At 40.1% G+C, this 50,490-nt stretch overlaps 2 long non-coding RNA genes and 2 other non-coding genes across 4 annotated transcripts; 3 read left to right on the top strand and 1 right to left on the bottom strand.

The window, feature by feature from the left end:
* Positions 1 to 10,990: 10,990 nt before the first annotated feature.
* On the top strand, positions 10,991 to 15,282 carry LOC146360783 (uncharacterized). The gene is made up of 3 exons (XR_014799536.1): positions 10,991 to 11,223; positions 12,373 to 12,508; positions 14,115 to 15,282. It is a non-coding gene; the product is annotated as an uncharacterized LOC146360783 (long non-coding RNA).
* Positions 15,283 to 17,479: 2,197 nt separating this feature from the next.
* trnal-uaa (transfer RNA leucine (anticodon UAA)) lies at positions 17,480 to 17,562 on the top strand. Its single transcript has one exon. It is a non-coding gene; the product is annotated as a tRNA-Leu (tRNA).
* Positions 17,563 to 19,688: 2,126 nt separating this feature from the next.
* Positions 19,689 to 19,807, bottom strand: LOC146360781 (5S ribosomal RNA). The gene has a single exon (XR_014799605.1). It is a non-coding gene; the product is annotated as a 5S ribosomal RNA (ribosomal RNA).
* Positions 19,808 to 20,448: 641 nt separating this feature from the next.
* On the top strand, positions 20,449 to 30,729 carry LOC146360780 (uncharacterized). Its single transcript, XR_014799455.1, has 2 exons — positions 20,449 to 20,872; positions 20,952 to 30,729. It is a non-coding gene; the product is annotated as an uncharacterized LOC146360780 (long non-coding RNA).
* Positions 30,730 to 50,490: the final 19,761 nt, after the last annotated feature.

The raw sequence follows: 50,490 nt of genomic DNA, 5'->3' as shown, positions 1-50,490 counted from the left end.
GAGGTCACAGATATACGAGGATCCTTCGCAGCAGAGGCAGACACAGTGACTGCCGAGACACCAACTGGGTCCAAGTGTCATGGCGTTTGGGCTCTGATAAGTCACCTCAAAAGGATGGATCCCATAAACACAGCAATAACCATGAATGGGTTGGCGGAGATCCAGGAACACCAGACCAACGAGGTTCGAGAGGCTCTTGGGCAAAAGGGGGACACGTTCCTGTTCCTTTTTCTGGGGAATACACGGGATACACAGGACCCGAGGATACAGATTGTTGTTTGACATCGGGGCAGAATAATCCCCTGATCTGTGCAACGACTGAAGGGTTGTCTAACCCCTGAGGTTAAAGAAAGAAGAGCAGTGGATCACCCAACTGGAAGACACTGGTGGCTGCAGCAATAAAATAAAGGCTAAAAGCTCCTCGGACAGAGGTTCTAGTCTGAGTACGTCTGAAGGGTATAAGGTAGCACCAAAATAAAGCTGTGGGAGAACTGGGGAGTGTCATCTGTACCTGCTACTGTTGGAATAATAGTTCTTCTTGCACCTGGACTGCGCAAACACAGAGGTCATCTCACATATGGTTCGCCCAACAGGGGGACAAAGGGCCTCAGGGGTAAGAAGAAATGAACCCGGCCGCATTGGACTACAGGGTGTAGGTGAGCTCTTTATTCTAAAGAGCACAAAAGGGGGAGTGTCAGATTATAATATTATTTTATGCCATGTTAGACCCTTAATTAAAGATGGTGAATTATTATGTAGTTTTAGTTTGCATTATTCTCCTGAATTAGAAGAAGGGGATAACTATTGCATTTGTTAAGCTGAGTTGCATTACATTAGACTGCTGGTTTATTGTGAATGAATGATATTGTTTTATGATGCATTATACTGCTGAGTTATGAGAAATACTGTTTGCAGAAAGTCATCGCCTTATTTGTCTGATTAGAAGAGAACAGAACATACTGGAGTTTTCTGCCCCATCTCAGCAGGAGCAGATAAACAGGGAGCCAAGGTCGTAGCTTAGGCACTGTGTGAGAGAAAGAATGTGAATGTTTAGGCTTTTATGATTAGGTGGGGGCCACTAGAGGCTATAAGAGTTTGATCAATGCTCCACCATTTTGAGATCTGATGCTGTCTGCGTACGGTGTCCATCTCCCACGCGTGTGATCATTAAAATCATCGTTTGACTCAACCCGGCCGGACCAGTGTTGTTATTGTGGTTTTTCCTCTTGTATCCATCCCCAATATTTGAATCCGTAACACTCTCCTGTTACACTTTATGGACACCTGAGCTTCACCATGAGGGCCTGTCTTTATTCACTGAAATGCACTTTTATAATGAATTCACAGTAATCACTGACACCTTCAGAGCATTACATTCATTAAAGACGTCTTCTACACCTACTCTTCCAGACGACCGACACATACTTCAACCACTGCAGGTTAACCAGCCACTCATCAGTAAAGCAAAAACTAAATGTAAATGTCCTCATGTGGAAAAGACTGAAACACAACTCCCATATATCACTAATGTAACAGATCCATTTAGGGAGAGTGAGAACACTAGGCTGGATGTGTTTTAATGCAGGAACATTCATCATGTCTTGAGTTCAACAAATCATTTACATTTAATATGTGAGCTGGATGGTTACACGATACAATATGATTGTCAACAATAACTGCAATGAACGCTGGTTTGAGGGCGGAGTCAAGGAGGCCATTTACGTGAAAAGGGAAAGACCCTCTCTGAATCGAGGAGGGGGCCTAAGGGTACATCTGTCACCATCTTACAATGCTGTGATTGCAGCTGTTCTCCAACTCTCTGTGAATGGTACTCAAGACCATTGATCAGTGGTTGTTGATCAATGGTCATGAGAATTTGCATAATCATGATTAAGGAACTGACCTCCCAGCCCATTGTTCCTTCAGTCGGCTGGTTTCTCTGACTGAAAACGCTACGTCCAGAAGAACAGAATCAACTTTTGGAGATTTACTTCCCTGGATGATTGAGCACGCATCAAGACCTTTTAATCAGGCCAACAAATATCTTGTACTCAATTTTAGCAGCAGCCATTGTGACACTGATGATAAAACTTGTGTAAAAGTGCGAACCTTTAAAAAGTAATGATAAAAAAGCATTTTTGTAGCTGAATGTTACTGGATAGCTGTTTCATCTGTAACACATCAAAATAACCTGCTAAGGTTTAATAGGCTATAAGGAACACACTCACTTCCTGAGCCCTGGGCAATAAGAGACGTTTTGTGTTTTATAGCTTATTGATATGTTTGATCCTTTCTGACCTGCGTTAATGGAGCCATTAGAGCACCATGTCCGCTACAATAGTTCTGTAGTTTGATGCTTGAGTCGTTGCAGACTTGTTGAAACTCCCTCACCCGTCAAAGCAGCGTCTTTGTTATTCGAGTCCAGCAGATGGCAGTGTTTCACTGTCTGACGGCTGTCTGAAGCTTCAGCTGGATTATCCGTTTGCTATGTTTGCCATGTTACAGTGGGGAGGAAAAACTCCCTTTTAACAGGAATATCTAGACATGAGTGATTACTGCAGTGGGGCACTATCTGTGCTATCTATAAGAAATGTTAGGAACAATAAAACTCTGAGGATCAGGGCTCCATTTCACTCCAGTGTTCAGTGGCATTTTAAGAGAGTGAATACCGACGCTAAATGTCTTTGTAAAGCAAAAGCACTTTGTTAGCCTTTACAGAGCAAAGCTATGGATCAATGTGCAGTGAAGAAAAATCGAGGTGGCCAGTCTGTCCTTTCCTAACCAATCACAGAGCTCCTTACATTGTTGCGCTGGAGAATAACTAAATATAATATAAATATAATATAAAGATGATATTGAAAATAATCTTTTGTAGAGTCACTACTTAGTGGGCAGAGGACAGTTATCACTTTGCTGGATGCTTTAAAGTCGCATGTTCTGTATTTGCTGTATGCAGATTAACAGGATATTAACAGATTAACAGCTTTCATTAGACTTCATATGATAATCAACAGTGAAGTGTTTCTCTTTCAGTGTTTATTCTTGCTCATTGAATGATCTCTGTTCAGATAATATGCTGCACTCATCTCATGTTTCTTTAAATACGGCATCACTTGTCCAGCTGTCAAACTCTGAAAGAGTTACAGTTTCACCACTGAGCACTTTGATCGGTTATTCTTTTATTTAAAAGCATTTATTTGAGCTGCATTATCATCAATACGACAAAAACAGTGACTTCAACAAAAATGTATCTAAAAATATTTAGGGGGAAATGTTCCTACACCCCTCATGTAAATGTTACACCTCCAAAAGGGAGAAATAATCAGAATAAGGCGTAATCATTGTCTTGATAATAATGACCATGAAAATGAAACTAGGCCTACCTTTAGTTCAGCACACTCAGTGTTACATAAAGACATGCGAACATCCCATCATCCATTCTGGAGCCTACTTTTTAAAAGAGCGAGCTGTTTATTCTGGCTGAGTAGCAAACAGAACCAACCATGAAAACCTAAACTGGGAAAACACTCGGAAACCTTGAACACTGGGAATATGGAGACACAGGGGGTAGGTGAACAGACACTCTGACAAAGGACAGAGGAAAACAGACAATATATACACTGAGGGGTGATCAGGGAAGGGGACAAACATGGGAACACAGACTAGGATTATCAAAATAAGACAAGAAGTAGCACGAACACAGAGACTGAAATAAGGACACATAAGCTTGACACTAGGATGGAAATAAACAAACATGCGACCACACGACGGACTGGGGAGACAAGGACAACAGACAAAGAGAGGGACACTGGAAACAGGTAAAGGAGACAAAACCCAGAGACAGCACTAAGACACAAAGAGAGGGAGAGAGAAGATGGGCTGGGGACACTAAGGGGACGCTGAAGACAGAACACAGAGACGAAGGCTATGACAGACGTTACGTGACAACAAGACTGACATCCACAGGAGACACAGAAAAAACAATAATCAGAAAATTCACGAATGCAGGAAAAGTAAACTAGGAAACTTCAGTTACTATAAGAACACAACAATAATGATTAAGCAACATTCAAAAGTCCATCAACACAAAACTCTGGGACAAAGACCCAGAACCATGACACACAGACACTGACAGTGTTCTTGTTAATGCTCATCCTCCTCTGGATCTTATTTAGTTAGCTAAAGTGGACTGCAGTCCTTCATTTATTGATATTATTAATAGTTTACCCGTATTAGACTCTTTCAGTCCACCTGAATAATGATAATAATAATAATGGATTGGATTTATATAGCGCTTTTCAAGGCACCCAAAGCGCTTTACAATGCCATTATTCATTCACTCTCACATTCACACACTGGTGGAGGCAAGCTACGGTTGTAGCCACAGCTGCCCTGGGGCAGACTGACAGAAGCCAGGCTGCCATATTGCGCCATCGGCCCTTCTGGCCAAACATAACAACATGTTACAAACCGTCCAATTTCACAGTTGCTCATTTCCGGTCTGCCCGGCTTTCGGAGGACCCAGCCCACTTAGACCACGAAGGCCGGGTCCTCAGGTGGACGCAAGCTGTGTCCCAAAACGTCGGCTGCATCCTTCGGAGGACCCGGCCTTCGCGGTCTACGTGGGCCGGGTCCTTCGAAGACCGAGAAGGCCGGAAGTGCGAGGTTGTGAAATGGGACGGTCTAGCCTTCAGATTTGCGTCACCGCTGTCTTGGTGGAGTTTAATAAACGCAGCCGTCTGCTCCTTGCTATCTAAAATATAACAGGACACGGGCGTAAATTCTCAACCGTCTCACACTTCTGTTTGATCAGTTTTCTGTTTAACGTTTAGTCAGCTGTGTGAAAATCCCGGAGGAACCCACTCGATGGATTAATAGAGTTTTATTTAATCTAATAATCTAATAACTTTGATCTCAGCCAAACCGATTTACTCCGGAACAAATAAAACACAGAAAAAAGGCAAACACTTACATTTTAAGTTGACAGGGGATTTCTTTAAATCACCCCGTAGTTCTTCAGCTAAGACACCTGAGTTAGAAAACACAAACACTGCAGTTGTCTTTACTCGCGAGGGCAGTCATGGACGCAAGACCTGCATCTCATCACTGTCTGCGTGCTTTATTTATACTTTTCTGTGTGTGTGTGTGTGTGTGTGTGTGTGTGTGTGTGTACAAAAATAACAACGTCACTCAGAGCAACGGGTTTTTCCCATTTCTACATCTGTATGTTCTCGGAAAAGAGCTGAGGTTTCTCTTCTCTACATCTGACTGTTCTCTGAAGACAGGAAGCGGTTAGTAGCTGAATAAGTTCATCACAAAAGTTATTAGGTGAAAAGTCACGTAGACATGTAGATTGCTTAGTGATCAATAAAAAGCACATTTCATGGAGCTGATCACATTATATAAAAACAATTTTCCTTTGACATTCCCTCCTGTTGATCAAACAATGAAATGTACAAGTCATCAGTAAGTAACTACTTGTCTTTCCCATTTTCAGTTATTACATAATTGGTTGCACTTCATCTTCATTTAACAAATAGGAAAAGAAGTCTTCATGATCTTCATCGGTTTGTGGTACATCTGCGTATGCTGTGAGTGACTTATATATCATGTTTAACCTGAGTAGCGAAAGAGCGGGGGTCTGAAAACGATGAAGCCGGGAGTCCGCTGCTCACGCCGGCTGGAGTGACCATTGAACCCCTCCCCCGGCCTGCTATCGGGCTGGTGGGTAACAGACGTCTCCGAAAACGTCGGCACACTTTTGCAAATATGCGATGTCTTGATACACCAAGCAGATATTTGTAATTTACACAGCTACTTTCTCGCCTGAAAATATGTTAAAAGTTTATTTTGCGACCCAGAAAGATTAATAAGACTAATTTTAAAACTTAGTAGCGGCCGCCATTGTTGGCAGCTGAAATTTGGCTGGGCCACGCTATGAATTCTGGGATACGGTGGGCCACGAAGGACACACCTGACCCATCCTTCAAATTCGGGGAAATGAAGGACGCATTTGTCGGCCGCATTTGAAGGAGTCGACGAATTGGAACAGCCTTCGTCGCCTGGCTGTGACGTAATCGGCCTTCAAATGCGGCCTCCGGAGGATGCAGCCGACGTTTTGGGACACAGCGGCAGACTCTGAATTTGGACACCCCTGGCCTGTTTCCGGCCGGACAATAATAACAGTGACATTTAACTTATTTTATCCGATAAATAAACACTGTAAGATTCAAGTTTTTTGTATATATATGTATATGTATACCACCCCTCCCCAACAGCCCTTTTGAATGTCTCCCTAATTCTGAGGTCTCAAGGCTGGCAAGTGTGCTCACATGGCTATTATTTTAAGAAGTATTAAATAATTCTAAGATTATTAAACAGTGAGGCCAAACAACATCAAGGTAGTGTCACTTTTATTAACTCTCCAACAACCTGCAGTCTTTGCATTGAAAACACACAAACATCACAGTGTCAAAATATATGAGCTGCATTCATCTTAGCATCATTTTTACAACATGTGACACATAATTTCACAGCAGTAAGGACAGCACACACAGTAAGTGTGAAAAGTAGCTGTTATAATGTCAGCACTGAAAGAATCGCCCAAAATTTCATCTGCAAGGCTTTCAAAATAAACATGCTCCCTTTTAGACTCGAGATTTAGAGTTTCAAACCATTTAGAGCTCAGTGTTTATAAGGTTTTATGCACAGAAAGTCAACAGTGACAAATCTGAATCTCTAACAACCTTTTGGTAAAATGGTAAATGGCCTGTATTTGTATACCGCTTTACTAGTCCCTAAGGACCCCAAAGCGCTTTACACATCCAGTCATCCACCCATTCACACACTGGTGATGGCAGCTACATTGTAGCCATAGCCGCCCTGGGGCGCACTGACAGAGTCAAGGCTGCCGAACACTGGCGCCACCGGGCCTTCTGACCACCACCAGTAGGCAACGGGTGAAGTGTCTTGCCCAAGGACACAACGACCGAGACTGTCCGAGCCAGGGCTCGAACCGGCAACCTTCCAATTACAAAGCAAACGCCCAACTCTTGAGCCACGATCGCCCCGTAAAATGGTCTAAGATAAAATAAGAAATTACTTGGTTATTATTATTGTGAAATGACAAGTGAAGCTCAGTTAAAAATAATAAATACATTTGAAACTGTGAAGAAGGAAAAATTAAATTCCAGATTATCTCCCAAACAGCTACACAAAGTGAGTTTGGTGCTGCGGCTGCAGACTCTTTACCAGTCCATGGTGAAGAGAGAGCTGAGCTTAAACGCGAATCTCTCACTTCACCAGTCGATCCACGTCCTTACCCTCACCTTTGGTCACCAGCTTTGGGTTGCGACCGAAAAAAACGAGATGCGGATACAAGCTTTGGAGAAGGAGGTCTGGCCTTCTCTGCTTAGGCTGCTGCCCCCGTGACCCGGCCACGGATAAGCAGAATAAACTGAACGAATGGATTAAATTACAAAACAAATTATTGTGACTTCTTCTTTGCACCACTTTCACTTACACTTTCCCTACTAACCTAAATGCCACTTTAACCTTTTGGACATATTTGATATTCACTCTAATACTATAGCTTTAGCTGCACTAAACTCTTAATCCAAAACATGTTTCTGTTTTTAGTTTTCCACTCGAGTTTCAAAGCAGGAGAATCTTCAAATAAAACCTAAAGACAAACAATGTGGAAAAATAACCTTTTGTGAAATTTTTGAAGATGACATACAAAATCTAAAATAACTACAGTTATAAGGATATCAATATATCCGTATATACCAAAGACATCGTAATCAACCAGTTATGGACAGCATTACATGACTTGATCTTTAATTTGTGATCTTTAATTATATGAATATTTTACATATTTACTTGCATAGTGCATGCTTTAACTGATTTCTGTTTAGATATAAATTCATTCAAACTGGTCAGATATGCAGGTGCTGACCTTTCCTCTGGCAAATATATGAACTCACTGCAAACAATCTGACTTTTCAGAGAGTTTCTTACACTGAAGATCTTCCTCATTCAACCAACTCCTGCCAACAACTGTGGGTGTTCAAGGCATCCAATCACACTTTGGCTAACTGAAAAAAGAAGACAAGGTGAGACATCTTTGCTAGTTATTGTTTGGAGCATTAGTATCATCTAACTTGTAATTTTAAATATCTATTGTATTTTTACTTTAATAGTTAAGCACGATTAACATTTAGGAAACAAAAATAAACAAGTTAATAAATTAAATGAAATAATACTGATTTATATATTCACTCTGTTTACTTTCTTTGCTATAGAAATACAATGAAGACTTCCATTTTCCTGCTGGTGGCGCTCTCTGGCACTGTGCTCTGCATCGCTGACAGACGTGTTCAGAAATTCAAAAACCAGCATATCATCCGCGCAATCCCACAAGCGGGATGTGATGATCTGATAGCAAGCAGGAACATCAGAGATAATAATGGTAACTGTAAGCGCGAGAATACCTTCATCATTAGTAACTTTAAACAAGTTAGAACAATTTGTGATCCAAGGAATCTTATCTATGCGAATAGCAATCTTTATAGTAGGAACATGCGCATTCTGTATTGTGAACCGCTGGGACAAACAACCGATACAAATTGTACATACACACCGACACGGATGAGAAGGCGTATTGTAATTGCATGTGATAATATCAGAAATGTCCTTCAGCCTCTACACTTTCAATCTTTCTTTTGATTTGAGAGATGCTGTAGGCTTGCTGTGATCTTTAAACATCACTTCATGATGCTGGTTTAGATGCTTTATACGACTTTGTTAAGTTTCTTAAACAGTGATGGAAATAATAAAGAGGAAATATGAGAGAAGTGATTTTGAAATGAATGTTGAAAAGATACAACGATCACTAAAATTATGGCAACATCGTTACACTTTGCTTTCTTAGCTTGCATGTTGTACATTTTGACAGTTGTTTCTAATTGGCTACATCTTCTCTTGTTCTCACAATTATTGCTCATCTTTTATTAAATAAAAAAAAACTGTCGCTGCTTGTAAGGTTGGCATTCTTGCAAGACTCAGTAATGCGTCCATAGCTACATAAAAAAACATATAAAAAAACATAAAAATGCATAAATGAATATTATGAACTTTACCCCATGTAATTTCACGCTGAGTTTATGTGTTTATTAAGTGTTTATGCATATTTGTTTATAAATGTATTTATTTGTAACAAAAGAAATAGCAAACAAACAAGGCTATAGTTATAGAATTCAGAAGTTAGTGGATGAATTCATGAAGGTTTGCTTTTTCCTGTCCAATAAACTGTGGCATGGCTGACGAGGCGAATGTCTTTGCTTATTATTTCTCCTGTTTTACAGTTCAATAATCTGTATTCACACCCACTGTCATTAATTGATAATTAATTAACCCTTAAACCCTGCAGCTGAGAGAATAAAAACGAAAAATATCAGGAGCAGGTTATGAGTTGTGCTTTAAAATAAACTAATTTTCACTGATTATTTTATTCACAGCGTGTTTTAAGTGCGATGTAGAGTCTCTTTTGTTAGTCTGTGAGAGAGTAAGCTTTAGTGTTTGAATGTGTCCAATTTGAAGTTTCAGAGCTCTAATGTGTAGCATCTGCCTTAGAAATAATGAGCTCAAATTAACCTGTTTAATCCTCTCTATGTGCTAAAGGCTCATTTTTTAATGCAGCATTAATCTCATTGTTTTAACAGTGCTGATTGGAGCAAGCGGCACTCTGGGATCATGCTGTGTGGAAGAAGAGTCATGTGATTATTTTTTTTAAAGATTTTTTTTATATGAGTGCGCACAGAGTGTGAAACAGAAAGATAGGATTGACAGAGAAAGCTGATAATGTCCGTTGTGACACCTGCAATCCCTGACTAGAGTTTTAGGTTTTGTCAGGCAGCTAACACAAAGAAAGCCTGGTTTAGGTGAACTTCAAATTCAAATTTTATTTGTCACACACACAACCATACACAGTATGACATGAGGTGAAATGCTTGTAGCTGTGCAGCGCCCGACCATTAAATGACAGTAGGTTTACAGTAAGATATACAAATTTACAGGTTACTACAAAATTTACAGCTTTAACTTAGAAATTTACAGTAAAATTGTGCAAATAACAGTAAAAATGTACAAATAACAGTTTATGTAAGAGATTATTAGTCAAAAGAAATTATCAGAGGTGGAAAGAGTACTAAAATATTTTACTCAAGTAAAAGTACTATTACTTTGCTGAAATTTTACTCAAGTACAAGTAAAATTACCTGTCTAAAAATTTACTCAAGTAAAAGTAAAAAGTAGCTCATTTAAAATTTACTCAGAGTAAAAGTTACATAGTTACTTTTTTGTCAGCAGGAGGACAGCCTCTTCTGAGTAGTGCAAAAAAGACAATGGGATAAATCTCAAAGTAGTTGTTTTTTAATTAAAAGAAAAACTTTACAAATTAAAGCGCAGTGGCAGTTAAACTGCAAGTCTATACATCAAAATGGATAATGGTCACCAAACCAACCAACCAAACTGTCAAAACCATATAATTCTTTTACATGTGAATGTGTTTTAAACTGTCAAATAAGAGAACAAGTACTGAATTGAGCTGTACGGCAGCTGCTATAAAAATGTGTTTTAATTTTTTAAACTTGGCCCTGCTCTGTTAATTTTGAGGAGCAATTCAATTCAATTCAATAAAACTTTATTGATCCTGAAGGTTGACCCCGAAGGAAATTGGGTTAAGGTTGCCGACCTTTGCCAGCGTCATCTTACCCTCCGACCATACATACATTACACAAACATCACATGGGGAAGACAGGTCAGAGAGGTATAACGATGGAAAATGCACCACGTGAGGAAAGATAAGGAGAAAAAAATAAGTCCCCCTAGACTGAGCTCCAACAGGGAGGTCAGTTTGAGAACAGAAAAAAAACACCTCTGCACATAGCACATGTTATTCTTTTGCCTGCAGTGTGAACATATTTGCACTGTAAAAAAAAATCCGTAAAAATACAGTACAATCTACTGTATAAACGTGAAGGAATTTTCCGTATTAGTTATTTACAGGTATTTTTCTGTATTTCTCAACTACTGCAATGCATTGTGGGAAAAAGAACCTGAAAAGGAGGGAAAAGTAAGCGCAAGAGCAGCCATTAGGCTTCTTTCAGGCTTCATCTGGATTTTGGACTCTGAACTTGGAGAAACTGCATTCAAATTTCTGTGGTAAGTATTAAAACTCATGTTTTCTTTTATTAAAATAATGTTTTTCAAAAGACTCCACGTTTTTATTTAGAAAGAATTGTTAATTTATTTGTTAACTGGTTTCGGCTGTCTCCAGACAAGTCAGGAATATTTTTGCTGACTCAGTTTTTAAAATAATCGTTATTTAGGTTTAACATGACTTAAGCTTTCCATTTTAGTTAATGTTAAAATAATTTTTACTGTGATACCACCAGTTTTGCCCTTCAGTGGCTGAACCAGTTTTCATAAATATTATAGTTAGCTGTCTGTGTCTCTCTGGGTATTACACAGCTGTGACTGCTAACTAGCTAATTAGCGAAAGTCAGCGATGTGGATAACTGGGAAAAGTGAGAACTTCATGGTTCTAGAAATTATTCTAGGACTCTAATAAGTACTGTATCAATACCTGTGTTTTACAGTTGGCTTTACTGTACATTTTAAAGGGTTTCAGGAAAAGTTACACTAACCCTAGTTTAAGCCTCAGACCTTCCTGGCTGATGCTAGCAAATGCTAATGTTAGCCTCTGATTTGGGCTGCTAAAGTAAAGACTTTTAGCTAGCTGACCAGCATAGATTATTTCGGTGGTTAACAGACTGTAGTGGTAATATTATTGAAAGTATAGTTTCACCTCAGCATATTTACAATTATGTCTATTTTGTAGCACATAGAAATGTTTAGTTAATATTTATAGACAGACACATTTTCCCTGTAACTGTGTTTTTACTCCAACAGTTGTTGAAAATGTAATTTATGAAATGCTGAGCAGCATTTCTAATATGTGGAATATTTTTGTCACCCCACTGTGCTAATGTGATTAAATACTAATAATTATTACTAAAAAAATTCAATAATAAATCAATAATAACTATTTCTTGATTGAACTATAATGTAAGCACAGTGCTGGTGTGCAGGGGATTTATATGCCTTGTGGGGGATGCTGACATATTATAAACTGTTGTGTCTATATCAAGCTTTTAGCCAAATATAAGCAAAGATATTTGTATCTTTCTTAAAAATCCAGAACCTTACAGATTATTTGAGAAATGGATCAACAGCTATCACTACTTGAAGCACTCTAAGTCCTGCAGTGGAAAAATATCCCTTATTGATCACAACACTTTGGTTTTCCAGTGCAGAGCAATGGCCAAGAAAAGGAAAGACTTCCCCGAGTGAAAAAAAAAGATGAAGATACAAACTGGTGATGATCCAGAGCAGCTGGTCTCAGGAAATGAAGAAAAACCCTGATCACCTTCTCTACAGAAACAAGGTGAGTTTAATGTTGTGGTTGATTTAGTTTTTCAAGGTATGTATGTCACTTTGATTATAAACTGCTTTTGTTGCAACAGAATGCTGCTATGTGTATGCAACTCTACGTGAATTATAATCCTTTGTAGGGCTGTGTGATATGACCAAAATCTCACATCCCAATATAAGACATATCTCTCCTGATAACGATATATATCACAAAATAGTGCATTTTCTGTAAATTCTGTGATTCTCGGGCAACCCGACTTATGTGAAGTGTTTTCAGTTGGGCGTCGTGTACCTGGAGTCGAGTGTTTTGACCGATGCGTGAAACTATACATTTCTAGACATGAGTTTAAACGGTGCCATTTTCTTTGTGAGTATTTATTACACGGCGTGCTGCGAGGAAAAGCCTGTTCTAACGTTTGAGTCTAAGGATTATTTTGAGCACCTGACGACTCTTTTTTTGCTTCTCATTCGTAAACTCTCTCGAAACTCTTTCATGTGATTCTTGTGTAGGTGGTTAAAGAGGTTTTTCGTGTTTGAGTGGTGGTGGGGACCGTTTTGTGGCATAATTTGCATAGTACAGTTTTCTGGGGCGTGTCAGACTTTTCATAACCAAACCATGTCCATGCTACAGAGGTAGCCCCTCGTTTAACAATAAGGTCCTCGATTTGTTTTGGCTGGTCCTTCTATTTGGAGCTAGCTGGTTCTGCCTCATCCTGGCTGGCCATGCTGGCGACCGTGGCTCAGGGGGTTGGGAAGCATATCTGTAACCGGAAGGTCGCCAGTTCGATCCCCGGGCTCTCTGTCCTGGTCGTTGTGTCCTTGGGCAAGACACTTTACCCTACCGCCTACTGGTGTTGGCCAGAGGGGCCGATGGCGCCATATGGCAGCCTCGCTTCTGTCAGTCTGCCCCAGGGCAGCTGTGGCTACAACCGTAGCTGCCTCCACCAGTGTGTGAATGCGAGAGTGAATGAATAGTGGCATTGTAAAGCGCTTTGGGTGCCTTGAAAAGCGCTATATAAATCCAATCCATTATTATTATTATTATTATTCTCTGTGCCTTCATCTGCGTGGTGACCGTAAGCGCCATTTACTTGATGTTTTTATTTGAGGTCCTTTGTTTGATGCATATTCTGAAATTTTATGTTTGAGAATAATGTATATCATTTCAGTTTATTTTGAAAAGTCTCAACAGAAACTTGAGCTTTATTGTGAAAGGTTTATGTGGAAAATAAACAAGCGGACGGCGGAGCCACACAATGGTTTAACCATCATTGTTGGTAACGAAAGTACGCGTAAAAACAGTCACTTGTCCGTCCATAGTGTGGTTATTGTAAGTATAAGAGAAAGAGAGAACTTTAAGAAATAATATAGCAACTACAGTGACCATCAAAATCATGAAAAAAATATTGCCGTAAACAGTTTCTTTTGCAACACCACAAAACAAACAATAGTGTATAATATGAAACGATAGACAGTTTTATATCGTCATCTGATATATATCGTCATATCGCACAGCCCTAATCCTTTTTTTGTTTATGTTGTTTATGTTCTAGGTAAAAAAAAAATGTAAAAATACAAACTTTTTAAAAATGTCTTGTTGTTTCTCTTTTTTTCCTCAGAATAAAATGCGACTAGTCTCAATGGCTGACATGGAGGAGCAACACAGCGACACGTTAACCCCGACTGCTGCAGTTCCTGTATGAACTGAGCAACTCTGAAAATCCAAGGAAAAGCTGAGTGTATTTTATTTAAAGCTCAGATGGACCTTGATGTACTAACATGCAGGCTGCATTCAGGACTTTGTCACACTGGTATATGAAGAGTGGGAACAAGACTTTGTAGTAATTTGTCTTACTATTGTCTTATTTGTTGTGATTTAGGGTCTGTGCGCACAAGCAGAGGTTTTTGTTTGTAACCGTAACCTTGTTTTCAGAGCCTTGTCTAACATTTAATGATCATGAAATATGTCAGACTTTTTCCTCTACTTAAACAGCTAAGAGCATTTGAACACCGTGGAGAAAAAGGTGTGCATTAAGGATTTTGAACTATGATGTTTAAGTGTTGTCACTGCTGAGGATTCGTGGACACAGGTCCTTATTCACTACGCTGCTGTTTACAGTTTAACTTTTCATCAGAACAAGCACTTCTAATTGTACTTTGCTCCTCACTGACAAAACAAGTCCAGTAAATACACTGTTATCTTTAAGTTTGGAACAGTAATCTGTCTTAATTTATTTTGTGTTTTAGTTATCATATGGGGAAAAGTCCTGTGGTTATCCATCCGTCCTGTTCGCATAAACCCAAAGTTCAGGAACATCTTCTTTAGATCTGTTCAGTTTTATTCATGTGGCACCACTTAAACAGTCAACAAATTTTGACTCAAGTATTTTATATTGTAAGGTAAAGACCCCAAAGAGTTAATCTCAGACAAATGTTCACACAAATGTGAATTACATTCACTTCATTAATGAAGTGAATGTAATTCAGTAATCAAAGGTGTTTGGCTATAACTGACTACATGTGTATACTGTATCATAAGTGGACAGACATGGATGTAAACCACACCTTAACCATTTGGCTGAGGCAAAACTACCACAAGGCAGTGATTCTAACTAAAAGGTACTCTGGATACTATTAAATGTGAACATATCATTAAATATGACATTTTTTGTTTGTCAGGTGTCCTGTTTGAAGAAAACACTTGGTAGCCACTTGAATGAATGTAAATTAACACATTTACACGAGGGCAACCTGATTTCAAGGAAATAAAAATGCTCAAATTTGAAAGCTTGTGAGTTATTTTGTTCATGTATCAGCTGTTTAGTCGTTTTATGACAAGATGGATGCTGTCGTTATATTTTAGTATAGTGTTTGAGTTAAGGAGAATAAAAGAATATTTAACATTAATTGTACCAATGTTGTGTACGAAGCACAAATTAATTTAAAAACGTTTTAATTTATGAATTTTTGAGTACATGGTGTACTAGGTTGTAATTGCATAGAAATGTACATTTAAGGATATAAAGAACTATATTTAATGAGTTACAGTGAAAAGAAGTGCTTGGAAATAGTAATATAAACAGAAATTTCAATTTTTCTATTAACGGAAAATATCAGTTAATGATACAGAAAATATACTGTGAATAAACGGAATTTTCCGTTTTATAGCTGAAGGAAATGTCCGTAAATAGTACAGAGAGTATACTGTAAATCTACAGAATTTTCCGTTTTATCATTTACAGAAAAGTCCGTCAAACTTCCGTAAAAAAACAGAAAATGTACTGGCAGAAAATTACCAGGACATTTTCCGTTTTTCTACGGAATATTTTTTTTTCAGTGTGGGTTAAGTAAGAAAGTAGCCTCTTCTGTCTAATTTAACTCATTTTTTTTAAAATAAATTATTATTATTAACAAACAGGAAAAGTGAACACATTTTCTTTTGGCAATTTACCAATCAAGTAAAAATATTTTAAGTTGCGTGGACAACAACGTGCCCAATAACAGCTTATGTCTTAACTTAATGTGATTAACTTGAGCACAGCCTTTTTTGCTAAAATAAATGTACAAGTTTCATTTAACTTACCTCTACATGCTTGCGCAGGTTTGATGTGGAATTTTTAAAAGCTGCTAAGTCGGTCTCTCTGGGCAAACACAGCTTACACTGCATAATAAAGCTGTTGCCTTTCTTGCACTTGAAGCCGAAATGGTCCCTTAAATACGGCCGGGGGTTCACATCGGTTTCTTCGAGTTCAGGGTCAGCAGAATTCGATGGGGTTTCTTTTTTCGCTGGATCCGTACCACCGATGTCAGACTCCATTTTTATCGTGACCCAACGCTAATTTGTTCTACTACCCATCATTCCCTGCAGTATTTCCGAAGCGCAATGTTTTTTTGGTTTTTTTTGTTTGTTCTTTTAATTTACTCAGTAACGGGTGTGATTGAAAATGTAGCGAAGTACAATACTTTTTAAAAAATATACTTAAGTAAAAGTAAAATTACCGACTTGGAAAATGACTTTAAAAAGTACAAATACACAAAAAAAACCTACTCAATTACAGTAACGCAAGTAAATGTAATTCGTTACTTTCCACCTTTGGAAATTATAAATTTTGGGAAGTGTGCAAGAAGAAAAACCAGAGTGCATGTGGTGATGTGATGTGTGTGAGAGTCCAGTCCTACACCTGGTTCAGGGCCCGAATAGCCTGAGGGAAGAAGCTCCTCCTCATTCTCTCTGTTTTGGCCTCAAGAGAAGTGCTTCCCAGACCTCAACAGTGACAAGAGTCCATTATTGGGATGGGAGAGGCCCATCATAATCTTCCTGGCTTTGGTCAGCAGGTCAGGAAGCTCTGATCGAATGATGCGTTCGGCTGAGCGCACCACTCTTTGCAGATCTCGTCTGTCCTGCTCGGTGCTGTTCCCAAACCAGGTGCAGATGTTTCCCGTCAGGACGCTTTCGATGGTGCAGGAGTAAAAGTTCTTGAGCACCCTCAGTGGCAGATGGAAGTCTCTGAGTCTTCTGAGGAAGAAGAGACGCTGGTGGGCTTTCTTAACCACGGTGTTGATGTGACAGGACCATGACAGGTCCTGATTGATGTGGACACCCAGGTATCGGAAACTGTCCACTCTCTCCACTGGTGTGCCACTAATGATGAGGGGCTTGTAATTCCTGCTTTGTAGTGAAGTCCACGATCGGCTCCTTAGTCTTGCTGACATTAAGGAGGAGATTATTCTCCTGGCAACTTCCTTCATTGTACAAATAAAACTTACATTCAGATTCCCTCTCACCACATATCCAACCCGATATCATGACCAGCAGCTTTACAGCTGTGGCTCCAGCTGTTGCACACGTTCTTCTCTCTGCCAAAGCAACACTGTCCTGTTAATAGGATTTATTTTATTCATATATAACTTTGTAAAAAGCATTTTAATGCTGTGAGTAATGATTTTACCGCTGGGTGACTGTTACGCGGCTCAGCTCAGTCGGACCAGGATGGCCGAGTGGTGAAGGCGTTGGACTTAAGCTCCAATGGATATGTGTCCACGTGGGTTCAAACCCCACTCCTGGTAGAGAAATAAACCTATAGCCAGCGTACAAATGATCCAGAGGGACTGGAGAAGATTGTGTATGTTTTCTTAGGAGTGACAAAGCCACACGGACTTTTGGATGTGCTGAAAATTCATGTGGATGTGTCCTGTTGAATACAAAAATGGCTGTGGTGTGGAGGATGATCCAATCCAGCATTATTTATAAAGCACTTTAAAGTACCCAGCGCAGGACCAAAGTGCTGTACAGTAAATAAGTAAAAAAAACAAACAGTAGAATAAAACAAAACAGAATAAAATAAAACACATAGTAAAGATTAAAACAGCCCTATATTAAAAAAACAAGACAGAACAGCATATAATCAACTAAAACAACTAACATAAAAATAAACTAAAACTAACATCTTACAAGGTGTCAAAGGTCGGAGTGAAGAGATGAGTTTTCAGGAGTGATTTAAAAACAGGCTGAGAAGAGGTCTGTCTAATCTCTAAAGGCAGATCGTTCCACAGTTTGGGAGATGCTGCAGCAAAAGCACGATGTCCTCTAAGTTTCCACTCAGTCCTGGGTACATTCAGGAACAGCTGACCAGCTGACGTATAAGGCTGTAGCAGCTCAGAGAGATAAGATGGGGCTAGGCCATGGAGGGCTTTAAAAGCAAATAAAAGAATTTTAAAATGAATCCTATGAAATGGGCAGCCACTGAAGTGAAGCTGAAATAAGGGAGATGTGCTCAAACTTTCGAGTGGCAGTTAAAAGACGACCTGCAGCATTTTGCACCCTCTGTAGATGAGTAATGTATGAAGCACGGACCCCCACATAAAGTGCATTAAAGTAATCCAGCCGAGTGCTAACAATGGCGTGGATAACTGTCTCAAAGTGTTGCCGCGAAAGAATTGGCTTTATTTTATCAGCTGCCTGAGGTGAAAGAAGCCTGATTTTACCACTGCCTTAATCTGACTTTCAAGCTTCAGTTCAGAGTTCACTATGACCCCCAGGTTTGTGACAGCTGGCTTATCAGTCACTTTAATTTTAAAACTGTGTAATTTTAAAATTGTGTATATACTGTATACTCTGTGCATTTATTATCTCACTCTTATTGCCTGTTTATGCCCTTTCCTTATCTTCAACGTCATGCTGCTCTGTTGTATCATAATTGCCCCTTGAGGATAAATAAAGTCTTTCTCATTCTGATTGTGATTCTCTGATTATACTGGGCCAAGGTATCTAAATTCACATTGGGGGTCTCAGTGGGGCTACCAAAAACCATCACCTTAGTCTTTTTGTCACGGAATTTTAAGAAGTTAAGAGACATCAAAGCCTTCATGTCATCAAGACACTGAGGTAATGGCTGTACGGAATATGGGCCTTTTTTCTTTATAGGGACATAGATCTGACAGTCATCAGCAAAAAAGGGAAATGCAATGCCGTATTTTCCCAGCATAGAACCAAGAGGGAGCAGATGCAAAGAAATGAGGAGGGGGCCGAGAACTGAGCCCTGTGGGACACCACTCAAGAGAGGAGCAGAAGATGACACATGGTCACAGAGAGTTGTCTTCTACTGAGGCTGAAATAAGTTCATGTAGTTTTAGAAATTTCCACTGAACAGTCTATTACAGTGTCACAACTAAGCATATGCATAGGAACTTAAACACTTTAATTGAGAATAATAGAAATTTTCCATTCCATTATCCATGCTCCATGCAGATGAACTCAACACTTCCTTCACTTTGTGCCCACACAAGTCTGTCAGATCTGTGTATTTATATGAATGTGATGTGGTGTTTTTCCTGCAAGTCTCTGTTAACTATGAACCAAAACTGTTTGATTGTTTTTATAATGAGATTAAATTCCACTTGCCACATATTGTTTGTTTTTTTTTCTCTCTAACTTACTATGTCTCCATCTTATTGGCTCCCTAGTAAATGTGTTTTGTCTGTTTAATCAGTTATTGACAGTGAGGTGCTGTATTAGGTTTTATGGCTGTTACTGTCAAAAGGAAATATTCCCTATGAGAGGTCTGTAATTAGCACCTGGGAAATGGTCAGCGAGGCGCTTTTGTGCTTAAAAGAAAGCAGGAAGAAACTAGAGAGAGAAGGAAGGAGTAGTGACAGTTTTAGCGCCCTCTGCAGTTTGTGTGTTGAAGTGCAAAAGCTTACAGCACCTGGTATTCCCAGGCGGTCTCCCATCCAAGTACTGACCAGGCCCGACCCTGCTTAGCTTCCGAGATCAGACGAGATCGGGCGTGTTCAGGGTGGTATGGCCGTAAGCGAAAGCAAAGCTGTCAAAAAGACCTTTTATCGGTGGCAAATGTCACACAGTTTGATATATATTATTGTGCTAAACGTCATATGTTACAGCGACAACATTGAGCTGCACAAATGATTTTCTCGCAGTAACATCGCGATAAGAAGACATGTTCGTTGATTACAGCACAGTGTAAAAGTGACAGAGAGCACACAGTGTGTTCGGACGATTTGGAAGTCCAACATTTTTGTGGTTTGGAGATTTTAACTTAAATATAGAAAACAAAAAACGTAAGCGTGTATGTGTCGTTACAGCATGTATAAAAAGGCCGTTTCTGAGGTGTGCTTTCGCTTAACAGCGTGTCTGAACTGCACTTGACTTGATCTCTGCTCATCTCCAGGCTTCACTTCTCATTCGGTAAGAACTCGTTGGCTTTTGTATACTTCCAAGAAAGAGGGAGAACTTACTCTCCTGCCACACTTATACTCACATTCACATATACTCATATCCAGACATTGGCTTAAAAAACATGCTGGCATCATCTGGTTTCTGTGAGGATGCATATCATACATATGTAATGCAAGTACTGCATGTCAGGATGGAGGCCTGTCTTTACTGATTTATGTTCAAATAAAGTTTATCTTTAATTCCACCTTCAGAGCATTTCAGTCGCTGAAGTCATCTTCACCACCTGCTCTTCCAGAATACGGACTCGTGCCTGAACACCTGCAGTTAACCAACCAAACACTGATCAGTAAAGCAAAAAAAGGTATATGTTCCCATTTGGAAAAATTCGAATTACAAGTTTTATAAATTTCTAATATAATAATTACATTTAGCAAAAATGTTGTCTCTTTGTGATCACATCTATTATCAATATCAGTGCTTACACAGCCGTGACGTGTATGAAGATAACATTTTTTTGTGACAGCTATTTCCTAACTGCATCCTTCAGGCCTGGTGGGTGTGGCCCTGCCAGGTGGTTGGCCACGCCTGAAGACCATCACACAGCTGATCAAGCCTTGTCGGAGGAGCTACTTAAGAATGCGGTGGCGCTCTCTCTGACGCTGGATCATTGCGTGACTTCACGTTAGTCTCTCGGCCAGTCAGTACGGATAGTCTGCCGCATTGTATGTGTCTTACGGCTGCCTGTTTGTTATCTCCCCAGGAGAAGCGTGGAGACGAGAGGGCAGCGAGCACGGGGTGCTCAGACACTGAGGAGCGGAGACAAGGAACACTAGCACTGGGAAGAGGACATTTCACGGGAGTCGGGGACGCACTGCGGATTTATTGTTATTTTCCATTCACTGTAAATAAACGCACTGCTTGCATTCAGAGCTCCGTGCCTGGCTCCTCCTTCCTCACATCCCCACGGTTGACGCTGGCCAACCGTGACAAATACCTTTTCTTAGATTCATTATTAGTTCAACATTGACAAATAGTAGTTGGCTAATATCAGGAGCCAAAAACAAAACAAAAAACAAACGAAATAAATATTTCAGATGCTGAAAATAAATTATTACGGTTGTTTAAATTTGCTGTCCGCAAGTTAGGTGTAATACATGTAGTCAATCTAATGAATCAATATTACATGTAAAAAGTACAGAACTGAAAATAAAACTAAAATATAACGGTAAATGAACTGGTTCTTGTATAAAACTTTTCTACTCTCTACAACTTGCCTCATTCATGCACTCACTTTTTTCTATGCTTTTTCTCTGTAAGTGCTTTCTATCTAACAGTAATACGCATTCATCCTCCCGATGGATGCATCGGAGAGCAACTTGGGGTTGGTGTCTTGCCCAAGGATATTTGGCATGCAGGCTGGAGCAGGCGGGGATTGAACCAGCAACTTTCTGATTAGTAGGTTTCCTACCTGAGCTACAGAAACCCCAATTTGTGGTGCTCTGGAAACAACACGTTCTCATCCCAACAGGTAACGATGCTATGTGACAAATCATCGGTATGTGTAAATGTGTTTTTTGTTCTAATCATGAATCGCTTTGTAAAACAAGACCTGATAGGGTTAAGGTTAAAGTTATGGTTAGAGTTAATGTTAGGGATAGGGCTGGAATGGACGGCTGGAGCCTCTCCTCCAAGTGTGTGTTACTGCCGCGAACAGCATTCTGTTGTATTCTGTTGTATGCTTTTCTCTGTAAGCGCTTCGAGCCTGTACTTTTTTGCTTTAACTGAGTAATGAAGTTGAATCAGTACTTTAACTTTCACTGGAACAATAGTATTTTTACTTCTACTTAAGTAGAGAATGTCTGATCTTTTGCCAACTCTGGCTGTCTCTCAGTCTTGGAATACCCACTTGTTGTCCAGCGGTGTCCTGGGAATATGGGAACTAGACAGACTGGGGAAACAATGGGAGGAGACACAAAGATGGAATCACTTTTACCATCTTTTATGTATTTGCTGGTCGTCTTATTTCTTCTATTTTGCAAGCACAGTGTTGCAATCATTGTCTTTGTGGTACAATGACACAGGTAGAATGCAGGTGTTTTCATGTAACATGATGCCAGAAAGATGAGTAATGTGTTTTGAAGAGAAGATAAAACATCATGTTTGAACAAAGATAAGCAGCAGACACGTCTGTGTGTGAGTTATTCAGGTTCAGTAAGAAGGTAATATGTCTGCAGAATTTGTAATTCTTATGAAGATATTGCTTGTACAATAAACAAAATCCCTTTAACTTCTTCTGGAGAGTGTCTTTATATATTTAGTCATTTTGGGGCGATCCTTTATTTAGTAGTAACCCTAGTCGGGGATATATATCAGAGTTTACTTTCAGATATGAGCATTGTGCTACCTGTGGATGAATGAATTATTTATTTATTTATTTATTTTTTGAAAGACGGGCTCATGTAAAATATCTGAAAGTATGACAAAGCTCTCCTGTTACACTTTATGGACACCTGAGCTTCATGTCAGATTATAATATTATTTTATGCCATGTTAGACCCTTAATTAAAGATGGTGAATTATTATGTAGTTTTAGTTTGCATTATTCTCCTGAATTAGAAGAAGGTGATAACTATTGCATTTGTTAAGCTGATTTGCATTACATTAGACTGCTGGTTTATTGTGAATGAATGATATTGTTTTATGATGCATTATACTGCTGAGTTATGAGAAATACTGTTTGCAGAAAGTCATCGCCTTATTTGTCTGATTAGAAGAGAACAGAACATACTGGAGTTTTCTGCCCCATCTCAGCAGGAGCAGATAAACAGGGAGCCAAGGTTGTAGCTTAGGCACTGTGTGAGAGAAAGAATGTGAATGTTTAGGCTTTTATGATTAGGTGGGGGCCACTAGAGGCTATAAGAGTTTGATCAATGCTCCACCATTTTGAGATCTGATGCTGTCTGCGTACGGTGTCCATCTCCCACGCGTGTGATCATTAAAATCATCGTTTGACTCAACCCGGCCAGACCAGTGTTGTTATTGTGGTTTTTCCTCTTGTATCCATCCCCAATATTTGAATCCGTAACAGTTTTGGGGGCTCGTCCTGTGGTATTGGGGTGGAATTTTGGAGGTTTGGACGGTCCGAGGTTGTCGAACGGACAGGCACGAGCCAGTGGTCTGACGTGAGTGGGCATAAGCCGGCTTATACAAAGGTAAGGCACTACCTGTTGAATTATTTCCAAAGTGTGCCAAATTGGACATGAAAAAATTGAAGTCTACTCACTGAAAGTACTGGTAAATGTCTGTTTTAATTTTGATGAAAAAATCTCATGAGTTGAAGCAGTTAGAGTCTGCTGAGAAATAAATGCAGTTAGAGTCTGCTGAGAAATAAATGCAGTTAGAGTCTGCTGAGAAATAAATGCAGTTAGAGTCTGCTGAGAAATAAATGCAGTTAGAGTCTGCTAAGAAATTGGGTTGCAGTCCCAAGTAGTTGGATAGGGAATTGGTCATTTTGTGGGTTGGAGTCCCAATTGACCACTAGGTTGCACCTGCCTCAGTCATACTCTTGTTTTGGGGGGTTGACTGTTGTTTTAAAGTGTTATAAATTATTATAGGACGGCAGTTGGAGTCTGCTAGGAAGCGCAGTGCTCAGAGGTAACGCTTGCCAAGGTCGGGGACGCCTAGGCCTTGTCCTCTTTGAGGGATAGTCAGTTGGTCACTGTGGAGCTTGGGGCACTCCAGAATAACTAGTGGTTGCACCACTCACCGTTTGGAACGGTGTCTGCGCTTTTTTGGACACTGTTAAATTGAGTTAGGGACTTTAGAGATGAGGCCAGATACAGTTAGAGGCAGATACTGGTTAATTGATCACAAAAAAGTTGGACTTTCTTCGGTTGGACCCGTTAACTTAAATTTGTCAAAATTGTGTAGGCGCTAAATCTGCCAGGCCTGACAGTGGTTGTAAATATAAGACGTCTTTGTAATATAAAATAATAGAGCTGTGTGAGAGACTGTGTGTGACGAGAGCGCGCTGCAGCGCTGCGAGCTATTTTTAGACGGTGTGTGAACATGCAAATGAGGTGGCTGCTGTGAAGCGCACAGAGGACTTCTGCTTCCTGTTTAGCGTGTTTTTTGAGTGTTATAATTATGATTTGCAAATACTGTTAAAGACTTGTAAATAAGACGCTGATTTTGCTGATTATAATATTACAAATAAGGTTTTGAATGACTAGGGTGAATGTTTGATGTTTGGCTGGGTTTTGATATAGAAAAGACAAATCGTGCATGATTTAGACCGACACTTCAGTCGGCAGAGTAAGACTGAGTGAGAAATACAGCTGTGATTTGTTTCAGTTTTATGGTGTGAAGCAGGATTTATACGATTTTTAAAGTGACTCTTGGTTCAGCCCAATAATATAAGCGGTTACATTTGATTTACTGTTGGTTTGATCATAATATAGGGTGTGATCAAGCACGAATTTCAGCTGTGTGTGTGACAGGAACTCTGCATGCCCATAAAAGGCAACGGCCAGACTGTGAGAAGTATGCATGGTTTTCAGAAAAGAAATAGTAAGTGAATGTTTTCAGAAAAGAAATACTAAGTAAATGTTTTAGTGTGTTAATACAGGTGGATTTCTCCCAACCCGGAAACCTGAGTACAGCGGCAAAAGCATAAACAGAATTGGGACGACAGACAGGCCAAGCTTTGGCTCAAAAGTTTACAGCTTGACCCCAACTTTGTCCCCACGCTGAAAAGAAACTTAAAGGACATCTTCTCCTCCAGTTATCGGTTACCATCACTGGAAATTTGCAGGCAAGTTTTTGACTGAATTGTTATTGGCACCATGTGTCCCTGAATCTCACAAGCAAGCTCTAACTCCTGGCTGAAGACATGGAATGCTGTTATTTAAGGTGGGGAATCAAAATTTGGGAAACAAAATAAAAACACACACACAACCAGAGAAATGTATGAGAAAGGCACGTGTTAGAGAAATGCCTCGTTTGAGAAAAAAGTTAAAATAACCCACCTACAAACGCACACACACGCAATGAAGAAACAGCTTACATTCATGAACACGTGAAGATTTTCCAGCAAGGTTAAAGCAGCGAAACTTAACATACACCTGTTGTTGAATGATAAAGTTTATCCACTACTAACAAATAAACTCTCTGGGTTGCAGGACAACAACTTAACTTCAAAAAAAAAGACACTGGTCTGACCAACCAGTGATGACACGACAAATTTAGTGGTTAGAAGATTCAAATTGTGACATGTTTTCTGCTGATTGATTAATACAAGTGATTACTGAATGAAAGAAAATTCTTTTTTGGGCTTTTAAACATGATCTTAACAATTTTAACATGTACCTGTGTTGTCCTGTCAGCTTGGTGGGTTATGAGTTGATTATATGGTGGACACTGTACTGCTGAACAACAAACAATTATATTGCCATCACTGTTATAATCTTACAGTGACACAAAGTCTCAGATTTAGTTATTCTGAAAATAAGTTAATCAGACCAACTTTTATTTTCAAACACAACAAAGTATAACAGCCAACATACATAACTTTGAGAAAAAAAAAACAAAAAAAAGGGGGAGAGAAGGCTGACACAGGGCCTGGCCCCGTTGTTTCTCCCCTCTCTGAATAACACAGCCAACACAACATCATTTTCCTGTTCGTCTGTTTTTGTTTTGTTTTTTCTCTTTATGCTTGATTACAGGCTGCTTTGCCGAGGCTGACCTGGACTCCTGCTCTCCCCTCTACCATCTTTGCTCTCTCCTCTACCATCTTTGATGTGACCCTGACCAAATGCTACAGCAGCTGGACCCACAACAACAACCTGAAAATGTCAACAGAGCTGCAGGAAAACGATCTCATGCAGCGGAGACGGAGAGCATTAAATCCAAGGCCCGTTTCACTACATGGGGGAGATTTCCAGACAGCTTCAGCTAACAGAGCTCTGACGAGACGCCCATTAAGCCCAGAGGAAAAGTGAGGCCGAGCAAAAGAATGCTGACCTTAACAACTCTGCATTAAAACTGTGCAGGACAGTGACTGACCAACACGGATGATCGGGCAGCAAAAAGGGCGTGCCAGAGACAGGAGGAGTAACTGAGGTCAGGAGGCACCTCAGAATGGACAAAAGCACCAGAAGAAAATAAGCTGAAGGCACAGGTGTCGGGGCTCGGCCAGGAGCTGACCTCTGAGAAGAGCCGGACAGCAGAGCCGCAGAAGGCCGTGGAGCAAAGCAAGGAAAACATCAATGGACTTTAATCTGACGTGTACGGAAAAGACTCTGAGGTTTCTGCCCTCAGTAAGAGCTCAAGGCATCAGAGCAAAAACTGAGCATGGCTCAGGAGGAGCTGGCTGATAATCGAACCCATCAGTCAGGCTTAGAGTCCCAGACACAGGACTTGAAACCAGGCTGGAGCTTGCTGGAGCAGGAGGTCGCCAAACCTGACAAGAAGCTCCTACAGCAGGAGCAAGCCCTGAAGGAGCTACAGAAGCAAAAGGGTCAAGTTAAGGAGGAGCTGGACAAGGAGAAGATGCAGGACACTGGAGAAAAGGACTGCCTCAATTGGGGCCAGAACCAGTATGGACAGAACTTTGAGCAGCAGCACCAATGGATGCAAACAGACTGAAATGGAGGAGGGCAGGACCCCAGGACACGCCTCAGGCCGTGGTTTACCCAGAACACCAGAACAGGAAAGTGACGAACACAAACACACACAAACACACACACATCTACATGCACTGACTCAGAATGAAGAGAAACACACATATGAACACATATGCACTCGTTGATTCACTGCACACACACACACACACGCGCTGAGTCAATTGAGTGAGAAATGACACACACACATGCACACGCTTGTGCAATGAAGAGTGATACACACACACGCTGCTGCAATGAAGAATGCTTTACTAACAAATGCTTATGCTGACACGCAAAATGCTGCACACAAACATCCAAATACAGAATCTGTTACAACAACAAGAAGCCATTGATTGTTTATTGGTTAAATGCATTTCATGTCACCCAGAGGGCGTTTGTGTAGATTTAGGGGACAGGGTCTAAGGCAGTTTGGTTATGAAAACAATGTCTGTGCGTGATGTCTGTTTATGGCTCAAGGCCTCGACTGAATTGTTTACTGTGCTTCACACAGCCTGATAAGGAGCAGTGGTACAGAATGAAAATGATGAATTAACGGAGTGAGATTTATATCGGAGCGCCACATTTTTTGTGATTGAGACTTAATTGAAGGAGGAACACACTGAAAAAAAAAAATAAATAAATAAATAAAATCCAACAACTCAATTTGTTCTCATTGAGATGACACGATACAATCTAATAAGAGTGGTTAGCTGCTGAACTCACGGAATTCACAACACCGCATAAGATTTCAAACTACAGGAAAATCACTGGAGTTATAAGAGGCAGACAGCGACACACACACCACATGCATGCTATTGCTATTTATTGTGGATTAACCTGTCAAGGACAAGAACAAAATAATTCTGCATCAAATACAGGAAATCATAGCTTTCCTGTATTTCCTACATTGTTGGCATGCTGGTTGGTGCTGTTGCTCCACATTAAGAAGGTCCTGGGTGCAAATCCACAGTCTGGCTAGTTTGCAGTGGTTTCTCTCTGGGTGTTCTGGTTTCCTGCCACAGTGAAAAGTCATGCAGCTATTAGAGCTAGGTTAATTGATGATTCTAAATTATCCATGAATGTGAGTGTGAATGGCTGTTTGTTTCTATCTGATAGACTGGTCAGCTGTCCGGGGTGTACCCTGCCTGATAACCTATCACTTTAGGGTTATTTCCCGGCCCTGCTGCAACCAGGATAAAGATAGGAGGATGGTAGTTGTTGTAGACCCATTCAGTTTTTATGGTAACCAGGATCTAGACTTTGTTGAACCGCATGCAATATGAAGACAACATGTAGTATTTAAGTGACCAAGTAGAATTTGAATAAAAGTTATTGAATAGTGTTGAAATAAACTGACAGAATTGAAGGATCAAAATATTCCAGGATCTCAACTTACTCCATCTGAACATGTTTCAATCGTGTTTTATGAACACAAAATTTCACAGGTTTGCTGAATATGAAAAGGTTGTGTTGATTTAACTCAGTTGTTTAAGTTTCTGTCGGAGCAAAACATTTGTGTGCAACCAGTGTCCACTATTGAATCAAGTAAATCCAACACGTTTTTTGTCAGGGCAAAAAGGAGTTACGGTCCCTGTATTCCTACACAATATTGTCCCAGGAGGGAGAAAAACCTTCTGGCGAAGCTTTGGTTGATTTTTGGGTTTTGCTTAACACTAGGTTGATTTCATCAGTGAGGTTTGGATTGTTTTCTTTCTCTAAGAGAGAGAAAGATGGTTTTATGCTTGGACATGTTTGCAATGGGCCCCAGTATTTGTTATTATATGAGTATTTTATTGGTTACGTTTGTTTTTGCTTTTGTTACAGTGCACTGAAATAAGAACATCTGAGAGGTGTGATCCACCGGTGGTGATATTTTGGTATTTTGTGAGTTCCTGATTTAACAAATCAGCTCTTTAATCCAGGCCTGAGAGATTGAACTTTAAAGCGCTATAAAATATTCTTACTGGAAACAGTCGCAAAGTGTTTTTCTCCATGATTATAATGGGCTTGGGAGAAATTCACTTATATGGGACACTGATCACATGAGAAGTCCTGAGCCTAAAAGGATTGCAGCGAGTCAATCCAGTCAAAAAACAAGGAACTGTTTTCCTTTAAAATGATGACGTCATCTTGCTGGTGAGGGAGGCTCGAATAGGTTGCGCGTGAGACTCCATTATCAGCAACTTCTGGTATGAATGTGTGTGGATGTATGCATGTGGCTGGACTGTGATGGACTGACGACTAAAAGTTCTAATGGACTTGATACTGAGACAAAAACGGTGCCGACTTTAGGATTAGTAAATGTCCACAAACAATTCACCCAGCCTATAAAAAAAGGGTGGATGTTTTGTCTTGCTTTGATTTGTTTTTACAGGAACAGAAGGATGACAGAGACTAAAGGGGGAGGCTGTAGCTTCACATGAGCGTGAACTGCAGACTTAACCCTTTGGTGGCTAATTTTGAGTTACTGATGTTTGCATTAAGAAAATTGTGTTTTAGTAGCTGTGTTTCGATTAATGTATCACATTATATTGTTGGGAAGGTTAAATGCTAAATTGAAGAAAAGGTTGGATTTCACTCATGACTGAACATGTTATTATTAACCATAGCAGCCCACTGTAAAAAGTCAATTAACTTTTATAGAGGAAAAAAAGAAAAGAAAAAAGCCAAAAAAAAAAAAAAAAAAAACACTCTATTGAGGTCTGTGAATAACAGGGGAATGATAGACTTGTCACATTCAAAATGGAGATATGTAAGGATGAACACTGGTCCCCATCTTTTAGGTCCTTTCATTGAAATAGTCAATAATTCAGAAAAGTAGAGATATAACCGACAGGGGCATGTGCTGAGAGGTGGTGCTGCACAGGAACAAGAGCAAAATAAAGAAAATTTTTGTGTTTAGCTTTGAGAAATTCAAATTAAAATGTACCATTACACTCAGAGGATCAATATGAAATCAAATATATGCTAATTTTGTATGAAGTACATGACTGGTGACTGTTCTGTCCTGGGCTTTTGTTTTTACAGCACCCACTTGACCACACCAACAGTTTCTCGCCACCAAAAGGGGGTACTTGCAAAGAATAGGGAGGAATATCATCAAAACTGGGAAAGGTAAGCCCCAAAAAAGGGGGTGATAACACCATAACTTTCACTTATGGTCAAATTCTCAAAATTTGACCCCCGGCTTGAAAAATTCTTCAAAACATTTAGAGACGGAGTGGAGTTTTAGATAAATATAATGTGCCAAACCACATGCGGATGGAGAGTTGGAATCGATACCATGGTGAAATAACACACAGGAAAATATTGACCATGTTGATTATGTTTATTCAAGTGTGCAGAGATTGGCTAATCTGACAAGGAAATGTTATAAAATGAATTGTCGGAACAGTCAGCGTTAAAGTCACCTTTGACAGTCCAGAGCAAGGTTATTATCGTTCATAATTCGGTCTAAACTGCTGCAAGTGAATTGGAAACAAAATTTGAATGAATTTAGGACACTTCATACTTATAACACAAGTGATGGTAAGCCATAACTTGATTAGGTAAAGCTATTAAGATAATTGTGAGCTGCCTTGACACAAAGAAAGTGGAGTCCTTCACCCTGAAAGGATGGAATGATGCTCTGCCTCTGTAGTCAAGTTCAGACATAGGCCTTAAGCAATCATGAGCCACTAATAAGCATGACAGAATTAATAAGCTTAAATAAAGCACATTGGGTGAGCGACCCTGACAAAAGAAAATCTATGAGCACGCAATGAAGTGGATTTGTTAGAGCCCGTTTAACATCTGTCTTTCAGAAAGATAAATAAATAAATTGATTTGCATTAACAGACACACATTAAAAAAAAAAAAAAAAAATCCCATTTGACACTGATCAATCCCTGTTCAAATAGAGTACATGTAAACGAAATATCGAAAACTAGAAGTGAAAAGAAAAAAAAACATTTTCATTAACAGAAATAAAAATAAGAACAAAAAAGGAAAACTAACTAAAACTGTAATGAGCGTTCACAAAACTAACTAAAATTAACTGAAGTTATAGCAAAGTGTGTTTAGTTTTCATTGAGGTGTGCGTGTCCTACCATAGTCAAGGGTGAAAATGAAGTTTAGTTTCCAGATTTTTTTCTTGCTGTGTCTCATTATGCCAGCAGGTGGCAGTACGTTAGGCGAGTCGTCTGTGTTGCTGCTCCGTCCATGCGCAGAATCATGTCAGGAAAAGTCAGGAGAAAGCGCCAGAGTCCAATTTGGGATTACTTTGAATATGACTGTGTTTAGTATAAAGCAAGTGTCTTGTAGTGGAAAGAGACAAATTATGAGGGACACTTCTAAGGGGAAAAATCCCACTTTACAAACCTTAAAGTGCACTTGAGAAGCTCACACAAGAAGGCTGACCTGGCTTACCTTGAAAAGGTAAGGGGGAGCACACTCCCCCTTTTGTTTTTTGACTCCCCCTCCTCAGAGAGCTCCCCCCACTCAACCCTCATCCCCAGAAAACAGAAGCTAACCCCATGCAAGGCAGCGTGATGCATCCCGAGACAACAGGACGGGGACATCTACATAACTGTGTGAGTCAATTGCCTTCTAAAAGTTTATCAATTCACTTGAACCAAAATTACGAACACCGGCGCTGCAAGAGTTTATAGTTTCAATACCCAAGGATAAGCAGAAGAGCATGACTGATATGATGAAACTGGGATTTTGTTACACTTAATTATTGCAAACACAACTAAAACTATAACTGAAACTGATCAAAACTAAACTGAAACTAAGGATTTTCAAAAAATAAAAACTAGACTGAACTAGCAAACAATTGGTAAAAACTAATTACAACTGATATAAAATTGAAAATCTGAAGTCGAAACTAAATCATAGTCAAAACTAATGAAAATTGCAAATCTATTAGAACCCTGATCCAGACTAAGATGGCATTGGACATCTTCAGGGCGGAAAAGGGTTGGTGTGACCAAGGTGTGGGTTGGCTTGGTGTATGTATATTTCGAGATGATATGGCTCTGGATGGACCAGTTACCAGGGCATGGAAGGAGGACTGACTTATTAAATGAGGAGAAGGAATTTTCTGGGATTGAAGATCCTCTGGGTGAGTGGTTGACTAAAAGCATGCATAACATAAAAGCTATTTTTCGTTATTGCTTGGTTATAGATTGATAATTGGCCACATTTACAGCTGTATTGACTTGTTGTGGACGTAGTCTACTTCATGTTTAAGCACTCTAATTAACAGATTGAAAATAGAGACATTGAAGGAAGAGTATGCAGCGCCACCCTGTCAGATGCCAGTGACGATGGGGCTCAGTGATGAATCAGGTGAGCTGGATTCATGGCTGAAGCAAAACAAAGGTTCCCCTGCTGTGGTCAGTGAGGGAAAAACAGGGGGACATAAAATTAAAAGAGGCATGGATAAACGTTTATTTGTGAAGTTTGTAAACGGGATAAAAGGGGGTGTTTTACTGTTATTTTAGCATCAGCATTATTATTGCATCAGAATCATATAACAAGCATTGCATTAATGATTTATTGAAGCTTTTGACATTATATTAACATTTGTGTTCCGGTGATTGTCATAACCTCAGGTTAATCTTCTATTTACAGGTGTCAGGATAATCGTATGATCTTTCATTGCAGGTGTAACCATGATCATTTTTATACATATTGCAGTTTGTTGCTCATTATAGAGTTGTGCTCGAGTTAATAAGGGTTAAAAGCTACAGTCAGCGCGATGTCTGGCTGATCTATGGACTGGAGTGACTTTGAGCATAGAAGGCCGCACGCGCTTACACAACACAAATATCATGCTTTTCTTGGCTCCGGGCGGAGCCTACTGGAGCTACGACACTGGATAGGAGAAAGTCTGATACTTTCTGAGAGATGAGGTCACTAACCTTTTCTTTTAATTTTCTAGCTCCGTTGATTTGACACATTGGAATGTGTCAAAAAAGGGGGGGAAGTTGGGTTTTAACATCAAACAAGGGTTATATGAACATTTTTATGACTACATTTGTTTTAATAACTTAGGTATGGTAAAGCTTGGGCTAATAGTGACCCAAAAGGTTTCCGGACCTTTTTTAGAGAACCAGTGAGAAGCATAAATCATTTTTCCATGTTTAAGCATTAATCATTGAAATGAATTGAATAGTGTTTAGAAGATAAAATGCCTGTGTTCACGAGAAGCTGAGCACCACACTGGAGAGGAAACCGTGGGACAGTAGGCGGAAGGAAACACATGAGTGGTTTTAATAATTTCTTACACACCTTGCAAATGTGCTTATAATGAGTTGGCACTTGGTCTTTTGAAGGTCATAAGCTTCGTCCGGCGTGATGGTCCGGACTGATATATTGCAGGTATTGACTTTGAGTGCAGAGGGCTAAATGCAAACACGCTTACACACACATAGGATATGATTAGAATAAGTCCCTGGGACATTCTGAATATTCTAAACCAATTCTGAATCACCAGAAGGTCAGTAGATAACAACAGTAGATTATTAGGGCTAGGCAGAGAGGTGTTTTGGTTTTCTGTCTCTTACAGAGAAAGGAACAGACACCAGACGAGGTCACAGATATACGAGGATCCTTCGCAGCAGAGGCAGACACAGTGACTGCCGAGACACCAACTGGGTCCAAGTGTCATGGCGTTTGGGCTCTGATAAGTCACCTCAAAAGGATGGATCCCATAAACACAGCAATAACCATGAATGGGTTGGCGGAGATCCAGGAACACCAGACCAACGAGGTTCGAGAGGCTCTTGGGCAAAAGGGGGACACGTTCCTGTTCCTTTTTCTGGGGAATACACGGGATACACAGGACCCGAGGATACACAGATTGTTGTTTGACATCGGGGCAGAATAATCCCCTGATCTGTGCAACGACTGAAGGGTTGTCTAACCCCTGAGGTTAAAGAAAGAAGAGCAGTGGATCACCCAACTGGAAGACACTGGTGGCTGCAGCAATAAAATAAAGGCTAAAAGCTCCTCGGACAGAGGTTCTAGTCTGAGTACGTCTGAAGGGTATAAGGTAGCACCAAAATAAAGCTGTGGGAGAACTGGGGAGTGTCATCTGTACCTGCTACTGTTGGAATAATAGTTCTTCTTGCACCTGGACTGCGCAAACACAGAGGTCATCTCACATATGGTTCGCCCAACAGGGGGACAAAGGGCCTCAGGGGTAAGAAGAAATGAACCCGGCCGCATTGGACTACAGGGTGTAGGTGTGCTCTTTATTCTAAAGAGCACAAAAGGGGGAGTGTCAGATTATAATATTATTTTATGCCATGTTAGACCCTTAATTAAAGATGGTGAATTATTATGTAGTTTTAGTTTGCATTATTCTCCCGAATTAGAAGAAGGTGATAACTATTGCATTTGTTAAGCTGATTTGCATTACATCAGACTGCTGATTTATTGTGAATGAATGATATTGTTTTATGATGCATTATACTGCTGAGTTATGAGAAATACTGTTTGCAGAAAGTCATCGCCTTATTTGTCTGATTAGAAGAGAACAGAACATACTGGAGTTTTCTGCCCCATCTCAGCAGGAGCAGATAAACAGGGAGCCAAGGTCGTAGCTTAGGCACTGTGTGAGAGAAAGAATGTGAATGTTTAGGCTTTTATGATTAGGTGGGGGCCACTAGAGGCTATAAGAGTTTGATCAATGCTCCACCATTTTGAGATCTGATGCTGTCTGCGTACGGTGTCCATCTCCCACGCGTGTGATCATTAAAATCATCGTTTGACTCAACCCGGCCGGACCAGTGTTGTTATTGTGGTTTTTCCTCTTGTATCCATCCCCAATATTTGAATCCGTAACACTCTCCTGTTACACTTTATGGACACCTGAGCTTCACCATGAGGGCCTGTCTTTATTCACTGAAATGCACTTTTATAATGAATTCACAGTAATCACTGACACCTTCAGAGCATTACATTCATTAAAGACGTCTTCTACACCTACTCTTCCAGACGACCGACACATACTTCAACCACTGCAGGTTAACCAGCCACTCATCAGTAAAGCAAAAACTAAATGTAAATGTCCTCATGTGGAAAAGACTGAAACACAACTCCCATATATCACTAATGTAACAGATCCATTTAGGGAGAGTGAGAACACTAGGCTGGATGTGTTTTAATGCAGGAACATTCATCATGTCTTGAGTTCAACAAATCATTTACATTTACATTTAATATGTGAGCTGGATGGTTACACGATACAATATGATTGTCAACAATAACTGCAATGAACGCTGGTTTGAGGGCGGAGTCAAGGAGGCCATTTACGTGAAAAGGGAAAGACCCTCTCTGAATCGAGGAGGGGGCCTAAGGGTACATCTGTCACCATCTTACAATGCTGTGATTGCAGCTGTTCTCCAACTCTCTGTGAATGGTACTCAAGACCATTGATCAGTGGTTGTTGATCAATGGTCATGAGAATTTGCATAATCATGATTAAGGAACTGACCTCCCAGCCCATTGTTCCTTCAGTCGGCTGGTTTCTCTGACTGAAAACGCTACGTCCAGAAGAACAGAATCAACTTTTGGAGATTTACTTCCCTGGATGATTGAGCACGCATCAAGACCTTTTAATCAGGCCAACAAATATCTTGTACTCAATTTTAGCAGCAGCCATTGTGACACTGATGATAAAACTTGTGTAAAAGTGCGAAGCTGTAAAAAAGTAATGATAAAAAAGCATTTTTGTAGCTGAATGTTACTGGATAGCTGTTTCATCTGTAACACATCAAAATAACCTGCTAAGGTTTAATAGGCTATAAGGAACACACTCACTTCCTGAGCCCTGGGCAATAAGAGACGTTTTGTGTTTTATAATTTATTGATATGTTTGCTCCTTTCTGACCTGCGTTAATGGAGCCATTAGAGCACCATGTCCGCTACAATAGTTCTGTAGTTTGATGCTTGAGTCGTTGCAGACTTGTTGAAACTCCCTCACCCGTCAAAGCAGCGTCTTTGTTATTCGAGTCCAGCAGATGGCAGTGTTTCACTGTCTGACGGCTGTCTGAAGCTTCAGCTGGATTATCCGTTTGCTATGTTTGCCATGTTACAGTGGGGAGGAAAAACTCCCTTTTAACAGGAATATCTAGACATGAGTGATTACTGCAGTGGGGCACTATCTGTGCTATCTATAAGAAATGTTAGGAACAATAAAACTCTGAGGATCAGGGCTCCATTTCACTCCAGTGTTCAGTGGCATTTTAAGAGAGTGAATACCGACGCTAAATGTCTTTGTAAAGCAAAAGCACGTTGTTAGCCTTTACAGAGCAAAGCTATGGATCAATGTGCAGTGAAGAAAAATCGAGGTGGCCAGTCTGTCCTTTCCTAACCAATCACAGAGCTCCTTACATTGTTGCGCTGGAGAATAACTAAATATAATATAAATATAATATAAAGATGATATTGAAAATAATCTTTTGTAGAGTCACTACTTAGTGGGCAGAGGACAGTTATCACTTTGCTGGATGCTTTAAAGTCGCATGTTCTGTATTTGCTGTATGCAGATTAACAGGATATTAACAGATTAACAGCTTTCATTAGACTTCATATGATAATCAACAGTGAAGTGTTTCTCTTTCAGTGTTTATTCTTGCTCATTGAATGATCTCTGTTCAGATAATATGCTGCACTCATCTCATGTTTCTTTAAATCACTTGTCCAGCTGTCAAACTCTGAAAGAGTTACAGTTTCACCACTGAGCACTTTGAACGGTTATTCTTTTATTTAAAAGTATTTATTTGAGCTGCATTTTCATCAATACGACAAAAACAGTGACTTCAACAAAAATTAATCTAAAAATATTTAGGGGGAAATGTTCCTACACCCCTCATGTAAATGTTACACCTCCAAAAGGGAGAAATAATCAGAATAAGGCGTAATCATTGTCTTGATAATAATGACCATGAAAATGAAACTAGGCCTACCTTTAGTTCAGCACACTCAGTGTTACATAAAGACATGCGAACATCCCATCATCCATTCTGGAGCCTACTTTTTAAAAGAGCGAGCTGTTTATTCTGGCTGAGTAGCAAACAGAACCAACCATGAAAACCTAAACTGGGAAAACACTTGGAAACCTTGAACACTGGGAATATGGAGACACAGGGGGTAGGTGAACAGACACTCTGACAAAGGACAGAGGAAAACAGAGACAATATATACTGTCGGATTAAAATATTATTTTATGCCATGTTAGACCCTTAATTAAAGATGGTGAATTATTATGTAGTTTTAGTTTGCATTATTCTCCTGAATTAGAAGAAGGTGATAACTATTGCATTTTTTAAACTGATTGGCATTACATCAGACTGCTGATTTATTGTGAATGAATGATATTGTTTTATGATGCATTATACTGCTGAGTTATGAGAAATACTGTTTGCAGAAAGTCATCGCCTTATTTGTCTGATTAGAAGAGAACAGAACATACTGGAGTTTTCTGCCCCATCTCAGCAGGAGCAGATAAACAGGGAGCCAAGGTTGTAGCTTAGGCACTGTGTGAGAGAAAGAATGTGAATGTTTAGGCTTTTATGATTAGGTGGGGGCCACTAGAGGCTATAAGAGTTTGATCAATGCTCCACCATTTTGAGATCTGATGCTGTCTGCGTACGGTGTCCATCTCCCACGCGTGTAATCATTAAAATCATCGTTTGACTCAACCCGGCCGGACCAGTGTTGTTATTGTGGTTTTTCCTCTTGTATCCATCCCCAATATTTGAATCCGTAACAGTTTGGGGGCTCGTCCTGTGGTATTGGGGTGGAAGTTGGAGGTTTGGACGGTCCGAGGTTGTCGAACGGACAGGCACAAGCCAGTGGTCTGACGTGAGTGGGCATAAGCCGGCTTATACAAAGGTAAGGCACTACCTGTTGAATTATTTCCAAAGTGTGCTAAATTGGACATGATAAAATTAAAGTCTACTCACTGAAAGTACTGGTAAATGTCTGTTTTGATTTTGATGAAAAAATCTCATGAGTTGAAGCAGTTCGAGTCTGCTGAGAAATAAATGCAGTTAGAGTCTGCTGAGAAATAAATGCAGTTAGAGTCTGCTAAGAAATTGGGTTGCAGTCCCAAGTAGTTTGATAGGGAATTGGTCATTTTGTGGGTTGGAGTCCCAATTGACCACTAGGTTGCACCTGCCTCAGTCATACTCTTGTTTTGGGGGGTTGACTGTTGTTTTAAAGTGTTATAAATTATTATAGGACGGCAGTTGGAGTCTGCTAGGAAGCGCAGTGCTCAGAGGTAACGCTTGCCAAGGTCGGGGACGCCTAGGCCTTGTCCTCTTTGAGGGATAGTCAGTTGGTCACTGTGGAGCTTGGGGCACTCCAGAATAACTAGTGGTTGCACCACTCACCGTTTGGAACGGTGTCTGCGCTTTTTTGGACACTGTTAAATTGAGTTAGGGACTTTAGAGATGAGGCCAGATACAGTTAGAGGCAGATACTGGTTAATTGATTACAAAAAAGTTGGACTTTCTTCGGTTGGACCCGTTAACTTAAATTTGTCAAAATTGTGTAGGCGCTAAATCTGCCAGGCCTGACAGTGGTTGTAAATATAAGACGTCTTTGTAATATAAAATAATAGAGCTGTGTGAGAGACTGTGTGTGACGAGAGCGCGCTGCAGCGCTGCGAGCTATTTTTAGACGGTGTGTGAACATGCAAATAAGGTGGCTGCTGTGAAGCGCAAAGAGGACTTCTGCTTCCTGTTTAGCGTGTTTTTTGAGTGTTATAATTATAATTTGCAAATACTGTTAAAGACTTGTAAATAAGACGCTGATTTTGCTGATTATAATATTACAAATAAGGTTTTGAATGACTAGGGTGAATGTTTGATGTTTGGCTGGGTTTTGATATAGAAAAGACAAATCGTGCATGATTTAGACCGACACTTCAGTCGGCAGAGTAAGACTGAGTGATAAATACAGCTGTGATTTGTTTCAGTTTTATGGTGTGAAGCAGGATTTATAAGATTTTTAAAGTGACTCTTGGTTCAGCCCAATAATATAAGCGGTTACATTTGATTTACTGTTGGTTTGATCATAATATAGGGTGTGATCAAGCACGAATTTCAGCTGTGTGTGTGACAGGAACTCTGCATGCCCATAAAGGCAACGGCCAGACTGTGAGAAGTATGCATGGTTTTCAGAAAAGAAATAGTAAGTGAATGTTTTCAGAAAAGAAATACTAAGTGAATGTTTTAGTGTGTTAATACAGGTGGATTTCTCCCAACCTGGAAACCTGAGTACAGCGGCAAAAGCATAAACAGAATTGGGACGACAGACAGGCCAAGCTTTGGCTCAAAAGTTTACAGCTTGACCCCAACTTTGTCCCCACCCTGAAAAGAAACTTAAAGGACATCTTCTCCTCCAGTTATCAGTTACCATCACTGGAAATTTGCAGGCAAGTTTTTGACTGAATTGTTATTGGCACCATGTGTCCCTGAATCTCACAAGCAAGCTCTAACTCCTGGCTGAAGACATGGAAAGCTGTTATTTAAGGTGGGAAATCAAAATTTGGGAAACAAAATAAAAACACACACACAACCAAAGAAATATATGAGAAAGGCACGTGTTAGAGAAATGCCTCGTTTGAGAAAAAAGTTAAATTAACCCACCTACAAACGCACACACACGCAATGAAGAAACAGCTTTGGGTGCCTTGAAAAGCGCTATATAAATCCAATCCATTATTATTATTATTATTATTATAATTATTACATTCATGAACACGTGAAGATTTTCCAGCAAGGTTAAAGCAGCGAAACTTAACATACACCTGTTGTTGAATGATAAAGTTTATCCACTACTAACAAATAAACTCTCTGGGTTGCAGGACAACAACTTAACTTCAAAAAAAAAAAGACACTGGTCTGACCAACCAGTGATGACACGACAAATTTAGTGGTTAGAAGATTCAAATTGTGACATGTTTTCTGCTGATTGTTTAATACAAGTGATTACTGAATGAAAGAAAATTCTTTTTTGGGCTTTTAAACATGATCTTAACAATTTTAACATGTACCTGTGTTGTCCTGTCAGCTTGGTGGGTTATGAGTTGATTATATGGTGGACACTGTACTGCTGAACAACAAACAATTATATTGCCATCACTGTTATAATCTTACAGTGACACAAAGTCTCAGATTTAGTTATTCTGAAAATAAGTTTATCAGACCAACTTTTATTTTCAAACACAACAAAGTATAACAGCCAACATACATAACTTTGAGAAAAAAAAAAAAAAAAGGGGGAGAGAAGGCTGACACAGGGCCTGGCCCCGTTGTTTCTCCCCTCTCTGAATAACACAGCCAACACAACATCATTTTCCTGTTCGTCTGTTTTTGTTTTTTCTCTTTATGCTTGATTACAGGCTGCTTTGCCGAGGCTGACCTGGACTCCTGCTCTCTCCTCTACCATCTTTGATGTGACCCTGACCAAATGCTACAGCAGCTGGACCCACAACAACAACCTGAAAATGTCAGCAGAGCTGCAGGAAAACGATCTCATGCAGCTGAGACGGAGAGCATTAAATCCAAGGCCCGTTTCACTACACGGGGGAGATTTCCAGACAGCTTCAGCTAACAGAGCTCTGACGAGACGCCCATTAAGCCCGGATGAAAAGTGAGGCCGAGCAAAAGAATGCTGACCTTAACAACTCTGCATTAAAACTGTGCAGGACAGTGACTGACCAACACGGATGATCGGGCAGCAAAAAGGGCGTGCCAGAGACAGGAGGAGTAACTGAGGTCAGGAGGCACCTCAGAATGGACAAAAGCACAAGAAGAAAATAAGCTGAAGGCACAGGTGTCGGGGCTCGGCCAGGAGCTGACCTCTGAGAAGAGCCGGACAGCAGAGCCGCAGAAGGCCGTGGAGCAAAGCAAGGAAAACATCAATAAACTTTAATCTGACGTGTACGGAAAAGACTCTGAGGTTTCTGCCCTCAGTAAGAGCTCAAGGCATCAGAGCAGAAACTGAGCATGGCTCAGGAGGAGCTGGCTGATAATCGAACCCATCAGTCAGGCTTGGAGTCCCAGATACAGGACTTGAAACCAGGCTGGAGCTTGCTGGAGCAGGAGGTCGCCAAACCTGACAAGAAGCTCCTACAGCAGGAGCAAGCCCTGAGGGAGCTACAGAAGCAAAAGGGTCAAGTTAAGGAGGAGCTGGACAAGGAGAAGATGCAGGACACTGGAGAAAAGGACTGCCTCAATTGGGGCCAGAACCAGTATGGACAGAACTTTGAGCAGCAGCACCAATGGATGCAAACAGACTGAAATGGAGGAGGGCAGGACCCCAGGGCACGCCTCAGGCCGTGGTTTACCCAGAACACCAGAACAGGAAAGTGACGAACACAAACACACACAAACACACACAAACACACACACATCTACATGCACTGACTCAGAATGAAGAGAAACACACATATGAACACATATGCACTCGTTGATTCACTGCACACACACACACACACGCGCTGAGTCAATTGAGTGAGAAATGACACACACACATGCACACGCTTGTGCAATGAAGAGTGATACACACACACACACACGCTGCTGCAATGAAGAATGCTTTACTAACAAATGCTTATGCTGACACGCAAAATGCTGCACACAAACATCCAAATTCAGAATCTGTTACAACAACAAGAAGCCATTGATTGTTTATTGGTTAAATGCATTTCATGTCACCCAGAGGACGTTTGTGTAGATTTAGGGGACAGGGTCTAAGGCAGTTTGGTTATGAAAACAATGTCTGTGCGTGATGTCTGTTTATGGCTCAAGGCCTCGACTGAATTGTTTACTGTGCTTCACACAGCCTGATAAGGAGCAGTGGTACAGAATGAAAATGATGAATTAACGGAGTGAGATTTATATCGGAGCGCCACATTTTTTGTGATTGAGACTTAATTGAAGGAGGAACACACTGAAAAAAAAGTAAATAAATAAATAAATAAAATCCAACAACTCAATTTGTTCTCATTGAGATGACACGATACAATCTAATAAGAGTGGTTAGCTGCTGAACTCACGGAATCCACAACACCGCATAAGATTTCAAACTACAGGAAAATCACTGGAGTTATAAGAGGCAGACAGCGACACACACACCACATGCATGCTATTGCTATTTATTGTGGATTAACCTGTCAAGGACAAGAACAAAATAATTCTGCATCAAATACAGGAAATCATAGCTTTCCTGTATTTCCTACATTGTTGGCATGCTGGTTGGTGCTGTTGCTCCACATTAAGAAGGTCCTGGGTGCAAATCCACAGTCTGGCTAGTTTGCAGTGGTTTCTCTCTGGGTGTTCTGGTTTCCTGCCACAGTGAAAAGTCATGCAGCTATTAGAGCTAGGTTAATTGATGATTCTAAATTATCCATGAATGTGAGTGTGAATGGCTGTTTGTTTCTATCTGATAGACTGGTCAGCTGTCCGGGGTGTACCCTGCCTGATAACCTATCACTTTAGGGTTATTTCCCGGCCCTGCTGCAACCAGGATAAAGATAGGAGGATGGTAGTTGTTGTAGACCCATTCAGTTTTTATGGTAACCAGGATCTAGACTTTGTTGAACCGCATGCAATATGAAGACAACATGTAGTATTTAAGTGACCAAGTAGAATTTGAATAAAAGTTATTGAATAGTGTTGAAATAAACTGACAGAATTGAAGGATCAAAATATTCCAGGATCTCAACTTACTCCATCTGAACATGTTTCAATCGTGTTTTATGAACACAAAATGCAGGTTTACTGAATATGAAAAGGTTGTGTTGATTTAACTCAGTTGTTTAAGTTTCTGCCAAAGCAAAACATTTGTGTGCAACCAGTGTCCACTATTGAATCAAGTAAATCCAACACGTTTTTTGTCAGGGCAAAAAGGAGTTACGGTCCCTGTATTCCTACACAATATTGTCCCAGGAGGGAGAAAAACCTTCTGGTGAATTTTAGTTGATTTTTGGGTTTTGCTTAACACTAGGTTGATTTCATCAGTGAGGTTTGGATTGTTTTCTTTCTCTAAGAGAGAGAAAGATGGTTTTATGCTTGGACATGTTTGCAACGGGCCCCAGTATTTGTTACTTTATTAGTATTTTATTGGTTACGTTTGTTTTTGCTTTTGTTACAGTGCACTGAAATAAGAACATCTGAGAGGTGTGATCCACCGGTGGTGATATTTTGGTATTTTGTGGGTTCCTGATTTAACAAATCAGCTCTTTAATCCAGGCCTGAGAGATTGAACTTTAAAGCGCTATAAAATATTCTTACTGGAAACAGTCGCAAAGTGTTTTTCTCCATGATTATAATGGGCTGGGGAGAAATTCACTTATATGGGACACTGATCACATGAGAAGTCCTGAGCCTAAAAGGATTGCAGCGAGTCAATCCAGTCAAAAAACAAGGAACTGTTTTCCTTTAAAATGATGACGTCATCTTGCTGGTGAGGGAGGCTTGAATAGGTTGCGCGTGAGACTCCATTATCAGCAACTTCTGGTATGAATGTGTGTGGATGTATGCATGTGGCTGGACTGTGATGGACTGACGACTAAAAGTTCTAATGGACTTGATACTGAGACAAAAATGGTGCCGACTTTAGGATTAGTAAATGTCCACAAACAATTCACCCAGCCTATAAAAAAAGGGTGGATGTTTTGTCTTGCTTTGTTTTGTTTTTACAGGAACAGAAGGATGACAGAGACTAAAGGGGGAGGCTGTAGCTTCACATGAGCGTGAACTGCAGACTGAACCCTTTGGTGGCTAATTTTGAGTTACTGAGGTTTGCATTAAGAAAATTGTGTTTTAGTAGCTGTGTTTCGATTAATGTATCACATTATATTGTTGGGAAGGTTAAATGCTAAATTGAAGAAAAGGTTTGATTTCACTCATGACTGAACATGTTATTATTAACCATAGCAGCCCACTGTAAAAAGTCAATTAACTTTTATAGAGGAAAAAAAGAAAAGAAAAAAGCCAAAAAAAAAAACCAAAAAAAACCCCTCTATTGAGGTCTGTGAATAACAGGGGAATGATAGACTTGTCACATTCAAAATGGAGATATGTAAGGATAAACACTGGTCCCCATCTTTTAGGTCCTTTCATTGAAATAGTCAATAATTCAGAAAAGTAGAGATATAACCGACAGGGGCATGTGCTGAGAGGTGGTGCTGCACAGGAACAAGAGCAAAATAAAGAAAATTTTTGTGTTTAGCTTTGAGAAATTCAAATTCAAATGTACCATTACACTCAGAGGATCAATATGAAATCAAATATATGCTAATTTTGTATGAAGTACATGACTGGTGACTGTTCTGTCCTGAGCTTTTGTTTTTACAGCACCCACTTGACCACACCAACAGTTTCTCGCCACCAAAAGGGGGTACTTGCAAAGAATAGGGAGGAATATCATCAAAACTGGGAAAGGTAAGCCCCAAAAAAGGGGGTGATAACACCATAACTTTCACTTATGGTCAAATTCTCAAAATTTGACCCCCGGCTTGAAAAATTCTTCAAAACATTTAGAGACGGAGTGGAGTTTTAGATAAATATAATGTGCCAAACCACATGCGGATGGAGAGCTGGAATCGATACCATGGTGAAATAACACGCAGGAAAATATTGACCATGTTGATTATGTTTATTCAAGTGTGCAGAGATTGGCTAATCTGACCAGGAAATGTTATAAAATGAATTGTCGGAACAGTCAGCGTTAAAGTCACCTTTGACAGTCCAGAGCAAGGTTATTATCGTTCATAATTCGGTCTAAACTGCTGCAAGTGAATTGGAAACAAAATTTGAATGAATTTAGGACACTTCATACTTATAACACAAGTGATGGTAAGCCATAACTTGATTAGGTAAAGCTATTAAGATAATTGTGAGCTGCCTTGACACAAAGAAAGTGGAGTCCTTCACCCTGAAAGGATGGAATGATGCTCTGCCTCTGTAGTCAAGTTCAGACATAGGCCTTAAGCAATCATGAGCCACTAATAAGCATGACAGAATTAATAAGCTTAAATAAAGCACATTGGGTGAGCGACCCTGACAAGAGAAAATCTATGAGCACGCAATGAAGTGGATTTGTTAGAGCCCGTTTAACATCTGTCTTTCAGAAAGATAAATAAATAAATTGATTTGCATTAACAGACACACATTAAAAAAAAAAAAAAAATCCCATTTGACACTGATCAATCCCTGTTCAAATAGAGTACATGTAAACGAAATATCGAAAACTAGAAGTGAAAAGAAAAAAAAACATTTTCATTAACAGAAATAAAAATAAGAACAAAAAAGGAAAACTAACTAAAACTGTAATGAGCGTTCACAAAACTAACTAAAATTAACTGAAGTTATAGCAAAGTGTGTTTAGTTTTCATTGAGGTGTGCGTGTCCTACCATAGTCAAGGGTGAAAATGAAGTTTAGTTTCCAGATTTTTTCTTGCCGTCTCATTATGCCAGCAGGTGGCAGCACGTTAGGCGAGTCGTCTGTGTTGCTGCTCCGTCCACGCGCAGAATCATGTCAGGAAAAGTCAGGAGAAAGCGCCAGAGTCCAATTTGGGATTACTTTGAATATGACTGTGTTTAGTATAAAGCAAGTGTCTTGTAGTGAAAAGAGACAAATTATGAGGGACACTTCTAAGGGGAAAAATCCCACTTTACAAACCTTAAAGTGCACTTGAGAAGGTCACACAAGAAGGCTGACCTGGCTTACCTTGAAAAGGTAAGGGGGAGCACACTCCCCCTCCTCAAAGAGCTCCCCCCACTCAACCCTCATCCCCAGAAAACAGAAGCTAACCCCATGCAAGGCAGCGTGATGCATCCCGAGACAACAGGACGGGGACATCTACATAACTGTGTGAGTCAATTGCCTTCAAAAAGTTTATCAATTCACTTGAACCAAAATTACGAACACCGGCGCTGCAAGAGTTAATAGTTTCAATACCCAAGGATAAGCAGAAGAGCATGACTGATATGATGAAACTGGGATTTTGTTACACTTAATTATTACAAACACAACTAAAACTATAACTGAAACTGATCAAAACTAAACTGAAACTAAGGATTTTCAAAAAATAAAAACTAGACTGAACTAGCAAACAATTGGTAAAAACTAATTACAACTGATATAAAATTGAAAATCTGAAGTCGAAACTAAATCATAGTCAAAACTAATGAAAATTGCAAATCTATTAGAACCCTGATCCAGACTAAGATGGCGTTGGACATGTTCAGGGCGGAAAAGGGTTGGTGTGACCAAGGTGTGGGTTGGCTTGGTGTATGTATATTTCGAGATGATATGGCTCTGGATGGACCAGTTACCAGGGCATGGAAGGAGGACTGACTTATTAAATGAGGAGAAGGAATTTTCTGGGATTGAAGATCCTCTGGGTGAGTGGTTGACTAAAAACATGCATAAAATAAAAGCTATTTTTCGTTATTGCTTGGTTATAGATTGATAATTGGCCACATTTACAGCTGTATTGACTTGTTGTGGACATAGTCTACTTCATGTTTAAGCACTCTAATTAACAGATTGAAAATAGAGACATTGAAGGAAGAGTATGCAGCGCCACCCTGTCAGACGCCAGTGACGATGGGGCTCAGTGATGAATCAGGTGAGCTGGATTCATGGCTGAAGCAAAACAAAGTTTCCCCTGCTGTGGTCAGTGAGGGAAAAACAGGGGGACATAAAATTAAAAGAGGCATGGATAAACGTTTATTTGTGAAGTTTGTAAACGGGATAAAAGGGGGTGTTTTACTGTTATTTTAGCATCAGCATTATTATTGCATCAGAATCATATAACAAGCATTGCATTAATGATTTATTGAAGCTTTTGACATTATATTAACATTTGTGTTCCGGTGATTGTCATAACCTCAGGTTAATCTTCTATTTACAGGTGTCAGGATAATCGTATGATCTTTCATTGCAGGTGTAACCATGATCATTTTTATACATATTGCAGTTTGTTGCTCATTATAGAGTTGTGCTCGAGTTAATAAGGGTTAAAAGCTACAGTCAGCGCGATGTCTGGCTGATCTATGGACTGGAGTGACTTTGAGCATAGAAGGCCGCACGCGCTTACACAACACAAATATCATGCTTTTCTTGGCTCCGGGCGGAGCCTACTGGAGCTACGACACTGGATAGGAGAAAGTCTGATACTTTCTGAGAGATGAGGTCACTGACCTTTTCTTTTAATTTTCTAGCTCCGTTGATTTGACACATTGGAATGTGTCAAAAAAGGGGGGGAAGTTGGGTTTTAACATCAAACAAGGGTTATATGAACATTTTTATGACTACATTTGTTTTAATAACTTAGGTATGGTAAAGCTTGGGCTAATAGTGACCCAAAAGGTTTCCGGACCTTTTTTAGAGAACCAGTGAGAAGCATAAATCATTTTTCCATGTTTAAGCATTAATCATTGAAATGAATTGAATAGTGTTTAGAAGATAAAATGCCTGTGTTCACGAGAAGCTGAGCACCACACTGGAGAGGAAACCGTGGGACAGTAGGCGGAAGGAAACACATGAGTGGTTTTAATAATTTCTTACACACCTTGCAAATGTGCTTATAATGAGTTGGCACTTGGTCTTTTGAAGGTCATAAGCTTCGTCCGGCGTGATGGTCCGGACTGATATATTGCAGGTATTGACTTTGAGTGCAGAGGGCTAAATGCAAACACGCTTACACACACATAGGATATGATTAGAATAAGTCCCTGGGACATTCTGAATATTCTAAACCAATTCTGAATCACCAGAAGGTCAGTAGATAACAACAGTAGATTATTAGGGCTAGGCAGAGAGGTGTTTTGGTTTTCTGTCTCTTACAGAGAAAGGAACAGACACCAGACGAGGTCACAGATATACGAGGATCCTTCGCAGCAGAGGCAGACACAGTGACTGCCGAGACACCAACTGGGTCCAAGTGTCATGGCGTTTGGGCTCTGATTAGTCACCTCAAAAGGATGGATCCCATAAACACAGCAATAACCATGAATGGGTTGGCGGAGATCCAGGAACACCAGACCAACGAGGTTCGAGAGGCTCTTGGGCAAAAGGGGGACACGTTCCTGTTCCTTTTTCTGGGGAATACACGGGATACACAGGACCCGAGGATACACAGATTGTTGTTTGACATCGGGGCAGAATAATCCCCTGATCTGTGCAACGACTGAAGGGTTGTCTAACCCCTGAGGTTAAAGAAAGAAGAGCAGTGGATCACCCAACTGGAAGACACTGGTGGCTGCAGCAATAAAATAAAGGCTAAAAGCTCCTTGGACAGAGGTTCTAGTCTGAGTACGTCTGAAGGGTATAAGGTAGCACCAAAATAAAGCTGTGGGAGAACTGGGGAGTGTCATCTGTACCTGCTACTGTTGGAATAATAGTTCTTCTTGCACCTGGACTGCGCAAACACAGAGGTCATCTCACATATGGTTCGCCCAACAGGGGGACAAAGGGCCTCAGGGGTAAGAAGAAATGAACCCGGCCGCATTGGACTACAGGGTGTAGGTGTGCTCTTTATTCTAAAGAGCACAAAAGGGGGAGTGTCAGATTATAATATTATTTTATGCCATGTTAGACCCTTAATTAAAGATGGTGAATTATTATGTAGTTTTAGTTTGCATTATTCTCCCGAATTAGAAGAAGGTGATAACTATTGCATTTGTTAAGCTGATTTGCATTACATTAGACTGCTGGTTTATTGTGAATGAATGATATTGTTTTATGATGCATTATACTGCTGAGTTATGAGAAATACTGTTTGCAGAAAGTCATCGCCTTATTTGTCTGATTAGAAGAGAACAGAACACACTGGAGTTTTCTGCCCCATCTCAGCAGGAGCAGATAAACAGGGAGCCAAGGTCGTAGCTTAGGCACTGTGTGAGAGAAAGAATGTGAATGTTTAGGCTTTTATGATTAGGTGGGGGCCACTAGAGGCTATAAGAGTTTGATCAATGCTCCACCATTTTGAGATCTGATGCTGTCTGCGTACGGTGTCCATCTCCCACGCGTGTGATCATTAAAATCATCGTTTGACTCAACCCGGCCGGACCAGTGTTGTTATTGTGGTTTTTCCTCTTGTATCCATCCCCAATATTTGAATCCGTAACACTCTCCTGTTACACTTTATGGACACCTGAGCTTCACCATGAGGGCCTGTCTTTATTCACTGAAATGCACTTTTATAATGAATTCACAGTAATCACTGACACCTTCAGAGCATTACATTCATTAAAGACGTCTTCTACACCTACTCTTCCAGATGACCGACACATACTTCAACCACTGCAGGTTAACCAGCCACTCATCAGTAAAGCAAAAACTAAATGTAAATGTCCTCATGTGGAAAAGACTGAAACACAACTCCCATATATCACTAATGTAACAGATCCATTTAGGGAGAGTGAGAACACTAGGCTGGATGTGTTTTAATGCAGGAACATTCATCATGTCTTGAGTTCAACAAATCATTTACATTTACATTTAATATGTGAGCTGGATGGTTACACGATACAATATGATTGTCAACAATAACTGCAATGAACGCTGGTTTGAGGGCGGAGTCAAGGAGGCCATTTACGTGAAAAGGGAAAGACCCTCTCTGAATCGAGGAGGGGGCCTAAGGGTACATCTGTCACCATCTTACAATGCTGTGATTGCAGCTGTTCTCCAACTCTCTGTGAATGGTACTCAAGACCATTGATCAGTGGTTGTTGATCAATGGTCATGAGAATTTGCATAATCATGATTAAGGAACTGACCTCCCAGCCCATTGTTCCTTCAGTCGGCTGGTTTCTCTGACTGAAAACGCTACGTCCAGAAGAACAGAATCAACTTTTGGAGATTTACTTCCCTGGATGATTGAGCACGCATCAAGACCTTTTAATCAGGCCAACAAATATCTTGTACTCAATTTTAGCAGCAGCCATTGTGACACTATTGATAAAACTTGTGTAAAAGTGCGAAGCTGTAAAAAAGTAATGATAAAAAAGCATTTTTGTAGCTGAATGTTATATATTTATTTTATTTATTTTATTTAAGTATTTATTGTCATTGTCAGAGAACAATGAAATTGCGTTTGGGGCTTCCGTACAACCCGTAAATACAATAATGAAGAAAATAATAAATACCCCTTAAAACCCAAGTGTAAATATTTAACCCAGTGTGACTCCAGTGCAATAAGACAATCCTTAGCAACAACATGAGAACATGACAAGTAATGTTCATTACTGGATAGCTGTTTCATCTGTAACACATCAAAATAACCTGCTAAGGTTTAATAGGCTATAAGGAACACACTCACTTCCTGAGCCCTGGGCAATAAGAGACGTTTTGTGTTTTATAATTTATTGATATGTTTGATCCTTTCTGACCTGCGTTAATGGAGCCATTAGAGCACCATGTCCGCTACAATAGTTCTGTAGTTTGATGCTTGAGTCGTTGCAGACTTGTTGAAACTCCCTCACCCGTCAAAGCAGCGTCTTTGTTATTCGAGTCCAGCAGATGGCAGTGTTTCACTGTCTGACGGCTGTCTGAAGCTTCAGCTGGATTATCCGTTTGCTATGTTTGCCATGTTACAGTGGGGAGGAAAAACTCCCTTTT

This window comes from Perissodus microlepis, chromosome 23 (genome assembly GCF_051167445.1).
Source record: "Perissodus microlepis isolate ML-2025 ecotype Zambia chromosome 23, ASM5116744v1, whole genome shotgun sequence".
Lineage (NCBI taxonomy): Eukaryota > Metazoa > Chordata > Actinopteri > Cichliformes > Cichlidae > Perissodus > Perissodus microlepis.
This window is presented reverse-complemented; position numbering and strand designations above follow the sequence as displayed.